The 72,089-nt window shown below is 37.5% G+C and overlaps 4 protein-coding genes and 1 long non-coding RNA gene across 8 annotated transcripts in view; 1 reads left to right on the top strand and 4 right to left on the bottom strand.

Annotated features, from left to right (window-relative positions):
- Positions 1-12,139, bottom strand: part of LOC126830337 (ammonium transporter Rh type A) — an 18,428-nt gene extending 6,289 nt beyond the window's left edge. For both annotated transcript variants that reach the window (XM_050560708.2, XM_050560707.2), the window contains exons 1-5: positions 11,918-12,139; positions 3,024-3,216; positions 1,627-1,777; positions 791-935; positions 2-165 (exon numbers count right to left, since the gene is read on the bottom strand). In XM_050560708.2, the coding sequence (XP_050416665.1) occupies positions 2-165; positions 791-935; positions 1,627-1,777; positions 3,024-3,216; positions 11,918-12,074 (810 nt within the window). In that variant the 5' untranslated portion in view covers positions 12,075-12,139. The remainder of the gene's footprint in view (position 1; positions 166-790; positions 936-1,626; positions 1,778-3,023; positions 3,217-11,917) is intronic.
- A 9,767-nt stretch (positions 12,140-21,906) lies between these two features.
- LOC126830342 (uncharacterized) lies at positions 21,907-29,923 on the bottom strand. The gene is made up of 4 exons (XM_050560718.2): positions 29,780-29,923; positions 26,682-26,826; positions 25,547-25,761; positions 21,907-23,998 (listed from the first exon to the last, which is right to left on the bottom strand). The coding sequence occupies exons 1-4, from the start codon at positions 29,838-29,840 to the stop codon at positions 23,463-23,465; spliced, it is 957 nt and encodes a 318-aa protein (XP_050416675.2). The 5' UTR covers positions 29,841-29,923; the 3' UTR covers positions 21,907-23,462.
- Positions 29,924-33,960: 4,037 nt separating this feature from the next.
- Positions 33,961-50,878, bottom strand: LOC126830336 (uncharacterized). 2 transcript variants are annotated; one of them, XM_050560705.2, is made up of 12 exons: positions 50,062-50,878; positions 46,539-46,708; positions 45,294-45,376; positions 44,765-44,908; positions 42,750-42,856; positions 41,776-41,885; positions 40,049-40,161; positions 39,351-39,493; positions 38,584-38,714; positions 37,630-37,802; positions 36,410-36,523; positions 33,961-35,996 (listed from the first exon to the last, which is right to left on the bottom strand). In XM_050560705.2, exons 2-12 carry the CDS (start codon positions 46,662-46,664, stop codon positions 35,720-35,722), a joined length of 1,521 nt encoding a protein of 506 aa, XP_050416662.2. In that variant the 5' UTR covers positions 46,665-46,708; positions 50,062-50,878; the 3' UTR covers positions 33,961-35,719. The 2 variants fall into 2 exon arrangements, with proteins under 2 accessions (XP_050416662.2, XP_050416663.2); XM_050560706.2 differs by having other exon boundaries at positions 50,146-50,878.
- Positions 50,879-51,020: 142 nt separating this feature from the next.
- LOC126830339 (RNA-binding protein 41) lies at positions 51,021-62,996 on the bottom strand. 2 transcript variants are annotated; one of them, XM_050560709.2, is made up of 6 exons: positions 62,894-62,996; positions 55,125-55,295; positions 54,256-54,454; positions 52,827-53,474; positions 52,278-52,425; positions 51,021-51,150 (listed from the first exon to the last, which is right to left on the bottom strand). In XM_050560709.2, the coding sequence occupies exons 1-6, from the start codon at positions 62,926-62,928 to the stop codon at positions 51,059-51,061; spliced, it is 1,293 nt and encodes a 430-aa protein (XP_050416666.2). In that variant the 5' UTR covers positions 62,929-62,996; the 3' UTR covers positions 51,021-51,058. The 2 variants fall into 2 exon arrangements, with proteins under 2 accessions (XP_050416666.2, XP_055958914.1); XM_056102939.1 differs by lacking the exon at positions 62,894-62,996 and adding an exon at positions 57,166-57,207.
- LOC130014065 (uncharacterized) lies at positions 57,446-59,782 on the top strand. Its single transcript, XR_008789027.1, has 3 exons — positions 57,446-57,592; positions 58,724-58,854; positions 59,605-59,782. It is a non-coding gene; the product is annotated as an uncharacterized LOC130014065 (long non-coding RNA).
- Positions 62,997-72,089: the final 9,093 nt, after the last annotated feature.

The following is a 72,089-nucleotide window of genomic DNA, read 5'->3' as shown; positions in this document are numbered from 1 at the left end:
CCATATCGAATTTTCCCTTTTTATCCAGCAAGCCGGAAATGGCAAAAGTGACGATGCAGCAACCAGCCAATGAGAAGTACGTATTTAATACAGCCCGGTGTTGTTCATCGCCTTCTGCAGCACCACCATTAAAACTCGGCCAATATAACCACAAGAAAATCGTACCTGTATGATGGATTAGATTAGATAGGTATTAGAAATCACTTGACAGGAATCTGTCTAAAGAGGTAGTAGAATAAAGTTCCAGTGAACGAATGGAATAACCTAGCTATCATTTCAGATTCAGTGTTTGTTACGTCACGTGCATTATTACTCTATAGAATTATATACTGGCTTCAACTTTTATGATTGGCTGCATTTTTGAACGAGAAATTCCGCCCCAACTACTAATCGATCGACATGAAACAAAATACTGTCTATAACACTGAGCGCTCTGATAGAACATAGATAGGATTGCCTATATAGTTGCTCGCTAATCGTCATCTCGCTGGAAAGCAGTTTTATTTATGTTCACATTAAGTTCATGTCATATTATGATTGTTATTGCTTTTTGAGAAAATTGGGGGCGCTTCGTTGGTCTCAAGGGGGCACTTACTTTGTTTCATGACCCCCCCCCCCCACACTTTAAGTCCGCACCTGCAACTTTGTAAATAATGAATGCAATTGAACCAGTTTTGGACAGTTATTCCGTTTAGAGGGTCAACTTTTACAATATTGTACTTTTAAGGGATTCAAAAAATCAATTGATTAACTATTAAAGACGCTAAGAAATTTAAGAAATAATACCAACCTATCATAGCGAATATATCAGAATGGTAAACAGACCCTTCTTTATTAGATGACTCGACTTCTTCATTAAATAGAACTCTAGCCACTGCTAAACCAAAATACGCACCAAACACATGGACATACATAGACTCTCCAATATCAACAGCCTATAATATAAAATACAATAATCACATATAGTTTTGACACGGTGCCATATGAAATGGGGTTTAAGCTCCTGCTGTTTTGCTTTCGCAGGTCTGGCAAACATACGCCATATAGGATGCTATGGGGGAATGTTTACCCGGAATTCCAGCCTTCAATGGTTCTTTTACGTGTACACGTCCTCCGTTCAGCACCATTATCGGGAAACAACGCTGGGGAATCTGTGGGTTGGTGGCCGAATGGTTAACGCGTGTGTGTTGCATCATAAGGTCTGTCATTGAGTCAAGTGGCGTGGTTTCGATTCCCCGCTTGTACGTGACAAGAAGTGGGGTTGCATGTCCAACCTCGTGGGTTTTCTTCGGGTTCTCCTGTTTGCTCCCACTGCTAAAGACCCGTACGCCCAAGCGAAGTACTGGAATAAAATTGTCCAGAAATGACCTAGTTTGTGACAAGTGGACGTTAAACCCCCATCTCTCTCACTTTCTCTCTCTCTCTCTCTCTCTCTCTCTCCCTCTCTCTCTCGCAGGGAAATCTTTGGGACATTCTCGACCATTGCCGGGATTGCGTCCCGGACCTCCTGGAGTAATACAGCGCCTGACACACTGGGCCACCAAGGCTCACGGTATGATTTATTAGTTCACATTTGTTCAAATGACGGTTAGACATAGTAAGGAATACATATGGCCTAGTACTTACATGGAATATATCAACACCAATATATTCATTAATCTGGGCTAATATTATTTCTATGGTGGCCATTATTAATAACTGTAGCGGTGAGGTTTTACCTAGAAGAGCTCCAAACGAGATCAGAACAGTAGCCGCGGCAAAATCAGCAGAGAGCATCCTGTAATCAGAATGAAGGAATTAATAAAATAGCTAGATTTTAAATGAGCCTTTAGTTAAAACAACACTTTAGTCCCTTACTTCTTCATATTGTCTGTAAGATATTGTCGGGATATTTTTCAATTGATCATATCTTTATAAATACTGAACAGGACAGAACCATTTATGGACTAACATTCGTTTTAGAGACCCAATACTTCGATCATATTTAAAACAAAACACAAAGTAAGTGTTGTTTCTATGGACACGTGTAAAATACGATTGGGGAATTTTGCCCAGACATTGGTGTTTCCAACCTACTCTTCATCTGGTAAATGTTAAGGAAATGAAATGAAATGGGGTTTAACGTCCTACTGTTCTGCTCCGAACTGGGCTAATGAAGACGGGCATACGCCATACAGTGTGCTATGAGGGGAATTTTGCCCGGACAGCGGCACTATGGCCTACTCTTATATCGAATTCCAACTGTGGTGTACACGCACAAGTGTACACGGGACCTCGGTTTTTCGTCCCAACCGAACGACTAGACAGCTGTCTTTGTCAGGCCTAACTGTTAAGGACTATTTTACGTATTTTAAAAACGAACAGGCCGTGTTTGTTCTAAAGGGGCAATAGGTAAGATTAGATAAAGAGCTGACAGGTCTAGCAGTAAAAGATAATGAAAACAGAATATGCTGACAATTTCAGTCCAATTGCTTCACTCTGAACCGAGATATTAGCGATTCAATTTTAGGCTATCCTCATTACTAAAGTACGATAATAAACAAAGTCTCGATTTAATTATTCATTTTTACGTTAAATAATCCATCACAAAATGTATTCAAATCCACTAAATTTTAATATCTCAGACTAACGATGGCATCGAGAGTTGATTATGGTCTGGATAAGTTACTTAATGCCTAATTAATTATTTAGATAACATTTCAGACCTGCAATGGACAGAATTAGCTCTTGCATAATACATGTTTAATAAAATATTAATATTTTGAAAAGGTCAGTTCAACTGTCATGATAATGTAAACGAAATCTCTATTATCAGTCCTTTAATTTGCAAAACCTGCCATCTAAGTCACACGATAGTGTGAAGAGTTCATTATTGGCTTATCACATGAATAAATTTCTAAATAATAACTTGAAGCCAAACCACATCCGACAATAGGCAAGTTTAGCTCTCGCATAATAATGCCTCTTTATCGTTCCTTAAACAGTTATTTGATTTATTCAAATGTACAGAATGAAACACTTACTCCGTGACGTGAACTTTGAATTTTTCTCCGCCTAAAATATCACTATGTATAAAACCTCGAACTATGGTAGCCCATTGCAAGCAGAAAGCTGCTATCAGCATATTAATACCAACAGCGCTAAATCCATATCGCTTTAAAAACGTCATCAGAAAGCCAAAACCAATAAACATCATCACGTGCACATCTTGAAACACTGAAAGTATAATAACATCCATAAACGTTTTGATTCTGTTAGACAGTATAGATTCGTAGGTGGGGGATGGGATGACCTAGTGGTCTATAGATTGTGACCTCTTTATGGCTTGCGGTCGTGGCTTCGATCTATGTTGTAAGCGCATGTGGCTTCGGGATAGGGTCCCCTTCTCAACCTCCGTTTCCCCCCAAGAAAGACCCTGCGTGCGCGAAGCATAATTAATTAAGCGGACGTTAAAGGGTAATAAAAGAAGATTCGTATGTACAAAAATGGTACATCATTCTACCGCACAATACGTAATATACGTAGATTCTACAATTTAACATAGATGCTAACGTACATATTAGTACATAACTTATGGCGGGAAGACTTACCCAATACCACCCAATACTACTTAAATACTGCCTAATACCACCAAATACTACCCAATACCACCCAATACTAATTAAATACTGCCACATATAACCTCATCATTGTGAAAAACTAACATAATACTAACGGCTAGTACACGTGTTTTAAAGGTTTTCAGGTTGTTTAGCAAAGGCTCTTGTACAATGCCCTACCCAACTTATTTCCTCGGAGTGTAAAATTAGTCAGTTGATTAAACCCGGGACAGTAAGTTAGGCACTGATTCACTAGCAAAGGGGGTCTCTGGTTCAATCCCGGTGTTGGCCGAGAAAGTTACCCTGCTTGCCCTGTGTTCGATTCCGGTGTTGGCCAGCGTGGATTTCAATTGTCAATGATGCAGGACTGGAGGCATGGCAATGAACAGTGTATAGTCGTTCAGATGGGACAACAAATCTCATAGTTTATTGCATTGCTCATGCTCGTCTTTTCGATCTTCAGACAATCACGTGTTCAGCCAACTGGCAAGGGAACTGTCATTAGTGCACGTCATAAAATTTACCTCTTCCTCCCCATACTAAACTCCGACTGCCTGTCTACAGTTAGCTCCGCTTCAGAACAGACACTAAGCTAGTTGAGCGAAATTGTGTATGCCAGATGTGAAAATGTCTAGAACCGCATTACAAAACAATATACTAATTTTTGGATATGGTGGCCATTCAGGACAGAAGTAGATGGATCTATGTTTGCAGAATGCTCCGTCCCCACATACACACTCTCTGAAACCCCTCTCCGCCCAATACAAAAACAACCGTTGGTAAAAAAAAAGTAGGACGTTAACACCACTTTTTTTTTATATCGAATTTGTTTTAAAGCTATCTAAATCTTGTAACACACTTCTCCACAATGTTTACAATTCAGGTTTACTGTACCAAATTGTCGATTATTCTGTAAAGTCGTCACAGCTTAACTTAAGTTATTATCATTCATCGATTCTCAAGATAGTATATTATCCTAACCGTGGTAATATATGATCTTACTTTATGTTCGTATGTCAACTCATATTACTGCATATTTAAGGTTTCATAGACTGTGTTTATCAGAATAACCTATTTAAGATACTCTTTTGTGTATCATGTCACGCCCTTTATAACACGGGATACATTTTTTATCTGTAGTATATCACATTTATTTTAAAATTAATATTCGTAAACAAAATTTTTCAGTTTTTTTTTCATGAAACATTATTCTAGCAGAGAATGGGATGAAATTGGGCTTAACGTCCCCGTCAATACAATAAGGTCGTTTTTCCAATCTCGTTTGATTTATCCGGATCTTTCGCTTTCCTCCAACTGCTAAAGACCCCTTCGCGCAAGCGGATTACAGAAATAAAATTGAATTATATGTTAGTCCTGAAAAGACACCGAGGTGGGGTGCGGGTGCATCCAGGTACCCAGATACCCAATATTAACGCGGCCTTAAAGTTGCAATTTCATATTTTTAAGTTATATTTTTAAAATTTATTAAAATAAAGCCTTAAAATAGATGGTATCTATAAACAGTCCTACCTTGTTAAAGAATAATCCTATTAATCCTATAATTCACTATTGCCAATTGAGAAATTGGCAAAAATGTCATTTTCAACTTTAAATTCAAACGTTTGAAGATAGCTATTCCAGGGGGGGGGGGTTAGAAAAACAAGGGGGGTAATTGTGTTATTATTTCCGGGGTCAAAGGATTTTAAATTTGGAGAATAATACCTATGACCGTATAATAGTTTGTTGACAACCTAATGAGCAAAAGACATAGAAATAATTATGTTTTGACTTTCTTAGAAAAGTTATCGCTTTAAATTTGTGTACCATTTAATAAACATGATGGGTAGAATTTAACCACAGGGAAATACAATTTCACAGTTAGTTTCTATAAGGTAATCAGGAAGGATATTGGCATACATTGACCAGAGTATGCCCCCTTTGCACTATTTTCAATAATATTTTTTAGCCAGGAGCATCCTTGACCTGTGTCTGCTTGCCGCTTTAAGAACGTGTCCACCAAATAGACACTAACGAATTAAACACTTTCTTTAAACCCTGCTCACTGCTAAACACGATGGGCCGTAGAGGAACGAGCTGGAAACCCAATCAGTAGGTTTCGGGTCAGATCCCAATGATGGCCCAGAAATTTCCTTTGTCTGTAATGCTTGACAGCGAGTCTGGTCGTTCTGATGATCTCGTGCACACGTTGTCCTGCACGTAAACGAATCCTTGGCAGTTTGAATTCGACAAAACGTTGGTGGAAATGACGCTGTCATAGAAAATGTTTTATTAGCCCGGGGTGGGGTTGGGGGCACAGTGGTTAAGTGAGTAAGACGCTGGCTCGCTAGCCTGGGAGGGGGGATGGTTTAGACGTGCACGCTGTATCATAAGGTCTGTCATTGAGTCAACAGGCGTGGTTTCGATTTCCCGGTTATACGTGACAAGTAGTAGGGTCGCCTGTCCAACTCGTGGGTTTTCTCCGGGTCCTCCGGTTTCCTCCCACTGCTAAAGACCTCTACGCGCAAGCGAATTATTGAAATAAAATTGAACCATGTGTTAGTACCGAAATGACCTAGTTTTTGTCAAGTGGACGTTAAACCCCCTCTCTCTCTCTCTCTCTCGCTAGCCTGGAGGTCACGGGGGTTTGATCCCTTAACAGTTCGAATTCGATATAAGAGTAGGACGTAGCACCGCTGTCCCGTCTTCATAAGCCCAGTCGGGGCAGAACAGTGAGACATTAAACCCCATTTCGTTTCATTTCATTAAACCACAGTTTCGTGTTGACAATCAAACCACCGCTTCAAATCATTAATTAAGACACCGAGATTTATGGAACTTATCTGTATGTCTACATTGTAAGGGGAGATTAAATTTTGTTTGAAACGCATACTCGGCCGTAGTTTTCTATTTGAGCTGGTCTAGAGGACAAATGGCTCTGTTTACCTAGTCTTCCCCAACAAACACTTTAACTTATTTACAAAGATCTTGTCCTCAAAATCCGTAACATTGTTGGTCAAAATGTTATGTATAAAGGTAGTAGCGGATTCTGGTGGGGGTGGTGGGGTGAGGTGATGTAGCATAATCACTAAGAGGGATAACATCTGTGCGAGTTAGTTAACTCACAATATTAACTTTTTTCTTTCTGCTAATTAAATTCAATAAAGGCTTTTTGGAGTATTAGAAAAATGTGTTTGACGTGCATCTGGATAAAAAACATTCCATATTTGGTGTAAATGGGTATATCGAATTCCAACTGCCAAGGGATTTTTTACGTGCTCGCCAATGTGTACACGGGGCCTCGGTTTTCCATACAATCCGAAAGACTATACGTTGTCCCTTGCCAGGCCATCGGTCCTGCAGCACTGTCAAGAAGGAACCACGCAGAAAAATCCCGATGAACTTTATCGGAATACGGGACCTCCAGGTTAGCGAGCCAACATCTTACTCACTGGGCCACCTTGGCTCCTCTGTTAAACAAATTGGTGATGTAGGTAATACCACGGTTATCTTTTAATGTTCTCAGAGAGACCCTTTGCTCCCTAACCAAATATCCGCCCCGGTAGGTTAGAGCATGATGTAGTATTTCAGTATTCAAAGTCCAAGGTCGGACATTCAACATCGACCCTTGTTATAGAGCATGTTTAAATTATGTCAGAGCTCAGTAGGTGCTCGACCCTTTCAATCACATCCACTAGTCACGACAAAACAGGGTGACAACAATAAAGTATCATGAAATGACTAAACACGCTATGTACACATCAAGTTGTAAAATGAAATGGGGTAAACCTACTACATTTCTGCGTCAATCGAGCCAATGAAGCCGGACAGCGACGAATCAGCCCAGTCTTCATGGGATTTCAACGCTCATACATTTTTTGATGGGATTGCCAACGTGTACACGGGGACGCAGCTTTTCGTCCCGTGCGAGCGATTAGTTGATGTTTTGCCTCACCAGGCCCCACGTCCTGTACAACTGACAAGGGGAAGCAACTCTGTTAAAATCCCTTAGAACTTTCTCAGTCAATCCCGGGATCGAATCTGGGTCACCGGGAATAGTGATCCATCGCTGTATTCACTGAACCACTACAGATTCCCATAAAGATACAATTTAAATTTTTAAGGCGTCACACAATAATATACGTGGAGGTATATTTCGTATTAGTGTTTCTAAAACCAAATTATATGTAGATTTATGTATAAGTTTACAATGACCATTGAATTCTGTAGTATCTGTTTTAAGGGATATTGTTTACATATGACACGTGACCAGGCCTAATTGTACGTCAAGGTGGTGTATAACTCCTGTCCATGAATTAATAAACACGTTGTTTTGGTGTGACCTGGGTTTAATGTATTTGTACAGCAGTACAAGTTCTGTAAGCGACCCTTTTCAATTTCTGCTACGAAAGGTACACGCATTTTCCTCCTCTGATTTATGTCAAACAAATGAATATTTTTGCCACCTATACTGGTATATACCGTTCTTATATTAGAGAAACTTCCAAAATAATTAATTTTAGTTTGCTTATAATATTCTGTTAGATTTCGTATAGTTAGTTCAGATAATATCTTTATGCAAACTGGAGTAAATCTTGCCAGAGTGTTACGAAATGGAATAGAATGAAATGGGGTTTAACGTCGCGCTGTTCAGCTCCGACTGGGTTAATGGAGACGGACATACGTCACACAATGTGCTACGAGGGCGATGCTACGATCTACTCTTATATCGAATTCCAATTGTCATGACTTATTTTACTTGCAGGCCAATGTATACATGGGACCTCGGATATTCGTACAATCTGGATGACTATACCCAGAGCGTTACGATCCGTGCCATAATACATAAAATGTAATCAGGATCAGGTAGCAACGACGTGTTCCAATACTCCATACGCCCTATTGAAGTTGTCCGATTGGCTAGATACAAATTCGATAATCTAAATGCTTAAGATGTGGTTGCCGACACATTATCCGGCAAGAAACTTCCGTGGTCTTTCTAACGATATCCTTTTGTTAACATTCTTTCCGATTAGGCGATCAGTTTCGTATCGTGTTTGTCGGTTAAAGTACGCAATTCTTTCTTATAATAGGTTTGTTGACTTCAAAGAGACCACATTTACTTTCAATAAAACGACCATGACTTGATTTCGTTTGTAATTCAGTGACATGGTTTATCTATGTGATAATCGGGTCTATTGTTCGAGTATTTCTATTATTTGGATACAAAATGGAATCGTATTGTAACAGTGTAAATCTTCGATAATAACTAAAGACTGGAACTATCCTTGAGACTATTTATTACCGGAAAACTTTTAACATCATATACGGAGAACAGCACGTCCGACAAGCAGAGTAACTGTCCTGGAAACGGGATGAAACCTAGAATGCTATATCAATGTACAAATCGGTATTTATAATAAAATGGTATCTAAGGGGAGAGAGAGAGAGATGGGTTTAACGTCCACTCGACACAAACTAGGTCATTTCGGGACTAACATATGGTTTAATTTTATTTACATAATTCGCTTGCGCGTAGGGGTCTTTAGCAGTTGGAGGAAACCGGAGGCCCCGGAGAAAACCCACGAGGTTGGACAGGCGACCCTATTCCTTGTCACGTACAACCGGGGATTCGAAACCACGCCAGTCGACTCAATGACAGACTTTATGATACAGCGCGCGCACGCTAACCATTCAGCCATCCAACCCCCCAGTATCTAAGGAATTAACAATATACACCAATGCTACTAATAACAATTAAAGAGGTAGGATTAAAATATAAAAGACATTACAATGAAATAAACAATAAGCAAAATCAAAAACACACTTTTATGGATAACAATTACTATGGTTTATTTCACTGCGACGTTTCAACAAGGTTCCACAAGTCGTTATCAAGCATATACACATATACACAAATAAACAATAAGATAGTTATTAAATCTATTAATGTGTCAGCTGTCAACTGTCTGTCATTAGATAAGTAGCTTAACGTCTAATTAACACGCAGGATTAATAGAAACATAAGAAAAATAGAAATGTTTAAATGAAAGAATGAATGATGAACAAATGATATTGAAAGAAGGAAATACCAACAATTCACAATATTATCACCATTATAGTATTTTCTCAACGCCCCGTACTTTTATTCAATGTCAGGGTCCCTTTTTTTATATATTCTTTGCTGCCTAAAACTAAGTTAAGTTACCCATAAGAAAACTCAATGGTGTTTCTAAGGCCGCGATTTATATTTATTATGATTATGTTAATGTTTCATAAACCCTGTCACCCATTTATCTCCAGGCCAATAATGGTTTTGGACGTAAAGAAATGAAACGAATGGAAATGGTGTTTAATGTCCGATTGTTCTTTATTGACTGTGCTAATGAAGATGAGCATACGTCATACAGTGTACTATGAGGGAAAACATATAATATATCCAACCAAGGTAGCCGAACGGAGCTAGGCAAACAATTGTAATCAAATCATATTTACTGTTAAGGTGGGGGGGGGGTCGAGTGCGCTTTAACGTGTGCGCTTTAGATCATAAGGTATGTCATTAAGTCAAGTGGCGTAACTTCGGTGACAAGGAATAAGATCGTCTGTCCAATATCGTGGGTTTTTTCCGAGTTCTCCGGGTTCCTCCGATGGATATATAAACACCCCTATGCACAGACTCTGATTCACTGTTTAAGTTATATCTCACTTCTATGATATATTATACTGGAAGAGGTTATGGTAACTACAGGGAAGCCAAAAAAAATCAAAGTGCATCTTTTCACGCTTGACAACTGAACAGCACGACAACTCAACAACTGCATATGTATTGTGTCTAGACAAAGGGAGCTACGGTGGTTGAGCGAGTAAGATGCTGGCTCGCTAGCCTGGAGGTCGCGGGTTCGCTCTCAGTGTTGGTCGAGAAAGTTCATCGCGATTTTCCGGCGTGGTTTCCCCTTTTCAGTGGTGCAGGGCGGAGGGCTGGCTTGACAAGGACAGCTGTCTTGTCGTTCGGATAAGACGAAAAACCGAGGTCCCATGTATACATTGGCGTGCTCATAAAAGATCCTTGGCGGTTGGAATTCGATGTGTATGTAAGAGTAGACCCTAGCGCCGCTGTCCGGGAAAAATTTTCCTCATAGCACACTGGATGCCGTATGTGTGGCCGTCTTCATTAGCCAAGTCGTAGCAAAACAGCAGGATCCAGATGAAGCCCAATTTTGTTTCATTTTCATGTCTAGACAAGCGACAGTTTTATCTTCTCTCAAGCTTGATCTACATGCACTGAATATCTATTTATAAGCTTAATTGACTAGCCGAGTGGAGCGAGGCGAAATAAATACGTAAATGCATCTTGAATATCGGGCCCCGCCCCAAGAAATCGACACTGTTCTAATTACGCCATACAGTCTGCTATGGGAGATATTCTGCTCGAACAGGTGCTGTACGGCATGCTCTTATTTCACATTCTAACTTTCAGGGGTCTTTTACGTGAATGCCAATGTGTACCCGGCACCTCGGTTTTTCGTTCCTTCCGAACGACTGTACGCTGTCCCTTTGCAGACCCTCCGTCCTACAACGCCGACAAAGCCGGAAAATGCCGATGAATTTTGTCGGCCAACACCGGAATATAACAACCTCCGTCTTAGCCGACAACGTCTTACTCTCTGAACCACCGTGGCACCCTCATTTAAAAGACTATGTATGAAATGTTGGCATTCAACACAAACTAGAGCATTTCGTGACATTTTGTAATGAACAAATAAAAACATATCTTACAACACACTGTGGAAGTAATTAGGAAAAGCTGATTCACAAACGACAAAATAATTTTAAAAACGTGTAGAATGCACTAAAAAGTCGTCAACGACTGCCATTCAATTTGAAAACAATTGACTAGAAATTACAATATTTGTTTTTAAAAAAATTGAATATAAATAACTTTACATACATTCATATTACATTAATATGTGCTTTTAGAACTATTTTTGTCTATTTCAGGGTTCCAAAAAATACAATCATACGCCATTTAAGCAAAGTTTTATGTAGTGATTGTGATGACTTTAATAACTGAATTTTTTAAGCAAAGTTTTATGTAGTGATTATGGTGACATTTTAATAACGAAACTTTTTAATTCTAAAAATTTTCCGTGATTATATTTATAATCTACGGAATGCAGGCGCTCTATAAATTCTTTATATTATTATTATTATTATAAGGGAAAGTTTGTCCGGTCGCGACATCAAGGTGAGCAATCCAACGTCTTACGCACCAATCTTCTCCACCACCCATAGATTGAATAATTAGAAATAATTCAACTTACTTGGATAATATTGTGGAACCGGGGCTGGCGATAGTGTATCGGTATTTTTGGGCTGTGCAGTGCTATCATACTCCGCTAAAAATGCGAAAATTAAGATGAAGGCCAACTGAGCGACCAAAATAAAAATTGGAAGTTTGAAACGCTTAGCCACCGCCATGATGAGATGATAATCGTCCTGTTCTGATCCTAAAAATTTCTGTTCTGAGGTGGTTTGGCACAATTAGGTTAACATATCCAAAAAAACCATTAACAGACGCTAATGGAAATTATAAAAGGTGTGATCAGAATTAACCAATGAAAACGTCGTGTCAACCCGAACTTAAAAGTGGGTGTGTTCAAATCAACCAATCGCAGTGCAGATAACATATTTACCATTCTGATCTATGCCTTCGTATTCTGTTTGGATTTGTGTAATGACTATGGGCCATTCGATACATAATATTATAAAAATAAAACTTGTAGTGACACAGTTAATACAATTAGCTGACGACCTTGAATTATTATCGGGAAAGCCACCCATATATTGTTTAGAATTACACACTACTCGGTTGACATCGGATGACAAATACTTACCTATCGACTATTTTCGAGATTAAAGCGGTTTTATCACTTTCGCCACGCAGAGAAACTGGTTTAACCATGTCTTACTGAAATATTGACTTGCAGTTGCTAAAGAAAGGTATTCTAGGATTTTCTAGCGTGGTGTCCCTTGGCAAAGATGTACAGATGGCTTGGCAAGGATGTACAGATGGCTTGGCAAGGATGCAAAGATCACTTGGCAAGGATACACAGATGGCTTGGCAGATAATTTGTTGACCAATTATGGAGATATAAAAAAACAAAATGGCATAATACACAATCATATTTAAAAGCGGTTTAACGTTGAATTATGGCTATTCTTGCTATAATAGTTTAAAATAGATAATGAAGAATGAATATATTGAAATTCTCAGTCAATTTACTTTATTCTGATCCCATAACTTAATGTATTGGTATGATAATAAACGAAGTCTCGATTTCCTATTATAAAGTTTAACGAATGTACGGTAGTCAGTGTCTAATCCACTTAATATATCAGTCATCCGTAGGCTTGCCATGTGAATTAATTAATATGTCTAAATAATTATTTATATATCATTTGCAGCCCGAAAAAAAACCTGCAATAGGCAGATTTAGCCTTTATAAAATGCCTGTTTAAGTATTATTTTTAAAATATAATCATTTGACGTACAACGTATATGATTGACATGTAGAATGTAGGTTATATCACATATCTGTACGCTTCGCCATAGAAAGAGGGAGAGCGAGGGGGAGCGGGGTCACGACACTTACAGGCTCCAGGACAGACTTGACGATTAAAAGCACAACTGTTAGACTACTTGGCCACCCACCAATGCCACAGAATTGATAGAATGTCGTGTAATCTAGTATATAATTATAGTATTGTTTGGGCGTGTTGGATTAATTGTTGAAATGTCGGAATGTCTTTACAACTGATAACGAAGGGGGTGTTAAAGAGAACATTTCAAGACATAGCATCTCATTATTTGGCCTCTCATTTCACCTTCGTTGTCAGTTAATCGTAAAGCACTATATATATAGAGAGAGAGCAACGACACCTTTCCTTGGCATATCTTAAATATTTCCGTTTTCTTCGTTATACATTGGGGAAATATTCATACTATTATATTCCTACGTACAGCCCTGACACCCTTCCTTAACATAATCTTAAAGGAGCTAAATCTCTATTCTTTGACTACTAGAAATGGACACAAATGAGTTGCAACGCATATAATAATGGAATATGAATGTATATAAACTGATTTACATTCAATCGTTTCTGCTTTTGTTGTAATTTCCAATGAGTTATGTTCAGAGTATGCGAAGAGTCCAAATGGAATGACAGTCTTTGTCGTCTGGCTATTCCAGTCTATACCAGAAGTAGTCTCTTGTGGGATATGATTGGCCTCGTTCATTGAGTCGCTTCATTACAAATGACACTCGAAAGCAGTCTGGCACGCGATTCGTGGGCCAATTTTAAAATGTTCATTTTGTCCTAAATATTGGATATCAGAAGCCCATCTTTTCACGGTAAGATAACAACATCAATGTTGATTTAAATTGACCAACAAGTTGTGTTTTCAATGTCGAAGACTGTGGCTGATACTGAGTTAAAGACTTGGCGCCTTTAAATATTTCCACGATCCCCGTGTTGATTATACACTGGAGGAATAGTTATACGTGTAGTCTTGATACTTCTTTGAGACAGTTTTAATCCATCTCGCCAACCAGAAGTCACGGTGGCCTAGGGTATGTGGCACTGACTCACTAACCAATAGTTATCGGGTTCGACCCCGGTTTTGCCCGTGAAATGAAATGAAATGAAATGGGGTTTAACGTCCTACTGTTTTGCTCCTAAACTGTGCTAATGAAGACGGGCATACGCCATACAGTGTGCTATGAGGGAAATTTTGCCCGGGCAGCGGCTCTACGGCCTACTCTTATTTCGAATTCCAACTGCCAAGGGATTTTTTACGTGCACGCCAATTTGTACACGGGACCTCGGTTTTTCGTCCCATCCGAACGACTAGACAGCTGTCCTTGTCAGGCCCTCCATCCTGCATCACTTTGCCCGTGAAAGTTCGTCAGTAGATCCAGCAGGAAAATATATGAAACCTTCTGTGTCACGTTGTCAAAGAATTTGTACAAATATGTGACCTTATTGCGGTTGAAAAACATTTTTCCATTTACATAGTTGTCTTAGTATTTATCTCATTATTAATCCAAATATTAATGATAAAGTAAAACAACCAGGAATGCCGAGCTCAGGGTACTTGTTTGATTAACATCATAAAATGAAATAAATGGGGTTTTACGTCAAACTGTATAACCAAGATAATGAAGACGGGCATACACCATAATGATTTCAAAGACCATTGAAAGGAAAATGCACACAATGTGTTCAGTTTTGAACGGATTTTAAGGATTTGCGTAAGTTTTAGAACTGCGGTGTTCATATGTGAACATTAACGTGTTCACATTTCAACGCAAAATGTTCTAATAGGCGTCCGTTGCTAGTGGAGTGTGATACAAGGGAATGTTAGACTGGGCAGCGACGCGAAGTCGTAGTCGTATTTTGAATTCCAACTGCCTAGGATTATTGTACGTGCACACCAACGTGTATACGGGACCACGGTTTTCGTACAATCCCAAAGATTAGACACTATTCCGTGTTGGAAAATCCCATGGTACTTCCTCGAGGGACTTAACATGTGATATAGAAAGAAGCAAATCATGCATAACAACGTGTTCCAAAAATCCATGTTAATTTGGAATTTAACGAAGCGTAGCCGGAATCGCTGCTGTCTGGGCAAAATCCTTCTCCTTTTAACCAATGTTAGTTTCAAAATGACCAAGGCGTTGATAAGACCCTAAAGTCCATATCAAGTGGGGATAAAACTTAACAAGACCAGGTTGGGACAACGAGGTCCCCAAGTTTAAAAACATTATCATGATAAGAAACACAAGGGAAGATAAGGGTAACTAAATAGGTATAGATCTGTATTATGTTTACAGAACGTTATACTCCATATGGGGGTGGCGGTGAGTGGAGTAGATGGGAAGGGGTGGGGGATAGGGCTTTGTGATGGGTTAATGGAGTCACAGGATAGCTATTAATTAAAAAGGTCATAGACCCGCTTTACGATCGATAGTATGACAAGAATTGTCTCCCCCTAAAAGCCATCTTTGGAAGTGTTGTGTGTATATGTATTATGTTTTTTTACAATGCATCCTATTTATATCTGTATATTTTCAGTTCTCGGGCTGCTTCTTTCATACCTTGGCCAAAGTTCTTTTTCTTTAGAGCTTATTTGCTTGCTAACAGAAGTAGAGAAACTATCGCCTAATTGTGACATTTTGCCTCATACCTTGATGCAAATCTTTCATTTGTAATGGCAACAGTAACGCCCCGGCTTCTCGTAGAAGTGGTACCCAATCCGACGTCAGTAGCAACACAGACTGTTTTATATTCTATAAACCCAGGTATGCTTGAGGGGGCAAGGGGGGGTGGATGGCTGAATGGTTAGCGTGCGCGCGCTGTATCATAAAGTCTGTCATTGAGTCGACCGCCTTATTTCGAATCCCCGGTTGTACGTGGCAAGGAGTAGGGTCGCCTGTCCAACCTCGTGGGTTTTCTCCGGGTCCTCCGGTTTCCTCCCACTGCTAAAAGACCCCTACGCGCAAGCGAATTATGTAAATAAAATTAAACCATATGTTAGTCCCGAAATGACCTAGTTTGTGTCGAGTGGACGTTAAACCCCATTTCTCTCTCTCTCTCTCTCTCTCTTGAGGGGGCTGTTGAGCAATTTATAAAGAGAGCACGATGCATCATCATTAGTATCACTCTAACTCCTCCCAACAAACTGCCCTTTATTGTCCTCACCAAAGTTAGAATCTGAGTGCATATCTCTACGACCAAGTTGATGTTGGTTAGGCATCCATCAAAGATTACTCCAAGAAATTGGGTATGGTCTTTAAATCGATGCCTTTCCTGTCCATGGTCAGAGTCTATATGTTCATACCTTTCGCTTAATCTATGGCTCCCTTTGAAGGTCTTCTAACTAGTTAATCATTACTCTGGATTGTTTATTTAGTTAGTCAATTACAAATCTATCTTGTTTGGGTTTTTTTTCAGGGTTGGGGGTGGGGGGGGGTGTTTTTGTTAAAAAAATCTTTTTACATTTTACTTCTTATTGTTATTACTATTTAAAGATACATTATGGGAGATTAGATAAAGGGCTGGCAGTTCTACTATAATAGTTAAAAGATAATGTAAAGGGAAATTGCTGAAAATTTCAGTCAAACTGATACACTCTGAACCGAGATTTTAGCGATTGAATTTTCGGCCTAGCCTCGATCATCATTACTAAAGTAGGTACGATAAAAAAACATAGTCTCGATTATCCATTTCATGATTAAATCATGAATGGAAGTATAACAGTACATCGGAACCTAATCCAATAAACATCGCGGGCTAGAGATGACACAGAGAGTTCATTATGGTCTGGATAAGTTAATTAATTTCTAATTTATTATTTCGATAACATTTCAGGCCCAAAGAAAGACCTACAATAGGCAGATTTAGCTCTTGCATAATGTATGTTTAAGCTCTGTAAATGGCTTCGTCATGAATATCTTATATATTAACCCCAAGTTACTTAATGTCCTCTTGTCTGCGATATCACCCAAGGTGGAAGCGGGCGTAATACCCTAAGAACGAACGAACTAAATGTCATTGTGCTTGATGACGATAAGAAGATATTTGTTGAAACGTCGTGCTTTTAGAATAAAACCAATGATTGTTTTCTCATAAAAATTGTGTTCTGTTACAATTGTTTTTCTCTTTACATACTAGTGACCCAACACGCTCCCCTTTTTTTCATTCCGTCTCTTGAACAGTACCAAATCTGTATTGTCTCACTGCTTCTTTATCTATTTAGAAAGCAGTGAAGCATTTTTGAGCATTGGGACTGTCCCACTACTTACTATTGTAAGTAATACCCTTATTGGCTGCAAGACCTCTAAACTCCTACCAGGAGAACCTCGGAGACAGCACCGTTCAGAGTCACAATATGTACACGGAAACGGTGAAGATCATGTCAAAGTGACATACGGTGTCCAAGCAACACGTGTTTGTTTTAATCCGCTGATTTTAGTCATAAAAGATCATATTTCTGTAACGTAATGAATACATCCGACTATGTCATCTATTATCAACACATAATAATATTATGTAGCGAATAACATTATACTTTTAAGAGTGTTTATCAATATTGATTAAATATTTTTTTTTTGCGGTGTCTTATAAATTATTCATTTGGTTTCACAAACATGACTGTGATCGTCATTTTGGATAAATGCATATATAATGTAATATACAAGATCATGTTCCTTAAAACAGGTGTTAACTATTTTAAATCCTTTAAAAACTACAAAGTTGATTAGGATCTTGGTATGTTAATAATTGTCTAATTAATAATTTATATTATAACATTTAAGGTCCACAGAAAAACCTGCAATAGCCAGATTTAGCTCTTTAATAATGTCTCTTTAATTAAATGTTATATAATGAATGCATGATACTCTACTAAGTTTGGTTTGAAACCCACTCTCCGATTATGGATTTGTGTATAGTATACCTGTTTTATAAAGGATAGCTCATAGAAATTGATCAACTTAAAGTATTGTCAACCCGTCATAAGAGAAGTCCTTGCTAATAACCCCACCTCGCGTTTTGACTTAACTGTGCCGTTGTTCGGACAGCGACTTCCGTCCTAGCACACTGCATAGCGTGGAGGGCTCAGATACCGGCTGGAGCATATAAAAGCAGCTAGATATAGGTGACTGTATTTTTATCTCAGTTTCGCTGAAGCCAGTGCATCCCTTTGGAGCAGCGGACATCGCGTTGAGCAATAAATCAAAAATGACCCCATCAGTTGTTCGCTGATCTGCTCCTACAGGGTAAAACTTTGAGGGGGTACGTCTCGGAGGGAATGACCTATGTGTGCTGAATGATCGAAGACCAGCATTTGTAAGAGGAACATGTCCGTTTTCACATTTAAACCCCACTTTTTGCACACTAGATATAGAAAACCGCTGCGGATGGCAAGTACACTAAGAAGAAACAATGATGCCAAAAAGCAATCATCGACGCAGTCGATAGGTCTATACCAGAAAACATCAAGATGAAAAACAAGGAACACGAAACGCTGGTGTTCGCCCAGGGGCGCCGGAGCGGCGCGAGAGCCAGGGTACCAAAAGATATGGGGGGGGGGGTCTCTCCCCCGGCCTCTAAATAATTTTGAAATTTGTCAATTCCGAGAACGCTGTTTAGAGCGCCTCTAGCATTCCAAATTCCAACATAAAAACCTTTAAAATACATGATAATGAAAGACACAAAAGCCTGATTATTCACAAATTTCGTATCATAAGCTATTCATCTCATGAACTCGATTTGCCACTTATAGACATCTGGCCAAGGCATGCACTGATAGCTGATAATGAGAGTGCGAGAGCCGGCTCGCGACCGATCAGAGAGCAATTACATATCTATCATTTAAAAATGAATAGACTAGTAAAAAGGTTGAAATCTTTCATCATTAGGGCATGGGTATACATGTATACCCTAGAAAAGGACAGGGTACCATTTGTATACCCGGGTACCAGGGTTCCTGCGCCCCTGCGGTCGCCTGTGTGTCAAAGGGCAATGCGTAATAGAAAGATAGCACTGCGATTATGTAAGCGTCACAACAACGGAGAAGCGCCAACATTTTACATGTACATGAAGTATGTTGTAAGGACATCCGAGATCCATAGAATAGACACTGCGGGATGATATTCTGTAATGCTCTAAATTCGATTCCATGGATGAAAAGCGTAGAAATAACAACAAAGCAAACCTGCAATTCGGAGAAGAGTGGGCTATCAACGGCACAGATAAGGTAGACCTACTAGCTAAACCAGTTGCAGACGCCAGGAACCAATCGACGCGTTTGAGTGGAGGATGAAATTAGTGAATTTGTAGCATTCTTCACTAATAATTATTGAGATTTCTAAATGTTTTATGGATACCCGGAAGGGTACCAAGACAATGGAGACCAGTCAACACCACCCAACTACACAAACCACTGAGCGTGACATCGACTCTATGCAGAACCCTAGAAACCATGGGGAAAAATAGAATACGATTTCATCTGGAGAGTAATTGCGAACTAATCGACGAAAATCAAAGAGGTTTTAGGCTCTAACTTCTAACACGTCATGTTGCATGCAACAATAATTCAGGATATGGCGGTTTATAATGGACATACTCCAGTACGATATGTCGCATGTAGTTTTGTTAAAACGGGAATTTGTTATTAGCCGTGTTTTGTAGACCTCGCCAAGGATTTAGTCTGGTTGGGTGGCTTTTCAATTTAAATCACATCCTAGTAAAATGCATAATGATCAGGTGGATTGAGAGCTTCCTGGTCGATAGACGAATACAGATGAAGGCATTTCTGAGTGGCGACCAGACATTTAAAAAATGGAAAGCAGCAGGGAACGGCCATTAACCCCACCCTCTTTGTTCTAATTATCAACGATATCCACAGAACGTCCGATCTAAATGCAACGACAGATTTAACAAAACATTGGAGGCGTTTGGAAATCATACGGAGATTTAGAGATTTAAGAAGATTTAGAAAGCCCTTGATATGTTCATGAACTCAGCAAACTGGGGATTCAACATCTCCGTTATATTGATTTTGTTTCCTGCATATAATAACAATTTATACGAATCAGCAATAAGTCGTAGACGGATATTAAACGGAGAATGATCACTGGTCCGCGGGTGCACTAGTCCGATTGCCATTTTTAACGATTGATGATGACGTGTAAATACACCAAACCCGGCAATGCAATGTAAATGTAAATGCATCAACCCTGACAATGATATGTACGCAACGCACCCACACTGACAATGGTATGTAACCATTTTTCCATATTACACTGTATAGCCTATAGCGCATCCCGTTTTCATTAACCCACTCAGAGCAGAACAGTAGGACGTTAAACCCCATTTCATTTTATTCTATTTCCTGCTTTTTTGCGCCAATCGGACTATTGAAGATAGGCATACACTATGCAGAGTGCTATGAAGGACATTTTCTAGGAACAACTAGACACTGATCTTTTCCAGGCCCTTCGTCCTGCACTACCGAAACGGAGAAACCACGCTGCAAAATCCCAGGGAACTTACTTGACAAATACATGTACCAGGATCAGTGTACATAATCAAACTGTATATTGAGAGGAAGATGACATGATACCAATCAGCCAACATACCTGCTGAGTTTTTTTTGATGCCAATATTTATAGTATATTTTATATCGGCGGACTAGTGCACCTGCGGTCTAGTGAACCCCTTATATTAAACAACTTCCGTAATATGAATATTTATTTTAGAGTTAGACATATTAATAAGGCAAACTGATATCTCATTTTAATTGCTATTTGCATTAATCAACTGAATATGTTAAATTTATCGCGAACTATGTTAATAGATACCATGCATGTTAAAGTAGTTTACTGAATTTTTAAAGCGAAAATCTGAGGACATGTAATGTTGTAGTCTTAAATGCCATTAAATATGTAGGATTGTCATTAGGGCGTGGTTATTGCGAAATGGCGTGAGCACATGCTCCAGAGAAGGCTGGTTCATCACAATAACCCTGACCCGCAAACTAGAAAGTTTTGTATTTGTCACTTGTCCACGCACCTGTTGGCGACCATTGCTGGTTCCATATCACATATCGGTGTGACTTTACTCACATCTCTACCTGGCACCTCCACCAAATTCTATAAAGTTGTATTCTGAAATTTGTCCCGATACTGGCTATAAGAAACTACAATTATCCAAAATCGGGTGGTAGCCTTTCACGAAGAGTCGGCAGGGTTCTTACATTGAATCTTTTTTCTTATTTAAAAGTGTGGCTTCATTAAAATACTTACAAAACATTAATACTTATTTAAACTTACCTCTTTTGTCCTGTGAACAAAAATCCATTAAGTTTACTCAAACAGCGAATTTTATGATGACTGGCGTGTCACTTTGATGCTTTTCGGCTCAACGGCGGGCGTTACACCTTGACGCTTTTCGGATCAATGACAGTCGTGTCGTGAAGCGATTGAAAATCTGGACGTACAAGAATACAACATGTCAATGTTCCAACTCTCCTTTTAAATATACTTACTGTAAATTTCGATAATGTTGATAATATAAATCTTAGAAAACTTTTCCGCTTTGGATCACAATTTTGAGAGTACCCAAGTAATACCAATGCCAATAATTGAATAGTAATCTTAAACATACATTATGCAAGAGCTAAATCTACCTATTGCAAGTCTTTATTTAGGTTTCAGATGTTATAGACATTAATAATTAGACGTTTATTTACATGACAAGCTCAAAATCAACCCTGTATACTCTCGGATGGCTTGGGTACAGCTTGGATTTAAACAGTCGCCCATTTAAAATAAAATCAAGACATGGCCGACCAAGCTAACGTTTACCGTTAGTTACTGACGTCACCACCGGAAACGGGTTTTGAAAGGCCTACCAAGCGAGGGTACCATAGCTATTGAGAATGTTACTTGATAATCGAGAATATGTGGGTAGAGTTATCGTCTGTCAATCAAACGATCGACAATTCTCGTAAACGGTGCGGACACAGCTGATGCCTATTTCTAATCCGAACTGTCAACAGTGGCAACTCCGTTAAGAATAAAGTAAGTGAACTGAAATTTTCAATATTTTCTATTTTTGAATTATTATAGCAAGAATGGCCAACTCTTTATTAAATTCTTAACTAATGTATCTTTAAATGTCAAATCAGAAAATGTAGTAGCTTGGTCTGATCATATTCCTGAATCAATGGCCATTGCTGGATTGATTTCTGATACTTGAGCTTTTGAGGGAATGTGTCTATTCTTCCCGTTCAATCAAATCTCTCCGAAGTACAGCAACATGACAGCCCTTCGTTTAATCTGGGAACTTCCCTAAAACTTTGGACAGTGATTAAGGTTTTAAAAACGGCGGAAGTAATGTTCGTCTCCAAGCAGTATTGTTTAGATTGTTGCCGTTTTGCGAGCCTCGTTTGTCACGCAATTAGTTTTTCTTCAATATTCTACTATGCACTGATTAATTGGGCGTAATAAATTTCGTGATTCATGCCGTAATGTTATGTAAACATATCTGGTGGTCTGTTCAAATCCAGATGATCTTGTTACGCAGTTAGGTATTGGTTGTTAATACCCTTGAATTCTTTAGCACGCCTATAATGTTTTGACCCCTATTTAGTAAAGACGTTTTGTAACGTCAAGGTTATTGTCATTCTGTTATAATTAAAGAATAACGAAAAGATAGGTACCGGGCAAACCGTTTACCAAGTCAATCTTGCACCGGGACAAACCGGGTACCGAGTAAAACAGGCACCGAGACAAACCGGGTACCGAACTAAACAGGCACCGGACCAGAATGGGTACCGACTCAAATTGGCACCGAGCAAAACTGCGTACCCAGCCACATTGGGTCCCGAACCAACCGGGTACCGAGTTAAACGGAGTACCGGGACAAGCTGGGTACCAGGTCAGACTTGAAAATGTCCACACGGGGATTCCAATCGGTTACAGAAAATTTAAGAATTCAGTGTCTCGTCCTTCCGTGAGTTAATATTTAATCAAAAGTTCAGTGCCTTATCTTTTCGTGAGCTAATATCTAATGAAGAGTTCAGTGTCTCATTCTTTGGTGGGCTAAAGTCTAATGAAGAGTTTGAATGTTTCATCCTTTGATGAGCTAAGTTCAGTGACTCACCCTTTCTTTAGACAAAGTCATAAACCGCGTATTTCTATCGAAAACTACATTTCTAGCTAGAGTACAGATCTCGTTTATCTCTCACCGTTTTGGATCACGAAATTTAGATTCGTGTTTTTGTCCCAAGAAGGCTCATGACCTTTTCCAAATCGAAGAACCGCGCTTATCAGTCATCTCTAGCGAAACTGTGGCTTGATATAGATTACATGTTGATGCTTCACTGGCAAAATAAGAACACTGAGTATTATGTGAACAGGTTATAGCACACTGAACAAGACTTGTGTTGGATTTCGACAATAACGGCGTCTGTTGGAGATATCGATTCTTGGCAAAAACACCGAACTCGATTGTTCTCACATTAAGATCTGGTGATTGGGTAACTGCCTCTGCTCTATCTTGCACAGCTGTGTCACCTTTAGTTTGGTCTGATGTTGGTTCCGTAACTGTGCCTGCTTTATCTTGTGTTTCGGCTACATGATCAGCATCATTCACAAATGTGTCTTGCACAGCTGTATCACCTTTAGTTTGGTCTGATGCTGGTTCCGTAACTGTACCTACTTTATCTTGTGTTTCGGCTACCTGATTAGCATCATTCACAGATGTGTCGCCTTTAGTTTGGTCTGATGCTGTTTCGTTGCTTGGCTTGGCATTGTCTGCATCACTCACGGCTGAAATCACATGAAATAAAATGGTGTTTAACTTCTTACTGTTGTGCACCAACCGGGATAATGAAGGCCGATTATCCATAAGTATTATTTTGCCCTTACAGCGGCGTCTCCGCCTACTTTTCATCGCATCCCGACTGCCAAGGGGTCTTATGCGTGGACGCAAATAATGACTTGCGATAGGCTTTATGTATATCATTGGCAATTATCAATCAACTAATCATTAATACACATTGACGCGATACGGATTATCAGCCAGTTGATTAATTTATAGAATCTGCCGTCACGTGATTGACACTCAATGTAATTTTAATGTTTAATCCAGGATAAATACGATTACAATTTTAAGATTTTTTCCGCCAGTTCTCAAAAAGAATCGTCAGTACCGCAAAACGTTATCGCCAAAATCAAATTTTAATCGCTATGTTCATATTTTTATTGCAAATTGCGACTTGGACGACCGACAGTGTGATCCCTGCCCAATATGCGCAAATGGTATGTCTCGATTTAGAAATTGGGAGAAAAACCGAGGTCCCGTGTACACAGTGGCGTGCACGTAAAATATCCCTTTGCAGTTGGAATTAGATATAAGAGCAGGCCGTAGTACCGCTGTCCGGGCAAAATTTCTCAAATAGCACACTGTATGCCCGTCATCATTAGGACGTTAAACCCTATTTCACTTTATTTCATTTTCTCTATAGTTTCCTTTTTATAGTTCAAAATGTCGTTTTACCTTCTCACTACACAAGGAACTGAACGCTTTGTTAAATAATCCGTGTTATGGGTGAAATGTAAACAAAAGAGAGAGAGAGAGAGAAATGGGGTTTAACGTCCACTCGACACAAACTAGGCCATTTCGGGACTAACATACGGTTTAATTTTATTTCAATAATTCGCTTGCGCGTAGGGGTCTTTAGCAGTGGGAGGAAATCGGAGGACACGGAGAAAACCCACGAGGTTGGACAGGCGAACTTACTCCTTGTCACGTACAACCGGGGATTCGAAACCACGCCAGTTGACTCAATGACAGACTTTATGATACAGCGCGCGTACGCTAACCAGGCTTTATGATACATGCTAACCATTCGACCATCCAACCCCCAAAATGAAATGTAAACAAAACAAAAGTTGTATTTCCAAATAGCCACTTGGAGCACCGAAGGTGATCGGTTTTAAAATCAAAACGTCGCTCGTATGGCCCTAGACGAGACCTCCCACAACAACCTATCAGATCTTAATGTAGTGGAGACCGTCGAAAGCATACAAAACAAACAAAAAAAACCCAAAAAAACAAACGAAACAATAGATGTGTATTGTAATCAGATTGATTGGAAAAAAAAACCTCTATACTTATACAAGTGACATTGGTTCGTCTATATCGATCAAATGTTGCGAAATGTTCGATTCATCTTATCTTTGGAAATGGTGAACGGGATTAAACTGGGTTTTTTTTAATCATATTACTCTGTAGATTCAAATTTCAAAATATTTTGCTTTGCCAGGGATTTATCCATCCACCCAATGACGACGACATTTTTCAAATTTACTCACCTGTCACTGTTTGACAAACGGCTGTAAAATTTGATTGACAAGTTCGTGAGTCCCATTTTAAGTCGACTTGACGTATCATAGCACAATGTTGTGTATCTAAATTATCGGGTTCATCATCGTTCACATCGTCCCAGTTACTAACAGCCAAACTCGTTCCATCAAACCACTTAAACTCGGGCTCTATATACCTCATTCCCAACCACGCATACTCTATTCTGTAAGACAAACACATTCACCTGTCATTTAGCATATGGGAAATAGTTGCCCTTCACTTTGCATCCTTACCCTATGGCATTCCCAACCACGCAAACCATGTGAAACAAAGCCTCCATCTTTCATTTCATTTAGCATGCGAAATAGTTGTCTCCCCACCCTCTTTCCATCCCAAACACGCAAACTCTATCCTATAAGACAAACACACGGTCCATCTTTCATTTAGCATGGGAAATAGCTGCCCCGCGCCTTGCCTGCTCGCCCAGTTTTCTTCCCAGTCACACAAACTGTAAGACAAAACCCCCATCACGCACTTACCATAAGAAATAAAAGAGCCGTGGGGCCTCATTGGGTAAGACGATGGTTCGCTAAAGATTATCGTGATTTTCCGGCATGGCTGTCCTTTGTTAGTGGCGCTGGGCAGAGGATTGGACTAGGGATAGCGTATAGTCGTTCGGATGAGACTTAAACCGAGGTCCCGTGTGCACATTGGCGTGTAAGTAAAAGAACTGCTGGCAGTTGGAATTTAATATAAGAGTAGGCCGTTGTACCGCTGTTCGGGCAAATGTACGTCTGTTTTCATGAGCAGAATAGTATGACGTTAAACCCCGTTTCATTTCATTTGCAAAGATGTAAGGTTTAAAATCCAAATTTTAGTAATTTGATTGGATAATATTAGATTGATTTTAGTGCTTAGCCAATTGAAATTGAAGTATCTACTAAAATTTGGATTTTTCTTTAGTTATAAGATTTCGAGAAACAGGGCCCTGATATTTAGCGATTGAGACATTAACACAACACAATTGTTATGGGAAGCTATCAATGGTTAATAAAGACGTTTCGATAAGTATCCCCTTATCGTTATCAAACACAACGGCATTTAGTAAACTTAGGGACAATGTATATAATATTGATAACTTACTCTTTGTTCTTCGTCATCCAGTTATTGAGCTCCTCGATATCTTTCTGGGTTTCTAGTTTGATGACTTGTAGACCGAGTCCTTCGCATTGGGCTTTACTTTCATCGTAGTTACCCTTATAATTTCCGTCCACAAAACTTGTAGATACTGGAATAAAATATAACATTATAAACTATAATTCCCGTACACAAAACGTGTAGATACCGGAATTAAATATGATATTATAAACTATACTATTCAAAAAAAGTAGGGGATATTTGATTTTGGGGGCATAATACTAAAATATGCAAATGACTACGAAAAAAGTCACTATAGAACCTAACAGAAGAAACATTTCCAGTTACATGTGACGCCCAAACGCACCAATAGCTACCGCATGGAATGCAGGTGATGCTTGGGATCATCATGGGGGTCCAACCCAAGATTTGCACGACTCTGACTTTGAATGTTACAGTCATTGTGGCATTGAATTCCAGGGTGGAAACATCAGTTTAATTGTTTTAGTGACCAGAAAACAAATTTTGATATGCGTCGGCTTACCCAAAATGAAAGGTTACGTGCCCTTGGCATGCTACAGATCGGCACAACACAGGCGGTTGTGGCGCGGACGATGAATGTTTCTCAGTCTGTCATAAGCAGGCTATGGTCCAGATACCGTGATACACAATCTGTACAGGACAGACCACGCTCAGGTCGACCAAGGGCGACAACTCAAGCCCAGGATCGATTTATCCGTACCTTGGCCTTGAGAAATCGTGTCATCACAGCAAATCAGATCAGCGCTCGTCTTCAAACAGACACTGGTGTGAGAGTGAGTGGCCAGACGATTCGGAATCGACTGCATAGGGGTCACCTTCGCGCCCGACGTCCTCGCGTGATCCCTTGTTTGAGAGATCATCACATTCAGGCAAGACGTCGTTGGTGTAGGGATCGTCAACACTGGGATAATCGACGCTGGAGCAATGTGATGTTTTCAGATGAGTCAAGGTTCACTGTTGATTTTTTGGACAGACGTAGGAGGGTGTGGCGTCGTCGAAACGAGCGCTTCCAAGACGTTAACGTCATCAGACATGATCGATTTGGGGGTGGTTCTGTTATGGTGTGGGGAGGCATCACTGTTGCTGGAAGAACGGCTTTACATGTTGTTGCAGGGCGTGTTACAGGCCAGTACTACCGGGACAACATCTTGGCAGTCCATGTTGTGCCGTTCCCACGACGTCATGGCCGCCGTTTCATCTTCCAGGATGACAACGCAAGATGTCACAGGGCCAGGATCGTTACAGGTTACCTCCAACAACAGAACATCACCACATTACCTTGGCCAGCACTGAGTCCCGACCTCTCCCCCATCGAGCATGTCTGGGACATGCTTGGACAGAGGTTACGTCAACGTCAACAACGTTCTGCCAATGTCCAAGAACTTGCTGCTGCGTTGCAACAGGAATGGGACAATCTGGACCAAAATGACCTTAGACGTCTCATTAGGAGTATGCCACGTCGGATCAATGCTTGTTTGGCAAACAGAGGAGGATTTACCCGTTACTGACTTGGTTGTGATGCTGTGGTAACTTTGCTGTTTGACCCCGGGTATCATTTTACCCTTATAATGGTCAGTCTGTGCCTTACTTAGTCTAACGATCATTTGGAATAAATCGATGAATGTGAACTTCATTTCATTTTGTCATTTGTTTCTTCGTCAGTTTCATTAGGTGACTTTAATAACACTTAAAAATCAAATATCCCCTACTTTTTTTGAATAGTATATTATAATTGCCATACACAAACCTTGTAGATACTGACATTAAGTATAGAATTAAGCTATGGCCGTATTCAAAACTTTTAGATAGTGAAATTAAATTTAAACTATAATTCACGTACACAAAACTTTTAAATACTGGAATTAAATATAAATTATACAGGGAACCGGGGAACCAAGTTGGTCACTTCCGGTTTAGGTAGGCTCCCATCGGTGTGTGTGTGGGGGGGGGGGGGGGGCGGGGGGCGGAAACACACAAGAACTTATATACACGACTGTACCCCTTGTCAATTATCAGAGTGGGATTGAAGCAAACGACAACTTGTATCGATGACAGTGTGTGTGTGTGTGTGTATGTGCTTCAGCACTCGGGGGGTTGCATGGCTGAATGGTTAGCACGGTCTGTATCATACGGTCTGTCATTGAGTCAACTGGCAGGGTTTCGATTCCCCGGTTGTACGTGACAAGGAGTAGGGTCGCCTGTCCAACCTCGTGGGGTTTCTCCGGGTCCTCCGGTTTCCTCCCACTGCTAAAGACCCCTACGCGCAAACGAATTATTGAAATAAAAAAATTAAACCATATGTTAGTCCCGAAATGACCTAGTTTGTGTCGAGTGGACGTTAAACCCCATTCTCTCTCTCTCTCGCTTTAACACTCGTTAGGCGTAGGTTTGTTTTAGAAGTTTAGAAGTGTTTGGGGGGGGGGGGGGTCGTCATAAGTTAGTGAATGACATATTATTTAGGAATACAATCTTACTATTCTAAATTTATAAACGTTGAGATATTTCCGTTCGTGATTAAATAATAACCGACATTTAAATTTAATTATCATTTTATATCCGGGGAATCGTTCACCCCACACAACTAGTTTCGCGGGTTACTTTTTGGACGCAAGTGTTCATATTTTGCGCCGGTCACTTAAACATGTATTATGCAAGAGATAAATCTGCCTATATTAGATATTAATTAACTTACCAAGACCATAATCAATCCTCGATGCCAGCGGATGCCTGCGATATTTAGTGGATTTGAATACGTTTTGTGGTGGATGAAGTAACCGTAAAAATGGATAATCGAGACTTAGTTTATTATCATAACAACGGTAGTAATGACGATCGAATGACTAATATGTAGGTTCAGCGTGATGTAATTTGACTGAAATTTTCAGATTATTCTCTTTGCATTATCTATTTGTTTTTTTAATTATTTTAGCGAGGACTGTCAGTTCTCCATCTATACCTAATACCCCTTAAGTGACTTAAAAAATTTTGTGCCCCTCCAAAATCCCCTCACAACCTCACTTCCCAATCTTCCCCCTTTCCCGCAAACGACATTTAATAATTACCTGATTTAAGGACAGTTAGGTGACACAACAAATAAATAAATACAAAATCCAAACACAACATCTCGGCTGCCAGAAACACGACCAGTTATCTTCGGCTAATTCCGTAATCTGCGTGCTGGTGTGCCGTTAACTCGTATAATCTCTTCTAGGAAATAAACAGTCGTTGGTGCCACCTTTTTAAATTACCTTACAAGACAACAGTTTATATGTCAATACTCAGACCATTGACAACGGAAAAAATATTTGATTTTATAAATATGACGAAAATTACAAGTGACGAAGACATACTAAAAATAACAATATTAAAGAAAAAACATCGAAATACTTTCAAAAAATACAAAGAGTAAACCGCCAATTGGTAGAATCGTCCCGTGGTCTATTATTTCACGATCAATTATATCCACAGACTCCCTTATTATGCATATTGATGATTTATTGACATGAAATTAACGATGTCTTCCTTTTATTTCATCCAAAAATCAGATAATGTCAACAGATACATCCATATCGAGTATTGTTAATCGATTAACCGAATCTGATGGCGACATCTAATGTACACGATACTTCCATTTAGTTACAAGTCCAAAAGCAATCCACTGTCCGTTGGTATTTAACACTGGTGATAGAAAAGCAATATGTTAACCGCATATTGTAATTCAATTTGTTTGTATATTTCACGGAGTTAACACGCACTTAAATCCAATAGTGCAGTCTTGTTGCACTTTATTTCGGATTTAAAGGAGCCGCCCCGGCAGTGTTGGATTAACCATTAAGCAAAGTAAGCACGTACTTAGGGCATCATGGTAATGGGGGCACCACAGAATGTCTGCTTTGTTAAAATATTTAAAATTAATCAAGAACTTACATTTAGTTTTTCATTGTTTTTTTTCTTTTCATACTGTTACCTGTCTTGTTGCAATTAACAATGACGTGTATAAAGTCACAGAAAAACTCTAATCACGTGCTTGGGGGTTGTTTCTGGCTTATTTTTAATTTTTTAGATTACATATATGGGCCCACCAAAATCATTTTAGTGCTTAGGACCTCTCTGGGTCTTAATTCGGCCATGCTTCCCGGCTGTGTGTGTGAAGGGGAGCCACGGTGGCTCAGTGGGTAGGACGTTGGCTCGCTAACCTGGAGGTCGTGTGTTCAATCCCTGCATTAGTCGAGAAAGTTCATTGAGATTTTCCGGCGTGGTTCCCCCTTGTCAGTGGAGCAGGGTAGAGGGCCGGGCAAGGGACAACGTATAACCGCTCGGATGGGACGAAAAACGGTGGTGTTCACGTAAAGATATAAGAGTAGGCTGTAGTGCCGCTGTTCGGGCAAAATTTCCCTCTCAGCATGCTGTATTGCGTATGTCCGTCTTCATTAGCTCAATGAAGCAGGAACTGGGACCATGCACTTGGTAGATCTCGCCTTGAGACGATGCCCCTAACAATATAGGCCTCAGGCAATGCCGATTGGGATACAATCAGCATGAACCTCCACACGCATGTTCTTTGGACAATAAGAACAAATGAAAAGGGGTTTAACGTCCTGCTGTTCTGCTCCTACTGGGCTGATGAAGACGGCACAATAGGAAGAAGCGGAAAGAAAATCAAAAATGTTGAAAAACAGGAAGAACAAAACAGAAAGATCATTTAAAGAAAAAAAAATTCAGTGGGGAACCATCTAACTGTGGCGTTATAATGGGTTGAAATTTAACCATGAAACAATTTTGGCGATCATTTGGAAACGGCTCGATACCTGTAAACTGTGGGTCCCCACCTTTAACAAATTATTCAGTAAGCCTACAAAACCAAATTGTTTAATGAAATTAGTTCTGACTTCTGGTTCTACAGAAGTCTGTTTACCGCTACCAAGAGAAACCTAAACAAACAAATATATCGACAATATGGAAGCTGATTTAGCTAACGATCGTATTTGTGCATACACGGGGACTGGGTGGCCCAATGGCTTAACGCGTGCGCTCTAGTTTCGGTGTTGTAACTGTGATTAGGATCACTACCAATCTCGTGTGCTGGATGGCCCATAGTTTAACAGTTCGTATCTGGGAAAACATTTCGTGCGACAGGCGACCCCGTCACAACCCAAAGTATCCTCCCAAATAGGGTTTAACGTTCTACTTTTCTGCACCAATCAGAATAATGTTTGTGTTAAGGGTTCATTTACGAGAAAGTGTACCCGGAACTCGGTTCTCCTCCCATACCAACGACGAGACGATGTTCCTTTCCAGACGAATAAAGACGGAATTGCGGTTAGTGAGTCAGTACATTACTCGCGGAGGCACGGTTGCACCCAATATAGAAGTACTAACACGCATATACAATTTCCTCAAAGGATGAAACAATGCTTTGATTGGCAGGTTACAACAATGATTTGATAACGGTCTATAAACAGACAGTATGCCTATGACGCTATTGTTTTGTTCTACATACCATAGACTGTACTTCCTGCATGTCGGGCCAATAAAGGTTATAGAACAGTATTAAAGGAGCTAAATCTGTATTCTTTGGTAACTAGAAACACAAATGAGTCGCAACGTATATAATAATGTAATATGAATGTATATAATATTAACCAGTATGTATAACAAAAATCCAAATTACAATTTGATTAGTACAGGAAAAGATTTATTGTAAAAAAATATTAACAAGTATCTATAACAATTTAAAAAGTTCTCCTGAATAAAACTTGTTTGAACATCCATACCTACAGTGAAACTGTATGTTATTTTAGGATAATGTTAATCACAGATTAATATTTAAAGTTCATAATAAATGATATATATATAAAATATTATTAATTAAATAACTAGATATTTTTCTTTTTTTTTTAGTAAAGTATATCAAAATAAATTATGCTATACATGTTATAAATTTCTACAATATTTTGTATAACTGTATTTTAAAACCATAAAGATAATGAATATAATTAATAAAAAAGTTCTCATATTATTAATTACCAAATGTAATATAATAATTGTATTTTTTCTATACAATCAATTACACAGCTGTTATGTAATAATCAATTAGAATAAAATGTTGTTATTGATGACGAAGTATTTATCTAATTAATTAGACTAATTACATTATGCTAACACTTTTTTCCCTTTTTCCATAAATAATCTATCACAAAATCATTATATACGAATCAATGACAAAATTGTTGTATAATAATCAATGACATAATTGTTACATAATAATTAATGACAAGATTGTTATATACCAAACAATGACAACATATTTTATAAACTAAATATTGAATTACAAAGTTGTTCATAATAATCAATACATTGTTGTTATTAATGACAAAGGTGTTTACACTAATTACATTATGATAACACTTTTCCCTAAATATTCAATTACAAAATTGTTATAATTCATTACAAAATTGTTATAATTCATTACAAAATTGTTATAATTTATTACAAAATTGTTATAATTCATTACAAAATTGTAATATAATAATCAATTACAATATTGTTAGTGACTACAAAGGTTATATAATACATTTTTCAAATAATCAATTACAAAGTTGTTATGTAAATGAAATGGGGTTTAATGTCCTACTGTTCTGCTAAGTTGTTATGTAATAATCAGCTGCAAAGTTGTTATATGATACTATCAATATTTCTAAATAATCAAGTACACAGTCGTTATTAAATACTAACAATTTTTCAAAATAATGAATTACAATGCAATAAAAGACAGTGTGTAGTTTACAACAAAGGTGTCATAATATAATTAAGCAAAAGGTTGTTATATAAATAATCAAAAATATTTTATATAATTAATCAAAAAACTTTAAAAATTATTAATTACAATGTTGAAATATAATTATTTACAAAGTTGTTGTGTAATTAATTACAAAGTTGTTGTGTAATTAATTTTTTACAAAGTTTTTATATAATTAATTATTTACAAAGTTTTTATATATTGAATTTTTTACAAAGTTTTTATAGAATTAATTACAAAGTTTTTATAGAATTAATTATTTACAAAGTTTTTATAGAATTAATTATTTACAAAGTTTTTATAGAGTTTTTATAGAATTAATTATTTACAAAGTTTTTATAGAATTAATTATTTACAAAGTTTTTATAGAATTAATTATTTACAAAGTTTTTAAAGAATTAATTAGAAATTTGTTATATAATTAATTAGAAATTTGTTATATAATTAATTAGAAAGTTGTTGTATAATTAATTATTTCCTAAGTTGTTATTTAATTATTTATTTACAACATTGTTATATAATTAAAAACAAAGTTGTTATATAATTAATTGCAAATTTGTTATATAATTAATTGCAAATTTGTTATATAATTAATTACAAAGTTGTTATATAAGTAATTAATTACAAGGATGTTATATAATTAATTATCAATACTTTTATTCAGATTTGTATCTGAATAGGGATTAGGGAACAGGCATAGGCTATATTAAACCCCTTTCCCATTAATGCCAATATAATGGATTGCATAAAACCAAGTTCTACAACAAAATCAATGCAACAAATATGTTCTACAACAACAGCAAACAGATAATCAATATAACCAGATAAATACTAACAAATAAAATAACAGAACTTTTATTATGGATCATAGCAAGTTCAGATACACAATATTATTTAGTCAAAGTCAAACTCAGCCTGTGGTTAGAATAATAAGTAAAGGTGAAAAAGGGAACTTGGTGCAAATGCTTCTTGGGTAATTTTGCACAACTCAATCCATGCTAAAATGTACCCAAATTGAGTATTTAATATATCATCCAAAACAAATAAAAACATGGAATTTATGATTCAAAAATAATAAATAAAATCATGAAATTTATGATTTAAAACAACAAATAAAAAAAATAAATTGATTATCCAAAACAATAAATAAAAACATGAAATTGGTCTTCAAAAACAACAAGTAACAACATGAAATTTACCACCCAAAACAAATAAAAACATGATAATAATCATCCCAAACAAGAACAGCAAGTTTCATTAGTCCGACACGATTAGAATCAAGAGTTGTCATGTTCCAAATCATAGAAAAATCAAATTTCTTATCCCTGCTTAGCCTAAGAATAAGCAAATGCCCAACACTGAATGCAATCGAGACATTTACCTAATGAACATTTACATCAAGTTTCAACATTCAACCTCAATTAGAAAAAGAGTTAAGGAGTTTTAAAACGTTTGATTGATAGAGGATGGAGACAGACAGACAAACCCCTGTTTTCTTTCAGAGATGGACAACAACAAGTGTTCAAAATTAGAGTAGTAACTATTGAACAAACAAAGCTATAAAAGGTCTTGATCTAGTACAACCAGCAGTTCTGAATTATTCTGATAATTTCCTTTATGTGGCTTTAGGTAATTAACCCTACAGCACCTAGTGCATATAGATATTAACCACTAGATTTCCCTGAAAAAAATGGTTGGTTTTTAGCCTGTGGATGCCGAACATATCCTACCACAGGAATATGCCAATTCGGACATCAAGATATTTCCTGTACTAAGGGTATAAATATTACTAATCTCGATTGTTGTTGACAATAGACAGGGTGCTAAAAAGGTTCAAAACTGTAGTGAGACTATTCAATAGTGTGACTCAAATAATCAATAAGAGTTGCCATAACTGTATTAACTTTTATCGTGAATATCGTATAGAGTGAATATAATATTCAACCAGGGTTGCCAGTAACTCTACTATTATTATCAATATGATACAGAGTGGCTCTAACCAGAGCTGCCAGTAACTATACTATTGTGAATACAGTGTGGGTCCAGTACTCAACCAGAGTTGCTAGTAAATATATTATTACTGTGAATATAGTGTGGATCTAATAATCAACTGTAATAACTTTTATTGTGAATATAGTGTGGACTCAACCAGAGTTGCCAGTAATTGTAATAACTTTTAGTGTGAATAGTGTATAGTGTGAATTTAATAATCAACAATGGTTGCCTGTAACTCTAATAATGGATTTGGCTTCATTGTGATCAACTGCTTTTTTGTGTAAGTGACATCAGGTAATACTTCAAACTTGAATTCCCGAATCAAAAAGGCAAGAAGAACTTTCATCTCTAACAGCGCAAATTTATATCCAATACACATTCTGCTACCAGCTATAAAAGGCATGTAGGAATACGGATGAATACTACTTTCATCCAGGAAGCGTTCTGGTATAAACTTTTCTGGTTCTTTCCAATATTTAGTATTCCTGGAATTCAAGTATAAAATATGTTATTTTCATGTTTGTTAATGACTGTACAATCAACAACAAGAACAATTGATGTCCAAAATCTATGTGTAGCAATTATTTTGATTTTTAATGGTCAGCAGATGTTTGTGATATACACGGTACCTCCATTTTACATCTCATCCACATGACAAGACACTTTACCTGGCTAGACCCTCCATCTTGCACCACAGACAAAAGTAAAACCAGGGCAAATAATCTGAGTAATTTTCTCTGCCAACTCTGGAATCTATCCTGGAACCATACTCACAGGAGCTGCCTTAGCTCCCATGACAACCATTATCTAATATCAACATTTTAAATAGTCTCAGGGGTGCTGCCTTGGCTCCATCTGTGACAACTATCATGTATATCAACATTGTAGATAATCATACCTGTGTAATGCTCCGACATGAATGTTTATTACAGTTCCTTTTGGTATAAAATATCCATTTATATTATCATCATTTACAGCTTCTCTAAATGTCATAGGTGCTGACGGGTATAACCTGCGGACAAAAATTTACTTGTAATACACATTAACTCTAGAGTCGGAATTACCTGTAGGCTTGGTGGGCTGAAGCCTAGGACCTCAAGATCTAGGGTAGACTTTGTGGGCTGAAACCTCAGGCATGCTGATATCTAAGACTTATCCATAGTCTGTAGACTTGGTGGGCTGAAACCTTGGCCATGCCGATATCTAGGATTTACCCATAGTCTGTACTTGTAAGCTTGGCAGGCTGAAACCCAGGACCTCAAGATCTAGGGGCAGTGCCTGACTTGGCAGGCTGAAACACAGGACCTCAAGATCTAGAGGCAGTGCCAGATATACCTATAAGCTTGTCAGGCTGAATCCCAGGACCTCAAGATCTAGGGGGCAGTGCCAGGTTTACCTATGGGCTTGGCAGACTAAGTCTAGGGCCTCAAGATCTTGGGAGCACTGCCTGACTTGGCAGGCTGATACCTAGGGCCTAAAGATCTAGGGAGCCTCATTCCATGTGTATGATATTTTTGGCACTGTCTCATCATAAGCCTCTCTTACAAGATTCGTCATCACCCTCGGCTTTTCTCATCTTCCTCTAGTCATAAGTAGAATAGTCATGGGCTTTTCTTTCATTCTACAATACTAATAACAGTGAAATGAATGAAATGAAATGGGGTTTAATGTCCTACTTTTCTGCACCAACTGGCTAATGCAGTGTGCTATGAGAGAATTTTGCCCGTACAGTGGCTTCCACCTACACTTCTTAGAATTCCAATTGTCAAGGATTATTTTACATACATACCAACATGTACATTGGACCCTATTTTTGGTCTCCCATTTGGACCAAATTACACAATATATATGAACAAATGAATAAAAAAAAATGTAATAAAATGGGGTTTAATGTCCTACTCCGACTGGGCTAATGTGCTACGAATTCCAAAGACTAGACAGCTGTCCTTGCCAGGACCTTCGTCCTGCACCAATGACAAAGGGAAAACCACGTTGGAAAATCCTGATGAACTTTCTTGGCCAACACCGGGATCCAAACGTGACCTCTAAGCTTGCCAGCCAGAATCTTACTCACTTAGCCACTATGGCTCCGAGTAGAAAAAAAGAGCTAAAGCTTACCTTAATGTTTCTTTCACTACGCAATTTAAATAAGTCATCTTTTCTACATCTTCAAATGTGATTGGTTGACCTTTAGATGGCAATAATGATGTCACTTCCTGTCGAAGTCTTGTCTGTATTTCAGGATTCTGAGCCATAGTCAACAAAAACCAACACATACCACTACTAGTTGTCTATTTAAAACATAAAATAATTTTGATACATTTAATCAGTAGAGGATCTAGAAACTGTGAATAGGATGGTGAAGGTGGGGGGTCCAAATCTAGGGCGCCATCCACAATCCCACCTCACAATGGATGTCAACAAAATACTGGCTATAACACTGTCTTGGTGTCCCTATAGATCGTATTGCCTATATAGCTGTTCGCCGATCGTTATCTCGCCGAAAAGTAGTTTTATTCAAGTTGACATAAAGTTCATGTCATATTATGATTGTTATTGATTTTATTAATAATTTTTGTCAACCTTAGAGAAGTGACTATAGCACTGAGCGACCTGAAAATTCCCAAACACCCACCAACCCACCGCTAAATCCATGCCTGCATTTAATAAGACATTAAACCAATGTCAGACATTTCTTTGATTAGAATCTATGAATAGACCACTATTTTCTATACTGTATCATGTGCTTAGATATCATTTTCTGCAGGTTGAGTTTGGTTTTGGTATCAACATCAATGTCTAGAGAGTTGATTTTAGGCGTGTTATGTTAATAAATGTTTAAATAATAATTGAAGCCAAAAGAAAAATTTACAAAAGGGTGATTCAGCTCTGATATAAAGCATATTTAAATAAAACATGTGGCTGTCATGCAAGATACGCCCACATTTTGCAAAATATAGATAGAGAACAGGGAAATCAATAGGGCTCATTCTGTCATTGTCCCAATGCTTAACATCTAATTTAAAAAAAAATGGATAAAATTTCTGACCTGTAGAGTGTTATAATACTTACCTCATGACCAGCCAACATGAATGTCATAACATGATCCCTAATCTGTTTATCTGATAACCCATCATGTGTATCAACATCTCTCGCAAATAACAACATTGTTAATAGATTGGTGCAGCGCTCTTCCATATTACCTGTCAATATCAGAAATGAAATGGGGTTTAACATCCTGCTGATCTCTGACCGGGCTAATGAAGACAGCCATACGCCACAATCGTACATAAACTGATCCCGTTAGCGATATTTTTTTTTTGCTGTTAAGGGGGGAGGCTATCCGAAAATTTTTATTCTGAAATGTTAAAGCTATTGAATTGAAAATAGTACAAGTAGTTAGGAAATGTAATAAACAAGGGAAAGCTAGCATTTAAAAAAAGCTGTTGCCAGGGTAATACATTTTGGGGGAAAAAATTATGAAAAACGTAGGTACACTATATCTCTGTAACTAATTAAGATATCTTCACCAAATTTGCAGGATATATAAACGAATATCTACCACAGAATCAGACAGAAAGCAATTTGAATTATCATTAATATTTCAAAAGTAATCAAAATATTTCACCAAAGACAAAATATTGTGGCGAGGCAAATGTTTTAAACAACATTTTCTAAGAAACTATAAAAATTATAGAGAAAAACTCTGTCTGGTTTTGGGGTTATCATTAAAGAATAAGCAGTCGGAAAATGAGACATTTATCCTTATTAGTGCCAGAGAGCTTATACTATTTTTGGAAGAGGCAAATCGAGTTGGCCATGTGTAATTACAGGCTTACCTTCTTGTTTGTTTATTTCTTGTTTTTTATTTGTAATGATATCATGTATTAACTCATCACATCGTCTCATATTCTCCTTAAATGATTTATTTTCTTCCGTTGGTAGATTCAGGGCTATAAATGGTGCAATGATTCTTAAAAAACTACAAAAAGAAAGCAGAGAATGTTGTGAATATATCAGATCAGATATATTTTGGTGAATATATCTGATTAATTCAGGATTTGAAATGAAATGGGGTTTTAACATCCTACTTTTCTACACTGACTGGGCTAATGATGATGGGCATACAAGCTTTTCGTTTTGGTGCTTGCAAGGCTAACAAAGAAACTTTGTCTGGTCATTTGGATTGCATAAAAAATTGATAAATGAAATGAAGTGGTGATTAACGTCCAACTTTTCTGCACTGATCACTAGGTTAATAAAGAGGGACATACGTCATGCAGTGTACTTTGAAGGAAATGTACCTCAGACAGCTATGCTGTGGCTTACTCTTTTTTCGAATTACAAGGGTTCTTTTACGTGCACCAATGTGCACATTTGCCTTGGTCTCATCCGAACAATTAGAAATTGTCCTTGCCAGGCCATCCATCCTGAACCACTGAATTAAAGGAACCACGCTGGAAAATCTTTGGTTACTCGGCCAACACTGGGATAAAATGCTGGTCCAAAAGGTATGTATAGAAAACAGTATACATACCTTGGTTTAAAAGAACTCATAATGGCGGTCAATGATTTAGTCTCAGGTTGTTCAGGATTACACAGTGCTTCTGTTGTATAACCAAATCCACATTCACATATTATATCTAGAGTCTGAATTATAAATATTATATCTAGGGTAAAAAATATAAACAATATTATACCTGGGGTCTGAATTATAAATTATATTATATCTAGGGTCTAAAATACAGATAATATTATGACTTGTGTCTGAAATGAAATATCTAGGGTCTGAAATATAAATATTATATATAGGGTCTAAAATAAAAAAAATATATATATCTAGGGTATAAAATATAAATAATATTATATCTAGGATCTGAAATAATATTATATCTAGGGTATGAATTAATATAAATAATATCATATCTAGGGTCTAAAATACAAACAATATTATAATTATCTAGGGTCTGAAATATAACAAATATAATATCTAGGGTCTGAATTATAAATAATTACATTTAGGGTCTAAAATACAAACAATACTATACTACATCTAGCATCTGAAATATTAATAATATTATATCTAAAACTGATTCTGAATTCACTGACGGAAGAACTTTATCAAGCAGTATAATGCTTGAATCGTAAAATTACATTTGCTTTCAGTATCATAGTTTATATTATTTGACGAGTCACTTGAGAGTGGCGAAATCAACCATCTATATATTGAACAATCCGCTATAATCTTTAAAACATCAGTTAGAAATCTTGGTCTGATTATAGACAATGACCTTTCTAAGGAATCCCATATTGGTTCTCTGTGCAAAACCTGTGGCATAACAAATAAACAATCACAACATTTACAAAGAATTCAAAACAAAGCTGCTAGCATAGTCTGTAAAACTAAACTGTGTTAACACATTTCTCAACTACTGACTTGATTACATTGGCTTCAGATATATAAGTCGATTGAATTCAAAATTGTTGTGTCTGATATACAAAGCAGTGAATGGAAGAGCACCTTCATACCTGCAATAGCTTATCCATCAACATTCCTCGTCTAGAAACCTTCGGTCAAATGACAAATTTCTTCTAACGATTCCAAACTACAAGTTGAAATCATTTAGTGCGTGATCATTTAAATACACTGCTGCAATATACTGGAAAAGTCTTCCTATCAACCTCAAAAAATGTCCATCCTTATCGACATTCAAAACCTTATTGAAAAAAAATATTCCTGAAGCAATGGCCCGAGATATCCCTCTCTAGCCATTGCTGTACTGAGACTGAAAACTTGAGTTTTTGATGGAGTGTTCCATTTTCATAGTCTAATTAAACCTCTCCTGAGTACAGTAAAATAAAGGGAATTTTCATGACTGGTCGCTTAAACATACATTATGCAAGAGCTAAATCTGCCTATTGTAGGTTAGCTGAATTATTAATTAGACATTAATTAACTTAACCAGACCATAATCAACTTGCGATGCCATCGCTAGCCTGTGATATTTACTTGAATTGATTTGCAAGAAATAAACAACAAATATCAAATCAAGTGGAAGAATTATGATATAACAGAATCGAGCGCGAAATTTCAGATAATATGTAATTTGGGACTGGGATTGAGGCAACTTTGTCTCACAGGGGTGCTTACTTGGTCTCATTCATGGAGAGGGAGGGGCTCCTGAACTGTATTCAAAATAAGTTATATTTTTATTTTTTTCACTGATATTTCTCCTTATAAGATGAACATTAGATGAAACATACCACATTATGAAGATCATGGTGAACTTTTAATATATTATCTCCCTTCTCAATTTGTTTTCTCCAGTTATCAATCAATTCCTCGGCATGTCTTTGAAAACTCGGCAACATATCTAAACAAATGAATTTACTGCATGTTAGATAAATCATTTAATTACGTCATTGTAAAGGGTTATGTCTTTCAGCATGACATTTTAGTCTAACTAGGTCATTTTGGGACTAACATATGGTTCAATTTTATTTCAATAATTCGCTTGCGCGTAGGGATCTTTAGCGGTCGGAGGAATCCGGAGGACCCGGAAGAAAACCACAAGATTGGACAGACGACCCTAATCCTTGTCACGTACTATCGGTGAATTAAAACCAACCATGTTACAGATCTTCAGACAGTTGGAAATCTAAATAACATTAGACAGCAGATTTTCCAGCCTGGTTTTGCCTTGTCTATACCGCAAAAAGAGGGCCTGGCAAGGAACAGCATAGTTGTTCTGATGGCACAACAGAACAAATTTGACAGATGGATTTTGATAAGGAGTAGTTGGAAAATCAAACTTCTTGTGTATGCTACTGAAATTACAACAGGGGCGAACACCTACCAAATATAAAAAACAATGACTGAAGAGGCATGTATCTATTCACCAATAGAATAAATCTTCACAATGAATATAGAAAGAAACACTGGAGCCCCTAATACAATCCCGCGGAAGAAAAGCTAAAATCATTGTAAGATAAATCTGCGAAAAATGCTAAAAATCTAAGATCCAAAAATTTGAAATTCAATAAAGGTTCTGAAATATTCCATCACAAACTCTACCCTACATAAGATTTCGTAAGTCTGTATGTAAGTGGGAGAGATAAATCAGTAATTTGCAATCGAAAATCTTGGACCTGTAGATTGTTAACAATAAATTATAAATGAACATACAGATTGATAAATGACAAACTAAACACATACATACACAACAGATAGAACTTACTTTTTATGACTGCTATTTTAAAAGCACCAGTACATAATTTCCTCTGAGTAAGATGTTCCTTTCCATTCAGACTAACCAACCCATAGCCTGCTACTCTTATAAATAATCTTTAATAGATGAAAATAGTCTTTAATAAACAGATACATAATGAACAGATACATAGAAAAAGTCTTTAATAACAGACACGTAGAAACAGTCTTTAATAAACAGATATATATAGAAACAGATACATAGAAACAGTCTTTAATAAATAGAGAGATAATAAACAGCTACATAGAACAGTCCTTAATAAACAGATACAAACAGAAACAGTCTTTAATAAACAGATACACAGAAACAGTCTTTAATAAACAGATATATACAGTGGACTCTGTCACATCCGATCTCTGATCACTCCGGATTGCTGTGACATCCCGTATGATTTTCATGTCCCGATTTATTTCTTTATTACTTCAGCCCAAAAATCGCTGGTAAATCCGAATTCTGTATGTTCCGGATTCCGAAATCAATCAGCCATCCCGTCACATAATTTCCATTGAATCGACACCGTATAATCCGTACTTCAAACGGTGGGTGTGAAGCATCCAATTATCGGTGAGATTAAACTCAATGGGTGTGAAGTCGGAAAAGATTAACAAGTAATCACCAATCAATTATCGGTGAGATTAAAACTGTGTTGATTACTTTGATCGGTAAAGCAGTGAACCCGAGTTGTTTTAAGGGAGTGGACAAGATCTACCTGCCAGTCAATCGCAAAGCTTGGATGACAGGTGCCGTTTACTTTGATTGGCTTGAAAAACTGGACATAGAACGACAAATTATAAATGACAATTGATTGAAGACGGGGACGATGAAGAATATACATTAACGACAGACTTGACCTATTCAAAATTCCTACGCATGCTCAACACTTCGCACAGATTAAGGACGAAAAGATGATCGCAACAATTCATTTGTTAGAAGATGTTGCCCAGGACTCCGCCTTACGATATGCTTCTGGTAATCTTAACTAAGCAAACTACTTTAAACGATTACATGCATTGATATTTATAAATATATTGTACGCATGCATTGATATTACATGTAAACGATTTATGAATATATTGTACGCATGCATTGTTATTGTTAATTATTTAATATAATAAAATTTTGAAAGTACAGAAAAGTTTATCATTTATAAAGGGAATAGCATTCTGGTGATTCGAAGCTACAATATAAAAATACTTCCGGTTTTCGAAGTTACAGTATTTCCGGTTTTGGAGAAAACTCGGTATTCCGAAACGCTGTGTGATCCGAATTATTGTAACGATCCCGCACGATGTCGGATGTGACCGAGTCCACTGTATGTAAACAGATACATAGAAACAGTCTTTAATAAACTGATATATAATAAACAGATACATGTACATAGAAACAGTCTTTAATGAATAGATAATCCACATATCAAATAACAAAAAATACCCCATGCAACAAACTTACAGAAAATTCGAAGTTTAAATACAGGGCACAGTCTTGTTTAGTGTACTGCCTGGGAATTACTTTTTCGTGTTTCCTTCCTGCCCCAACGGTATTCCCAAGATCCACTTATCTTTTTTACATATATAGTGACAAGATTGTTTGTCTCAGTGTTGGAAATAGACAATAAAGTGGGTAAATTCCATACAGAAAATTCATCTATCAAGAATTCTTATAATGTTCACATAAACATTAACATAGCCAAGGAAAGAAGTATGCCACCAAAAACTTGTTTATAAGGTATTTATTTACAAGGGATTCCTGTAATAACAATATCTAGCTCTCCACGTGCTCAACGGTAAATGTAAAAATTGCTACCTAACATCTATATATACATGTATCCTCGGAAAAGCTCTGAAATTTCCAGCCTTTCCAACCGACCTGACATTAGTTTCTACCAATCACCGGGAATTTCCAACCTATCCAACTGACCTGACTAATAGACTTTTATCTGTCTAGTTAGTATTACTGAGAGATTCAATATAATAAAAGTTTTTTACCCAAAGAGAAAAGTTGGTTTGACGTAGTTTTTACCATTGGTTACCATTATTTGTTTCATGGCGTCGGCATCAGCTACAACTAACCTTTCTTTTCCAAACAGGTGATAATATCTTATTATTGAAGAATTTAGATCTTCGATCCATCTGCAATTTAAAGTATTTGTTCAATTTCAAGCCTTGTTCTTTCTTGTCAGGGAGGGAGTAGAGGAGGCTTGCTAGACAGGAGATCTCAGTGTTGGTCGAGGAAATTCCTGTGGATTTTCTGGGTTGGCTTCCCCTTGTCAGTGGTGCAAGACTGACGGCCTTGCAAGGAACAACATCTAGTCGTTCGAATTATATGAACCTTTTACAATTGGCCGTTTTCATTAGCCCAGTCGGAGCAGAACAGTAGGGCGTTAAACCATATTTCATTTCTATTCATTTTCACAGTTGAAATTCAAATGCTGTCTGGGCAAAATCTCCCTCATAACACACAGCAATTCCCACAGATAAAGAATTCTGACACACAAAAAATTCAATTTATATTTACCTTATGTAAACATCAATGGCCTCGCCTGCAAAGATCTCTTTCATATTTCCAAACAAAAAACTTGCATTACGTTTACTTGGAATCTGTAAACAAAATAACGGTCCGGTTGAGTAATTTATTGTCAGAAATCAGATTGTCTATCTTGGCTAATGAAGACAGGCATATGCCATCTGAAAAATTTTGCCCAGACAGCAGCACTATGGCCTGTTCGTATATCGAATTCCACTGCTTAAAAGTTCTTTTATGTGCATGCCAAGTGTACACAGTACCTCAGTTTTTCATCCCATTAGAAAGACTACACAACTGCCCTTCTGAGTCCCTTTGTCCTACACCACTGACAAGGGGAACCGTGCAGGAAAATCCCATGTACTTTATCGGCCAACACCAGTAGTGAACCAGTGACCTCCAGTCTAGCGAGCCAACATCTTTCTCACTAAGCAACTGCTGCTCCAATATTTTGCCACCCTATCCGTATTGGACATATTTTGGATCACTTAGCAAGATCTTTTATCCTAAGATTATAACAATTTCTAGCTTTAAATACATATATATTTGATGGTTTTACATTTCATAGAATTTAAACTGGTTGACAGGTAAGTTCTCCAGCGGGAAGGGAGCCTCAAAGACTCAGTAAGACGCTGACTCACTAACCAGGTCTTGGGTTTGCCGCCAGTTTTGGACGAGAAAGTTTCTCCTTGACAGTGTGCAGGACGGAAGATCTGGCAAGGAACAGTTTCTAGTCGTTCGGATTGTGCGAAAAAGACAAGGTCCTGTGTACACATGTGTGTGCACTTAAAATAACCCCTGACAGTTTGAATTCGTTAAAACATGTAAGAGCAGGCAGTAGTGCCGCTGTCTGGGCAGAATTTCCCTCATAGCTCACTGTATGGCATATGACCATCTTCATTAGCCCAGTCAGTGCAGAAAAGAAGGACATTGAAACCCATTTCATTTCAGCGCTGGGGTTTAACATCCACTGAACACAAACTAGATCAATTCAAGTTTAATGTATGGTACAATTTAATTTCAACAATTTGCGTGCACATAGAGATCTTTAATATTGGGAGGAAACCAAGAAAATCCACAATGTTGGACAGACAATGCTACTCCTTGTAATGTACAAGCATGGGTTCGAAACCACACCACTTTACTCAAAGACAGACATTGTGATCTAACAGGCATGCATTAAACTATTCGCCTACCCCCCACATGTCAGGGGATTATCTTGTTGAGTTCATGACTTACCTTATTTAGAGGTGAGAGATATGGATACAAGAACATTTTGTAAACTGCCCATGATAGAAGAAATATGGAGGAGTATATAAACAAGGAGGATGCTGATATCAATCCAAACAACTGAGATATCTCCATTCTGTTATACACCAGTGTAGTCTTCAATCATATACTTAGATAACCTACATTAAACAAGAGTTGAAAAATTTATAAAATTAACTCAGTCTAAAACACCTTCCTCGTAATGATGTCTTAAACTGGTACCCAGCGTTCTTTACTTTTAATGGGATGTAAAATCATGTTTTACTTTATATACACACTCATATATTACATTGATGTGAGCTTTTTAAAATTTAAACCAATCTCTGTCCATTTTAAAGATGGGTTCCCGCGTACAAACTGAGTGATTTTATGGTATATATGGACTAAAAACATATTAAAACTAATTAATTTGTCATAATTATGCTTCAAATCCTTCTCAAACACTGTAATTGCGAAGGAATTCCCTGCTATTAAAATTTGATCAAACCAGGTCATGTTTACGTCACGTCTTGGAAATCAGAGGCGAATTCATTGCATACATAAGACGATGTTGTTTTTAATCGTTTACTATTTATTACAAATATCGAATCCTAATTAAATTCTCGGATTATCCACTACCCGCGTCTTTTTCTGTCATTTTTATCTCAGAAAGTGTTGTAAGTCTAACTCTTCATGAAGTTTATCAACCTGTACATCAAGCGCTCAATGTTCGCGTGTGACCTTTGACATTACGCGTGCAGAAATTCTTAATCGTCGGGCTGTTGATTAGGGGAACCCTTACATTTTTGTCCTGTATACACTGCATGAGTGTTTTTCGGGGAATCCAGTATTTTTCTAGTAAGATTGGATATCTCTACTTTCCATATGTACCAAAATTGCCATACTTTTATTGGAAATAACCACCCGATAAATACTTTTCTGGGAACCCATCTTAAAAGGTTCTAAAGAATAAAGCCATACACCCTTTAATAAAATAACCAGAGATTGATTGGGCACTGTACTGTACATTGACAATTTCCCACATGGTTGTTAATTAAATTGTACGCTGAATAATCTTCAAGAATCTTATCAGTGCAAAATCCAGTAAAAAGACTGCAGATTTTATCTACATGTATATTTACAACCTAAATTATTTCTTGCCTTTTCAAAGACTTAGTGTGTAGCTGAAGAGATATGACAAAAAGTAACATCTAAACAAATAGACCAACCTAAACAAAATGAGCACTGTAGCGGATTAGCTACAATACTGTCGCGCTAAACTGTGTTTAGCACTATAATTGATACAGTCTAATAGGCCAACAGGTTCAAACGCACACTTGTCAATGATCACAGTTTGTATTGAAATAAGTAATGCTATCACAAATAGTGAAGACTGGAGCACTAAATGAAATAGTTACCGAAAAGATTTTCTTGGTGGTAATGACACCACTCATGCAGGTGAAATCTTGCCAAATATCGCATGCGTTAACCCCACCCATCGCTTCCCTTATAAGGGCATTGTTAGTTACTATGCTTTATTACTATGAAAGCCATACCGGAAGCGGTATATGGAAAGTGACGTACATGTATGATTACGTGAGACAGAGTGTGCATGCTATATCTGGCTGGGTGGATATTTCAAGTTGGATAGAAGTGAAATTTCGCGTAGCAGTTGGGTTTCATCAAATCATATAATATTAATTAGGCCTATGCGGTAAGGCTTTATTTCAATGCGAATTGGTTTATTATATGTTTAGCAGCGGTGCACAATTCCCATCGCCCGACGCCAGGGACAGGTTAATTTTTGGGTTGGACAGAAATTGAACAATACTTTGATTATTTAAAGCATTTTAGTTCCAGTCCGCGCAATAATAATAGCCGAATAGACTAACTCCAATCAGAATAATTTACTAAGCACACGATAATTTTACCGGTAATACATAACTTCCGGTACCGGTACTAAAAATAACTTTTCTAAAATTAACGAGTATTGTTGAATGACAACATTCCTTACCGAAGATACCGCAATTTTTTTTTCTCTCTATGTATTTTGTGAAAATATGTCTTCCTTTTATTGTCATTCACGGCTTTTTATTGTTTAATGATAAATAAACAGCAATAAATACTGTTATTAACTCCCAAGTATTCATTCCATGAAGATTGCAAACGCCATAATAATACTGTTAGAATAATCCCTGTTTCACGAATTATGTATACCCACACTTTGATTTTCCAAAGGAATCATTGATTTTCTGATTAAAATATACTTTATGTAGGCAGAAATGTAGACTGAATGACATTGTGTCATAGTGGTCCGTAAATCACATGATCCGAAAAAACGCTATTTCTATTTATTTGACTTAGTTAATGGGCATTTTTTGAGACAGCACTCATATTGTATAGTTTAATTTAGTATTCTGGTATTGTAATATTTGATTTTCAATACGGCATACGCTTGAATGAGAAAAAACGAGTTTGCAAGGGTAAATTGAACCCGTAGCTATAAAAACGACCGATAGAACAACACAAACTTTTTCTGATATTTTTTTCCTTTTTATCCCTCTGTTTTTGGTTATTGCTGTCTATTACAATTATAACATCCAATGCATTATTGATTATAATATGGATAGGTTGAGCCAGTATTGGAACATTTGGATGCTTAAATATTTGTTACTTTTGTTATCATTTTTATGTTTATAGTCATTAAAATAAATTAAAAACAAAACAACTTTATTTTTATATTCAGGGCATGTGTATTTTTCTGTAGGGCGAGCAAATTTTGTCATGACATCTGCCCATGGGCTAGTGGTTCAAAAGTGAAATTGTGCACCCTGTGCTGTGTACAATTAACAGTTACTGAGTTAGGAGTCAGTTTATAAATGTGGAAATTAAAGGCTCAATACCAGTCTTGTTGTAACTGAATAATATGTCCCAATCTTTATTCTGGTCAACAAATTGTACTATTTTAGAATATTTCAATTAATTGATGATACAAATTTCATCTTAACACACCTTATTTAAAAATTTTAAAAAATTCAAGATAATGGTTTGAAACGTCTAACGTAAACCATTTCAAATGAAACTTCGATTTAAAAATATTTTCGAACCCTCTGGACAAGTAAAATAGGATGTAATGGATAATTTACACAACATGTAGGACACTTAAACATCTAGTACTTAGAGATATTATTTATTTTCTGGAGCTTTCAAGCCAGCGAGCAAGAGTGTTATTGTCCCTTTAAGGGAGCTACATTACATAGGCAAGTAACGTTTTTGTAGTCATTTAACTAAAAAAACTGTCACATTACTGTAGGCCTACTCAGTACTGTGGCTGGAGTAAGACTAATAAAGACAGAAGACGCGTCATTGATGATTCATTGATTCAAATGATTGAACAACGGATACGTACGACATAAGACAAGTACGCCTACTTGATATTGACAAATGACAGTGGACCTATTTATTAGAAAATACTTCGAACTATCCACACAATTTGCTAAAATACATCGATTACCTTCTCTTCAGAATAAAAACCCCTCAATAATTAAATGGCTTCAAAATCTGTCTACTTTCCGTTTGGTACCTGTAATACACATACCTTATACGCCTCAACTTTGAAGAGCAAATATAGGGGCAGTAACTACGTAAATGCCTATTGGATACAGACCACACTGTCTAAACCCGGTCTGGTTGGATACTTGACTAATTTCATCTTTTTGTTTCGCAACTTGAAAAAAAAAACAATGTGAAAATTATCTGCACTTATTTACAAAAAGGCCGATGATGACGTAGTTTCACATTTTTGATCGGGTAGGCCCTAGTGCTCCTGCTGTCTTGGGTAAAATTATCTTCATGCATGTTGCATATTGTATGGTTTATGCCAGTCTGCATTAACCAGGTTGGTGCAGGAAAGATGGACATCAAGATCATGGTCTAAACTCTCCCTTTATCTCTACATCACAGTTTGTAATTAATATTAAGACCAATATTGGCACCAAAAACCTGTAAAGTTCCTTCATTTTGACACATTAGCAGATGGAACACTAAAATCAAGATGGGGTTTAACATCCAATTGACACAAACTAGGTCATTTCGAGACTAACATATACATCATACAATTTTCAATAATTCTGTGGGAGGGAACCAGAGGACCTGGAGAAAGCCCATGTGGTGAAGCAGACGGCCTTTCATTTGTCACGTACAACCTTGGGATCAAAACCACAACACTGTGCACAAGGAACAACAGAATACAAATTTACAAAAATATGTTTTCTATTTATTAAATACAAGCAGGATACCTGGCTTTGCCTGGGGCCCAAATTAGGCAGGGCCCAAATTCGCCCTGGGGCCCCAATTTGATGGTCCAAAACATTAATGTTGTCATACTGGTTAATTAGATACCACATGTGGGGGTGGATCGCGACGACAAAGCATGATGGGTGAACACACATACATACATGTACATACACAACAGAAATCTTTGATTTTATTTATAAAGATTTATATACGAGTTATTGTTTATTTCCATATTGTATTATGATTGGTTTTCCGTATAGGTGATATCCATTCACCAGTTCGAGGGCCTCTTTCGAAATAGTTTTATCTACAAAAATAAATATGTAAAGTTATATAAAGCTATATACTTTTTTTGTCAAAAAAAATATAGGAGCAAAGTTATATAAAACTATGTACGTTTTTATCAAAAAGAATATAGGAGCTTGTCTGGTCTCCCTTATGTAGGCCTACCCACCAGTAGCAAAGTCATCTGTGCTAAATTTTAAATCACTGTCAACAAATTCCACAATAGTAAGTTTTAAAAAATCTATAACAAAGTAAAAAATTGAACAGAAAAAAACTACACAAAATGCATTTGAATTGAAAGGGATCTATTAAAACAAATATTACAGGTTATCAAAACAAACAAAAGATTTCAATGATAGCTTGTCTATATTACATTCACAAGCTTTCAAAGTTAAAATGTGATCCAAAATTTAAATCCACACAACTGGTTTGAAACTTCTGAGGTGATAACTTTATGATTTAGGATCTACCCTATGTCAAATTGAACAATCTCACCAACTTTTACAAAATTCAATGGAGAACTTGTCTCGCATTCACAATTTTAAAATGAACAATCTCACCATCTTTTACAAAATTCAATGGAGAACTTGTCTCGCATTCACAATTTTAAAATGTCAAACAAGGTCCTTCTGTATTCCTTAAAGAGTTTTAAAATACACCAGGTAGTGTGGAAGCCACGGTGGCTCAGTGAGTAACAGATGTTGGCTTGCTAACCTAGAGGTTCCGTGTTCGATCCGTGTGGCTGAAAAAGTTCATCATGATTCTCTGGTTTCCCCTTGTCAGTGGTAAAGGACGGAGGGCCTGGCATGGCAAAATGTATAGTTGTTCTGATTGATTAAAAAACTAAGGTCCTGTGCACATATAAGAATCCATGATAGTTGGAATATGAAATAAAGCGTAGGCTGTAGCACGGTTGTCCAGGCAAAATTTCATTTCATTCACCATATAGCGTGTGCTGACTGGATCCCATGATGTAATAACGTGATTACATGATATGTTACCAATGAAATGTAACAATGAGATTGCATGATATGTTACCAATGAAATGTAATAATGAGATTACATGATATCTTACCAATGAAATGTAATAACGAGATAGCATGATATCTTACCAAGAAAATGTAATAATGAGATTGAATGATATCTTACCAGAAAATGTGATGAAAGCCTGCCCCCTCATTCGCCCTGACATCAATTTATAAACAATACTTGGTTCATCTTTCTGCTCAAACCGTCCAAATAAGGCAATAAGATCTTGCTGTGTCACGTTACTATGGAGATTTTTAAGATATAAAACCTGCAATGAAACAGCATAAATATCACGACAGATAACGGGGATAGGGGCAATGCAAAACTTTGGTCAGCACAAATTCTGAGCTTGTCTAGCAGAATCCCTCGGGTATCTGTCATTTGTTCTGACACAAATTTCTATTTCGTCAGTGTTTTCATTGATGTTAATAATACATAGTTTAAAATATCAGGTACGTCTACTCATCACAACCTAGATCATTTCGGGACTAACAAATAATTAATTTTTAATTCAATAATTCACTTTAGCAGTGGGAGGAAACCAGAGGACCCGGAGAAACAAATGCACAAACATACAAAACAAAACCATGCCATATGACTCAATGACAGACCGTATTACAGCATTCCCTCCCACCCCCCAAAGCCCTATAACACCTATAATATACTCACATTGTTTATTTCACCTGGAGTATAATTCTCAAACTTGGGTATTTGAATAATATTGTCTACACTGAGTCTATTGCTTATAATACACTGTTCGGGTATAGGTTTAACATTGTCGCGAATCTCTTTACGTCCTGTCTGTTCTGGTACTGGTTTTGGAAGGGGACCAATGAAAACATCATCCCCACTTTCAGAGCTAATTTCTTCATCACACAAAATATTTGGACTTTCTTTTTCACTGTTATATTGATGTACACAAATTGAACTTTTCTGGTCTGAATCTAAAGTTTGACTACCATGTGACTTGTCTACTTTTGATTTTTTTCTTAAGAGTTTTTGTTTTTTTCTTTTCTCGCGAATTTGGTCTTTTATTTTAGAGTCTATTTCTGTCATAAGATCAGGCACCATACTTAAAGGGTTACTTTTCTCGTATTCCTTCTGCTTGATGAGAAAGTTACTTATTTTTTGTCCATCTTGATTGGTGGAACTTATTGCCCGTTCCAGGTCTATTTCATGACGAGTAACATGGCGGATGTCTGCGAAATTATCAGACGTTTTAAAAGCAGACGTTTTCTGGTGTATTTTTCTGTTTATTGCGTCCAGTCGCTCCTTCTCTACTTGTGGATTTACACTGAACCTTGATACCATTGTTTCCTGTAATAATAACAAGTAAAATGAAATGTGGTAGGTTATCAATCCAACATCTTACTCACTGAGCCACTGCAGCTCCTGTAACAATAACAAATACATACATTATTCAGTAGCTTCTCCAGGATGTCCAAGGAATAAATTACCCTCGACGCAGGATTTTAAGCGCGGTTGGAGTGGGTGGGGGGGGAGGTGGAAACAAAGTCAAGTTTGGCGTGAGGTCTGGGAGGTTATGAGAGAATTTAATGAAACCAGATGCACTAGCTGAGTCAATATTTCTGTTCATTTATATTTAAACATGTATAGGATTAGAGTGGAGTAAGGCTCAAACTGTGGTAATGCTTTGCACATATTTTTGTCCAGCGTTATTTTGATGAATGTAGGATAATATGCCATGCATGAGCATGGGGAGGGTACACCCGTATGGACATGCATCTGCTGCCAGTCTTCATAATAGTCCCATTGGTAGAGAATAGTATGTGGTTAAACAGAATTGGGATTGGTGGAACAAACAGGCATAGCCTATATTAAACCCCCTCCCTGGAAACCCCATTCAATTCAATTCCCATCATGCAGTAGCATACAGAGGTTTGTTGATGACCTGGACCGACTCCTTGATTGCTCTTTCAACTTGGTTTTCGTGATTTGTATTTCAATTGTCTAGTTTTTAAAATACATTTAAAGATCCATGTCATAATTGGCTGGTATACACTATCATTATTATGGTAACATTGTGTTTAATGTAAATGCATATTGGATTTTAAGATGTGTTAGAGGAATAACTCACTGTATCTTTAACACTTGTATCATATTTCAGCCGAAGTTTCATTTCTTCCTTCGTCAAACCAAAATGTCCAAGTTCTTCTACTCGTGCATCGGTTTCACTTAGTTGTTGATATTCTGATAGATTAACAATTCCTGAAAGTGATTCCACTGATGGTTTGAAGGCACTGGTTCCTGAAAATTCCCGGTGCTGAGAAAACTGTCTGAAAGGAACAGAAACTATATTACAGTGTGATCTTATTAATATCAGATGTCATTTGGTGAGAGAGAGAGAGAATTGAGGTTTAAAGAGGCACTATTTAGTATTTGCAATCCAACAGGCGCATTGAAACAGTGAGAAAAAAGTCCTATTTCGACTTATGCATGACAACCTGTACAATAACAGATTCATCCCCTTGTCAGGCCTTCCGCCCAACAAAGGGAAACCAGACTGCAATACCCTAAGGAACTTTACCAGCGAAACACCAGGATCGAACAGGGAGCTTCTGGTTCACACTGTAGTACTCACCATTCTCCACACAGGCAACTATCTACTGTAGACTACTTCGAGAATAGATTTCTGCCGTGAATGGCCACCATATCCAAAAGTAAATATAATTTTTTTGTAATGCGGTCCTGTTCACATCTGTTATGACGGTACACAAAAAAACTAATTAAACCTCTTCAATTCCATTAAATAGAAGCAGAATAGATACTAGAAATATACTTGTGTTTTCGACTAAAATTGTTGATTTAGGACTTAAAATGTTGGTCAACTAGCTTATTGTCTGTTCTCAACCTGAGCTAATTGTAGACAGACAGCATAAGTGTAGTATGTGTACTCAGCACACCACGGTGGTTCCCTGCTTGAAACCGTAAGAATTTTGAACTCACTGATCTAAAGATATGTTGGTCTTTAGTTGTTTCTTGGCCAAAGTCTGTAAATGTCTTTCTCCTTCTGTTTCTATATCTTCGTCAGGCCCGTCATCTACACGTCTCTTCCTGGAACTGAACACTGGCACCATCTTTGTTATATCACCAGAATCATAGCGACGTGGATTACCACTGTAATAAGAATAATAAAAATATGAAAGTACGGGTGAGCCGCTGTGGCTTAGTGAGTAAGACGTTGGTTCATTAACACAGAGGTATGTGTTCGATTCCAGTCTTGGCCGAGAAAGTTCATTGGCAAGGGACAACTTATATAGTCGTTGGGATGAGACTTAAGATGGAGGTCCTGTGTACACATTGCCGACTTGCCGTGCACTTAAAAGGTCCCTTAGCAGTTGGAATTTGATATAAGAGACTGATGCAGCGCCGCTCTCTAGACAAAATTTTCCTCAAAGCACACTGTACGGCTTTGCCCATCATCATTAGCCCAGTCAGAGCATAACAGTAGGTCGTTCAACCCCATTCCATTTCCAAGAAAGTACAACAGTGTTGCCATGGCAGCCATGCCCTGACATACCATTACCAACAATGAGGCTGCAGTCGTCCTCTGCCTTAAACCACAATATTAAGAGATGACATCAGTTGCACAGTTATCTTTTTATAAAACATCTAGCAATTAAATTGTTTGTCAGTCTGCTTAATCTACGTAAACAATGTTCACCATTTAATTTAATCAAGGTATTGTAATGGGGAGGCTGGGGTACAGTTGGACATTTTGACATATTTGATGTTCTACTCAAATTTATAAGAGAAACCAGGATTTCTTGCAACATGTAAAAGGACTAGTATAGCATGCATAAATATAATTCAGGAAATGTGAAAAGAAAAGTTAAAATTAATTGTGCAAATGAACCCCAGATTTAGACACCAGGTGGGGCACAGTTGGACAAGCTATTATTTTACACAAGAATGCGAAAATCTATATTTTTCCGTTTCTGTTTCTAAAAGTGTAATAATTAAAGATAGGGCTATAAAAATGTTATGGATTTGAAAAGAAATTGATGGTTTAGTGTAGGACAGTACATATACCAGTAGTTGAACTATTGATAAGAAAAATTCACAAAATGCAGTAATCAAAATTTGTACTTTTGACAAACAGCAGTTTTAACACAAAGGTATGTCCATGTCAAAAACAGGGAAGAAAGATATAAGAGTTATCTTCCTTTCATTAATATATTCGTGTTAAAGTAGCCAAGTCTCTAACTCAATATCATCCAAAGTCTTCGACATTAAAAACACGATTTATTTGTCAAATTAAATCAACATTGATGTTGTGATCTTACCGGAATAAGATGGGCTTTTGATATCCAATATTTAAGACAAAATAAACATTTTACCATTAGTACACGAATCGTGTACCATAATGCGCTTCAGCCCCAGTTGTAAAAAGAGACTCGAGGGACGAGGCTAGACACATTGCACCAAATCGAACGGCGTATGTAGACTGGAATAACCAGACGCTAGAAATTTGCACTCGATTGAGACTGCTGGCTTATTTCGCCGAACATAACTGATTTGAAATTGGAGTAAAAACGGAAACCATTGAATGTAAATCAGTTTATATACATTCATATTACAGTATTATATGCGTTGCGACCCACTTTTGTCAATTTCTAGGTCCCAAATGTTAGCAATTTAGCTCCTTTAAGACGCTCATACAAAAAAAAAGTTATAGGCTTTGTCCCACCGTGCCCCATCTCGCCGTTTCTCCCCATCTATCTGCTCTCCCTCAATAAGAGTTATTGCATTCCAAACGTTTGATAGACAGTCGGACAAATTCATTTTAACATTCCCCCTGCTTTGTTCAAAAATCTTAGGACAAAAATAAATGTATTGTCTATAGTCGTTCGGATGGGACAAAAAAAACCCCCAGACATCTTGAGTTCACGGCCTGCTCGTAAAAGAACGCTTGGCTTGACAGATGGAATCGAACCACAGTAGACCATAGCTCTGTAGTGCAGCTGTTCGGGGGAAAATTCCCTACATTGTAGGCCTATGCTGATGGATGTGTAGGAGGATATTGTCAAGGACTTTAAGGGAGCAGTGTAGGTTGCTTTTTTTTTTAGGCCATTTGACATTTCATTTCATTTCTAATTCTCTTTTTTTTTTTTGCTCCGTCACTAGATAAATAACTTATTTTCCATGTAAAATTATTAATCAATTAATTAATATATTTGAAAGTTGGCCTAGTATTTTTTTTTTTCTATCATAAAAATCCGAATAATTTATCGTGTGTGTGAACATTTGTATAGTTAATGGGAGACAACTCCAATTTTCAGATACGAAACTATGACCTTGACGGCTTTGTAAAGAAACAGCTTTCTTTTCAGAACACCATTTACTTTTTCGGCGTGTCGGTAGATCCTCTTTCGGTCAAAAATGTCTACGTTTTGGAGACAAGTAGGAATGAAGTACGTATAATAATTCAAGTTTTGATTCAGTTTGTCTATATCACTTTCTCAATATAATTCGAAGTGTCCGACTCCTCGAGGACTCGCTGTCCTTCACTCGTCCATGTTGAGTTCTTACAATTACAAAACAAGTTCTTGTCTTGTATTTATTTCATTATTTGCATATTGATATTATTCAATAATTCATGTCACATGAATATGAATGAATGAATGGAATGGCTGAGATTATCTGTTAAGATAGTTGATCACGAGAGAGACAGAAGTCAGATTTTACGTTCACTCGACACAAACTAGGTCATTTCGGGTCGTACCGTAGGGCCCCAGCAGAGGTGGAAGAAGGAATCGGATAAAACCTATTTATGAGGTTGGACAGGCGATCTTTGTCACATAATGTAGCCTAATGTAAAGGCAAGGAATCAAAACCATGCCATTTGACTGGCAGACCTATTGATCTAACGTGCATGTGTTAAACCAATGGGCCATCCGTCCGCCCCGGCTGACCACAGACGCCAGAGTTAAAACTGCAGATTGAAGTGTATGATGTCGGTACCGTATGGGGATTGAAAATGAAACAACATTACTCATTACTGTTCATTAATTAGACACCCTAGGCAAATGTAATAGTCACTTCTCATGGCAGATAGAACCAGGGAAGATGTTTTTGCATTTGCAATGTCATTTTTTAACCAGGAACTTTCTATGATGACTGATGTAGTAATTATACTATGCCCTTCAAAAAATGTTCCGCCAATGTGAGTATGATCGATATAAAACTCAGAATGCCTGTTCTTTGAACAATAGCGGGTTGACAGACAGACTTCAAACAAGTTGATGTGATGTCACAGTTCCAAGATGGTTGGTTCTTGGTTTACTCTATGGGCCTACTTGTCAACTTCGGTTTGTACTTTGTAGCACATGACGATTATGACTATGACCATTCGGAATAGTTCACATTTTAGTAAAAGAAACCCACAAGGTTAGACAGGCAACTCTACTCCTTGTCACGTATAAGCGGGGAATCTAAACCACTCCACTGGACTCATTGACAGATCTTATGCGTTAAACCATTCAGCCACCCAATGCCAGTAAATGTATACGATACCTGTTTCTAATTACAACCATTTGTTTCAGTTATATTGAGTATTCAGCAATATGTTCACGTATAGTTAAACAATGTTTAAAACCAGAATTCAGACCTGCCGATGTCCCACTGGTATCCGCCATCAAAGTGACCAAATGGGTTGAAGGAAAACCAGTTGCAGGTGAGGATATTAAATATATGTAGGAAAATCTGCTTCAGAAAGTGGGGAATTCCATTTTAAACATTGTGAAATTTTTTTATTTTTTTTCGTTTCACGAGATGAAACTGTCCATTTTTATTGAGTGAGATAGTTACAGCTTTGTAGCAGTCAACGCCATAATTAATTTGGTGAGTGCTGTAATAGTAATGTGCCACATGCAACTATACTGTGACCACAATTCTATAAATAGCTTATCGATCAGAACAAGGTTAAAAAAAAACGTGTCCGACATTAATAGAACTGGTTAAACATGTTCCAAATAGAATTTTAACACAGAGATGATTGCTACGTAATGCTGGTTTCAACAATCGGAAGTGACGAATGCAAAAGGAAAACACGAGTTATCCCTCTATATCTATATAACTGACTCAAGTGACGAAACTAAAGCAATAAGTGTATTTGTTGCCTGACATTGATGTTATTTTTTCTTTTGATGTGTCCAAATGCTAAATAATAAATGTCTCCACCTCCCCATATCTAGTTCAATGTACGGTAGTTCAGGACAGGGAAGGCCTCGCAAGGAAACGTTGCAGCTTGTTAAAGATTCCCAGACACTTGGAAAAAGAGTTGACTTTGTAAATTTTCCTTCATCGCATTTACATAACACATGACATGGTGTATACTTTATACTTTATCTTCATTAGCCCGATGATGTGGAGAAGACATTACATCTCATTCCTTTCTCATATTTATTTCATTTTGCACTTACAGATGCAGGACAGGCAAGTGCACCGAAATGATGACCGACGACTAGAAGACCAAGTTATATGAACTTTAATGGAGATAATTATCATCTCATGTATATAATAGGAACAATATTTACCATCCAGTGTTATTTAAATACTTTTAGAAGTAAAAAATGTTTGAAATAAAATGAGTGTTAATTTGATTTTTGCCGTTTCATTTGTTATCATCAGAGAATTCTGATACTGAAGATCAAAATCATTAACATTTAGAGAGAGAAATGGGGTTTAATGTCAACTGGACACAAACCAGGTCACTTCAGGACTAAAAATGTGTTAAAATTTCATTTCAATACATGTAATCCGCTTGCATGTAGGGGTCTTTAGCAGTACATAATGTACATGCTTGTGATTGAAATCATGCCACTTGACTTAATGGCAGACCTTATAATCTAAACCAGTGGTGGGCAGACTACAGCTCACGGGCCAAATCCGGTCTGCCAGACCCTTCCAACAAATCGAATTGCTTATTGTTGGCCCAAACTCTAAACAGGCCTTACTCTTTGTGAGAGAGAGATGGGGTTTAAGGTCCATGTGACACAAACTAGGTCATTTTGGGACTAACACATGGTTCAATTTTATTTCAATAATTCGCTTGCGCGTAGGGGTCTATAGCAGTAGGAGGAAACGGGAGGACCCAGAGAAAACCCACAAGGTTGGACAGGCGACCCTACTCCTTGTCACGTACAACCAGGGAATCGAAACCACGCCAGTTGACTCAATGACAGACCTTATGACACAGTGCACACTTGCTAACCATTCGGCCATCCAACTCCCCTGGCTTGCAGCATCACTCAGTGATGTAGTTGCCTAAATGACGCCACTTGACATGTGCCTTCTGAAGCATATTGGATGGACAAAATCCTAAAACCTGATGTGATGGACCTTGCCTAGCCTGTCATGTCAAGGGACTGAAACGTTGTAGAAATCTCTTGCTCACACTCTAGCCTTTAGAAATGGTTCCACTGCTGATGTCTTCCGTCATACCTCCACCCACAGTAGTGGATGGTTCGAAGGATTTCCTTTGAGCAAGTCTTGTAATTGATTACAAAAAGTTACTAGCCTATAACTACCTTAAATATTAAGTGCAGGAGGACCGCACTACACGTAAAACAAAAATCTACAAGAAAAACCTACGAACAAGACAGAAAATAGACATTGCACCAAATAAACAAATATCAAATCAAGTGAATTATATGTAAGATTAAGATTAGATAAAGAGCTGACAGCTCTCGCATATAATAGTTAAAAAATAGATAATGCGAAGGGAAAATTTCATTCAAATTACTTGACTCAGTCGAGATATCGTCGTTAGAAGAACAGTGTAGGCTCGATTGTCATTGTTACGATAATAAACTAAGTCTCGACTTATTCCTATTAACCTAATCCATAAGTCACTAGTGAAAAGCTTAACTTAAAGATACATTATGGGAGATTTGATAAAAAGCTGGTAGTTCTCACTATAATAGTTAAAAACTAGATAATGTAAATGGAATATGCTGAAAATTTCAGTCAAATTGATCCACCCTGAACTGAGTATTTGGCGATTAAATTTTGGGCCAAACCTCGATCATCATTACTAAAGTTGGTACGATAAAAAACATAGCTGCACATGCGACACGCAATAGCGCCATACACGTGGGAGGGGTTCATTGTCAAATTTGACACTTCAATAAAGCGTTGATGAAAACTGCCGTGTGCTGGTTTATATATCCATGTTTGCTTTCCTATAAGATTTACTGTTTAGCGTATCTTTGCTTTAGTGTGTTACGTTTAAATTTGATCGGGAGACGTGTTCGTCAACGTCAACCGACAACACTGCAAGAATTGGCCGTGGCACTGCAAGAGGAGTGGGTCAGATTGCCCCAAATCATGATTGGACGGTTGATTAGGAGTATGCCACGACGAACTGCTGAATGTCTTAGGATGGGTGGAGCAATTACTCATTATTAAGACAAAAATCAAAAACGTCCATTTTCACTTTTGACAGTGTATCTCTTTGCGATTGAAATCGGGCCGTCAGATAAGCCGCCCATATGAACTGTTCGTGTTCATGTGTAGGCAATTGGCCGGGTTACCTCTACTAAAAACAGCAGTGCATTTCCACAGTTTTGTATTGTTTCTGAATATCTCCTACTTTTTTTTTAACAGTATATAACAATTGAAATAAAGATTAAAACAGCTACTTTTTTACAAGATATTTCTTTCCAATCCTACTATGGCCGTCCAAACAGAATGAGCATCAAACTTCCTAAAACTAAAAGCATCAATTTCCATTTATTGAGTCTATGCCCATGGCCATATTTATATGCTAATCGTATGGGATTATACTAGTTAACAAATCCTTATAAGGAAAGCAACGGGCGAGCTAATGTGACGTGAGATCTCACCTAGGTGATATGTCTTGGCATCCAGTAGACCTACATCATTAGAAATGAAATGAAATAGGGTTTAACTTCCTACTGACTGGGAAGATGGACATACACCAGGACCCACACTCATTTTCACACTGATCAGCAGTGAATATTCGCTAGGCTGCTACAATCACTGATAAGGATGACATCGATGGGACTTAATGAGCCCCAAATATTAACTTTTTTCCTATGACAAATTAAATTCTAAAACATTTTTTTTATGTATTAGAAAAATAAATAAAGACGTTTGAAGTATTTGTAGGTAAATTTTTTTCCTATTTAGTGTAAATGGGTAATAAAATGAGTAAAAGGCTTCATTCTGCCCGAACCAGTAACGTATTATATAAACAATTGAGCCAATGATTGATGCTGCATGATGCACGACGTCACCTGTTGAAAGCAGCCATCTTTTCCAGAGATATTAGAAGATTTTGGTAATCCTCTGTGAAACAGATTGAATTATTTTGAATTCCAAATGTCAAGGATTCTTTTACATGCACACCAATGGATGGGTAGCCTACATTTTTTGTCCCATCCAAACGACTTGACAGCGCCTCCCATCATTAAAAACATCGGTAAGAAAATGTAGAACGAATTACGATAAAGAAAAATAGCGACCAACTCATCGGATTGGTGTGAGTAAATTACGAGTTGTGTTTGTGTAGTAAAAACTAAATACTAAAATAGATGGCAAATTTCCGAACATTCCCAACGTAAGGAACAATTAAAGGGAGATTACTCTTTAAACACAATTCAGATTTGTGTTGTAAAATACAGAAAACAAAGGTGCTTCTGTAGAAATATGCTTGTTTGTAATTTTGTGGCCGCATTATTATAACTTACCACGGAATTCCTGTTCTCTGAAACGACCCACTCATAGTTAATTCTTGCAAATATATCAGCTCTAAAAAAATAAAAGCAGCCTTGTTATTAATTTACTTCCCTTGTACAACTCTTGTTTGAAAAAAAGTACGAAGAACCTTCTAGCAAATCATCCCATGCAGAGTAAAATTATTTTCTTGAACAACCCCTTTCCTGGCCCCGAATATAATGCCACCTTTGCTGTTATATCTCGTCAGTTAAAATTATTTTGTATATTATTAATATCGCATTCTTTGTATAGACCCATGTAACATTGTTATACTACAAACAAGATATTAAATTTATCGGTGTTTTGTTACTTGCACAGACTAACATCTGCATGGAGATTTATTTTTGAAACGAAAACAAACTGGGACAAAAAAATTAGATAAAATTTGCAAAATGTCGGGGCCACCCTTCCCTTCGTTGTTGCCAAGAGAAACTGACAGTGCTTGGTTTACGGTAGACAAACCATGTGATGATGAAACGGAACTAGCACAACAAGAACACGAATACAACTCGTGGCTTCAACAAATTCAGCAAAAAGACAACAACATCGTCCCGATTGGCAAAACTTCAGAACATCTTGACGAAGAAGATGACGAAGATGAGGATGATGAGGGTGACGATGATGATGAAAGTGATACAAACGATGACGAGTTAGATACCGATATGATGGACGACAGAGATTCTGCCGATGATGCAAGCACATATTGATCACAACCCGAACAAAGAAAAAGAACCGTTCGCCTATATCAGAACAATTTTTTTAAAGCAATGTGGAGATCCTATTTAACATTTATAACAATTTACTATGGCAATTGCATGAAAATAACTTTTCCATCTTTTCAAATTGTGAATTTGTCTGTAAAGAAATGTTTTTTTTTATAGTCTTCTTGTGAGAATGAAGAAGTGAAGACTAGCAGAGATGAAATGGAGGTTACTTTTTTAACCTATTCGACCTAACCTAAAAACATTGTGCAAACTTTTTTGTGAACAATTGACTGTCACAATGTAGAAAATCCACAATTTTCAATTAAACAAAATTAGGAAGATCAAAGTAAATGTGTCTTCTCGAAGTCTGATGATAGACCATGCACCAGTCCAGGATATTGACTGCCTATGCAGCCACTCGTCTAGTCGTTCGGATGGGACAAAATACACAAGATCCTGTGTGCATATTAACGTGCATGTAATGGCATTTTGAATGGCATTTAGCGATTGAATTAATATAACACAACAGTTGTATGGATTACAATCACTGTATTATATACACTCAACTTTTCGACAAGATTTCACTGGTCGTTATCAAGCATGATCTCTTTAAATTAAGAATAGATGATTAGAACTAATAAGATAAGATAAGATTTTATTGTAACTTACACCCCATTAGAGGCAGCATACAAATATAAAAACAAACAAAACATTAAATACATGAACATAATGACAATGGCTAATAATAAAAAAAAAAACAATAGAAAAAAACAAACTATATATACATCTATATGTACATGTACTAACAGAGACTAGTAAAATGGAGTAAACATACATATTATATATTTATATACAGTACACAGAAAATTAGAAAATGTTCGTCATTTTCTATGACTTGCGATGAGCACATTTGGCAAAGACATATTTCTACTGGAATGTTTTTATACCAACTTCTCTCTATAGGTTATGAGTGCTGAATCAAATTTTGTTAAAGTAATCTTGTGGTCCTTCATTCTAACTGCTGGCACATTAAAATAATCAGGCACACCATCAATGGTTGGTTTGGATTTAAAATAGGTTCTTAATTTCTGGTTTTGCAAACTAATAATGTACACAGCTAGGTGTAGTGACTATTAAATATATTTGAAATACATGTATTCCCAATTCTGCAAGATACTCTATATTAGATGACTTGGAGGATTGGGCCAGTATGGATTTACAGATTTTTATGGACACCTTGTTCAAATTTACTTGGTCCCACTTTTCCAGAGCTAAGAATTAAATTGAAATGTTTCATGTAATGATCAATTATATATTCGATTGAAGAATAAAAATCCTAGTAAAATTCTGATGAATACTTTGTAAGCCAAGGCACTTGAAGGGATTAAAATAAAACTTCTTATTACTGCTTGAACACGTGAAAACAACATGGCGAGTGAGAAACGTTGTATGTACGGTAATATATAGTCAAGCAGTAGTGAGAAGTTTTATTTTAATTCCTCCAAGTGCCTGTGATGCAAGCGTATTCTTATTCACAGACAATCTGTGTATTCGTATAAAACAAGTATGGTACCGGTAGGCAATAAATGGGAGAACAGTGTATTCTTACTAAAACAAGTGTGACTGGTACATGTAGGCAATAAATGGGAGAACTGTGTATTTTTACTAAAACAAGTGTGGTACCGGTAGGCAATAAATGGGAGAACTGTGTATTCTTACTAAAACAAGTGTGGTACCGGTAGGCAATAAATGGGAGAACTGTGTATTCTTACTAAAACAAGTGTGGTACCGGTAGGCAATAAATGGGAGAGAGAGATGGGGTTTAACGTCCACTCGACACAAACTAGGTCATTTCGGGACTAACATATGTTTTATTAATTTTATTTCAATAATTTGCTTGCGCGTAGGGGTCTTTAGCAGTGGGAGGAAACCGGAGGACCCGGAGAAAACCCACGAGGTTGGACAGTCGATCCAACTCCTTGTCACGTACAACCGGGGATTCGAAACCACGCAAGTTGACTCAATGACAGGCCTTATGATACAGCACGCGCGAGCTAACCATTCGGCCATCCAACCCCCCGGTAGGCTATGAATGGGAGAAATGTGTATTCTAACTAAAACAAGTGTGGTACCGGTAGGCTATGAATGGGAGAACTGTGTATTCTTACTAAAAAGAAGTGTGGTACCGGCAATAAATGGGAGAACTGTGTGTTCTTGCTGCAAATCACGGGTGTAGGCAATGGATGGGAGATCTGTGTAAGCTTACAACAAAACATCGACTTGTTTGCGGATCCAAGATTAATGGGATTTTTTTATACTGTATTTATATTATGTAAATATTTATTGAATAAATGGTGTTAGAAAAATATAAGGTTGTGATGTTGTAGACAGCAAATGAGACAACTGTTGTAGTTGCACAACCAGGGGCTTAAGTGGTTTAAGTTTAATGTGTACACGTTAGATCATAATATTTGTCACTGAGTCAAGTGTCATGGATTCGATTCCCCACGTGTAGGGTCACCTGTTCAACCTTATGAGTTTTCTTTGAGTCCTCCAACATATGCTTATGAAGAGCTCCAATTGGTGCAGGAAAGAAGGCTGGCAAAGCACAACATAATAATATAGTCATTTAGAAGGAACGAAGAAACAATTTCCAAATTACACTTTGGCGTGCATGTAAAACATCACTTGGCAGTTAGAATCCATTATAAGAGTAGGTCGTAGTGCCAGTGTCCGGTCAAAATTTCCACCATAGCACACTGTATGGCGTATGCCGTCTTCAAAATTTCATTCGGAGCAGAACAGTATAGGATGTTAAATACAATCTTATCTCATTTCCTTATTTGAAATAGAAAGATTTATGGGTATATTTGAAATTTAAAGTGCTTCCTATAAGTATCACGAAGATGGCTTGTTTAATTTGCTTTTCCTCTGTAAATAGTCTATAAATCATTAAAGGGTGTATGACTCCAGTCTTTAGAGACGAAAATGGGTCTAAAAGCACATATTAATGTAATATGAATATATGTAAAGTTATTTATATTCCATTTGTAAACAATTACATGTATTGTGATTTCTAGTCAACTATGTTTGGTGAATTACGCGAACAGTCCAACTTAAACGACATTCATTCATGCCTGCTTAGTCCATTCTACACATTATTTATTTCGTCGTTTGTGAACCAGCAATAACTAATTACTTTCGCATTTTCCTGCGGGATGTGTTTTCTATATTCATTACTAATGGCACCCGAAATCATAAAATACAGACTTATGTATTGAATACTGATTATAAAACAGTCATTGTGTCTTAAATATTGGATACTATGATCTCATATTTTGACCGAAGTATAACAACACCAATATTGATTGAAATGGACCAACATTGAATTATAATTCGTATTTCTAATTTCAAATATTATGGTTGGAGGTTTAGCTCCTTTAATTAACACTTAGATAACATTCCGTGTTCCAATTAAACAAGGGAATATATTTGACAATGTTTTCATTTGCTCTGCTCAGTTGATTAACACTAGACAAACATCCCGTGTTATAGTACAATAATATATATGACGAGATCTTGTACAATTAAAGGAGCTGAATCTATAATATTTGGGACCTAGAAATTGACACAAATGGATCGCAAGTTGCAACGCATATAATAATCAGTGCCGGACTAGGCCCACCTGTCCAACTGTCCGTGACAGGTGGGCCTAAATTCATATAACAAAAGTGGGCCTAAGCCTATAAAGAAAAAAGAGAAAGAAAAGAGGAAAAAGAAAGGAGAGGGGGGGGGGAAGAAAGAAGGAAGGAGAGGACAGGAGAAAAAAATCTCAAATTAATCTAAATTCTGTTATCTAATTGTATCAGGAAATCAAAAATTTGCCTTCTTCTGCTTTGGTCTGAAATGCTTGGAAAATGGGTTTGCGGTTGTCAATTTTCAAAGTTTTCCTGGGGGGGGGGGGGGGGAGAGACGCGTACTTGTGTCGGCTTTGGCCAATGTAATGACCTGACAGGTGGGCTTTCGGCCCACCAGTCCGGCACTGATAATAATGTAATATGAATGTATAATAACTGATTACATTCATTCGTTTCTGTTTTTACTGTAATTTCTAATCATTTATGTTCGGCGATATTCGCCAGAAGTCTAAATCGAATGGGAATCTCTGGCGTGTGGTTATTCTAGTCTGTATACACCGATAGTATTTATTGCGCATGCTCTTCAGATAAGACTATTGGGTCACCGTTTGACATGACTTGTGAAATATGTCTAGCCTCGTTCTTTGAGTCCATTGTTACAAATGGCGCTGAAACGCAGTATGGTACACGATTCGTGTACCAATGGTTAAATGTTTATTTTGTCTTAAATATTGGATATCAAAAGCCCATCTTTAGATAGGTATGATCACCACATCAATGTTGATTTATATTGACAAATAATTCGGGTTTTCAATGTCGAAGACTTTGGATGATATTGAGTTAGAGACTTAGCTACTTTAACCTTTACCCTACGAATTCATTTTACCAGAAGGCACGTTTTAAATCAAAATTCTAAGCAAGTCTCCATCTTTAACAAAGCACAATAAATATATTTCATTAACTTGAAAACCTTACCGGTATGTAATAGATTTATGTTCCAAACTCAAATAAATAAATATGGCTATATTATTATAGGACCAATTTCTTTGTAATCACGAGTCGGAACGACCGGATAACGTTTTTGCGGCCGTCTAATTTCCTAAATTTTCTTGGGGATGTCCCTCCCATACCCCTTTCCAAGCTGTGTTACGCGATCGCTGAATGTTTTGCGAATTACTCCTGTGGGGCTATATTTACTTTCGCAAAGCATCAATGAATCCAATTGCATCCGAGACAAATGAAATAAAATGAAATGGGGTTTAACGTCCTACTATTCTGCTCCTAAACTGGGCTAATGAAGACGGGCATACGCCATACAGTATGCTATGAGGGAAATTTTGCCCGGGCAGCGGCACTACGGCCTACTCTTAATACGAATTCCAACTGCCAAGGGATCTTTTACGTGCACGCCAATGTGTACACGGGACCTCGGTTTTTCGTCCCATCCGAACGACTAGACAGCTGTCCTTGTTAGGCCCTCCATCCTGCATCACTGACAAGGGGGAAACCACGCCGGAAAATCTGAATGAACTTTGTCGGCCAATGCAGGGATCGAACACCCGACCTCCAGGCTAGCGAGCCAGCGTCTTACCCACTTAGCCACGTGATCCCCTGCATCTGAGACAACGTCGAGGCTACACGATTGTAGCTACTGTACCGAGAGCCTGACAATGAACAGTGTCTTATTGTTCAGACGGGACTTTGGTGTGCGCGCAAAATAACCCCCGAAAGGATTGGAATTCGAAATAAGTAGGCCGAAGCCAGATTTCCCTCACACTTTGATGTGCACGCAAAATAGCCAACGTAACAATTGGAATTCGAGATAAATTGGCCGTAGTCAGATTTCCCTCCTTTTCCCGGTTGGTGAAGAAAAGTAGGATGTTAAACCACAATTCATTTCATTTTATAAGCCATGTTGTAGAATTACTCGTAACGAATTACGGTCAAATTACAGTTATTATGAGGAAGGGGGAAATCGTTCGACGATAAGATTAAACACTAATTTACTAATCAGTTAATTAAGGAACTATTGCAAAGCTCAATAAACAGCGAATCTAATACGTTTTGCCAAAGTGAGTTTTAAAAAGGTATAATCCACGGCGCCCGGTAAGGGACGCAAAATATATAAAAAATATCTAGCGCGCGCCGGATAATAACTAGCACGCGCCAATTAATACCTAAAGGGCGCTAATGAATGCCAGAATATGAGGGAAATTTGCAAGGACAGCGACGCTGCGTCCTACTCATATTTTGAATTCCCACTGCCAAGGGTTCTGTTACGTGCACATCAATGTGTACATAGGAACTCGGGTTTTTCGTCCCATCCGAACGACTAGACACGGTGTCTTGTCCAGGCCCTCCGCCCTGCCCCACTGACAAGGGAAACCAACGCCTGAAATCCCGAGGAACTTTCTCTGCCAACAACCGGAGCGTATACCCGAGACCTCAGGGTTGCGAGCCATGACGCGTCCCGCTTTGCTAATGATTTAATAACTATGAATCCGTTACAATGGAATATTTATAAGGAGGTGTGGGTTTTCTCCGGGCCCTCCAGTCACCACGACCTCTATTTGATTATTTCCTTTAATAATCGAGATTTTATTTATTTGATATAAGAGTAAGCCGTAGTTCCTCTATCTATATGGGCATAATTTTTTTCGTAGCATACAGCACAAAGCTGACCGGACTCGTACCTCGGAATTCCCCAGCATATGTTATCCTTGTCTGTGGTACAGAATGAATAGAAATGGTTCCACTGCTGTTGACTCCGGAATCATCAGTATAAATGGATGTTTCTAAACAAACTTCCTTTGATTACAAAAGTGTTACGTGGGTTACGTCATCTTCACAATCTGATTAAAACACAGATCCTATTTCGTTTCGTTTTTTATAGTTCAAAATTTCGTTTTACTTGTCTTTACTACACTAGGATCTGGAAGAGTTGTTATCATTAACGTGTTCTGAATGGTGTGAGGGTTTAACGAATGAAACGGTCTGTTACAGCGAGCTTTAGGCGTGTTTTGCACGGATCTGTGGGTAATCCACTAGAAACATCAATGCTGATTGAGTAATCAAATGTCTGACGTCATAGGGTATGTCCTCTGACGCGACCTATCGCTACAACTTGTCAGATCTTTATGTAGTGTAGGCCATCGAAAGTATAAAAAAGAAACGAAATATAGATCTGTATATTAATCAGACTGGTCATGTTCACTATAACTGCACACATCCACCCACACACACACACACACCCACACGCCCACACCCCCACACACAAAAATGTCGCTTCGAAACTGATAAACGCATTACCCCAAGGATAAACTGCTCAGTAATAATTTCAATGCATGTTCCAATTGTAGCTTAGACAACGTCGAGGTTACACAATTGTAGCTACTGTACCGAGAGCCTGACAAAGGGACAGTGTCCTATCGTTCAGACGGGACTTTGATGTGCATGCAAAATAACCTCCGTAACAATTGGAATTCGAAATAAGTAGGCCGTAGTCAGATTTCCCTCCTTATCCCGGTTGGTGAAGAAAAGTAGGATGTTAAACCACAATTCATTTCATTTTATAAGCCATGTTGTAGAATTACTCGTAACGAATTACGGTCAAATTACAGTTATTATGAGGAAGGGGGAAATCGTTCGACGATAAGATTAAACACTAATTTATTAATCAGTTAATTAAAGGAACTATGACAAAGCTCAATAAATGAGTTAAATTATCATCACGGCAGTAAGGGACTTTTGCTCCCACTGCTTCTGTTTGTTTTACAAAGAAGTCGGACAATTATTGTTTTTCATTACTATACTAATAAATGCCATGCCTTGACATCTGATATGGAAAGGAAATGGGGTTTAACGTCCTACTTTCCTCCACCAACCGGACTAATAAAGACGAATTCCAGACTTTTTTGTGCGTGCAAAACATCCCGCTGTGTATACTGGACAGGCATACCAAACTTAGGCCGCTAGATAACAGACACTAAGTTAGTTGACCGACATTTTAAGTCCCAAATCGACGGTTTTAGCCGAAAACACTAAGTATACTTCGAGAGTATTGTTAAGTAGTTATTCTGCTTCCATTTAATACAATTTTAAAGGTTTATCCAGTCTTTGTGTGTATGACATGTGAAACGGAGTAGAACCGCATTACAAAACAGTATACTAATTTTTGGATATGGCGGTCATTTAGGGCAGAGATCTATTCTCGAAGTATGAAGTAGTTGGATCGGTTTGTGCAACATTTTAGAAGTTTATTGAGTCTTTGTCATGACTCACGAAATATATTACGCCCAATTAACCAGTGCATAGCAGAATATTGCAGTAAAACTACTTGCGTGACAAACGAGGCTATTAAAACGACTACAATGTAAACAATACTGCTTGGAGACGAACAATACTTTCGCCGTTTTTAATACCTTAAATCGTTGTTCAAAGTTTTAGGGAAGACCCAAGACTAAACGAAGGGCCGTCATGTTGCTGTGATTAGGAGAGATTTGATTAAATGGGAAGAATAGACACACTCTCTCAAAAGCTCAAGTATCAGAAGTCAATCCAGCAATGGTCAGAGGGATTTCTCGGACCATTGCTTCTGGAATATGGATACGATGTAGTTAAAAAAATGCATCACATGACCCCAGATAAGTGGAGAGGGCGTGGATACAAGTTTGTGAAATTCTGTCATTCCCAATTAACCAGTTTTATTCACTCAAATATTTCTGAGACGGCACATTTAACAATCATTATTTCGCAAGAGAGAGAGAGAGAGAGAGAGAGAGAGAGAGAGAGAGAGGGGGAGGAGGGGGAGGGATCTTTAGCAGTGG

The sequence above is a fragment of the Patella vulgata genome, chromosome 8 (genome assembly GCF_932274485.2).
Source record: "Patella vulgata chromosome 8, xgPatVulg1.2, whole genome shotgun sequence".
Lineage (NCBI taxonomy): Eukaryota > Metazoa > Mollusca > Gastropoda > Patellidae > Patella > Patella vulgata.
Note: the sequence above shows the minus strand (reverse complement) of the source record. Positions and strands in the feature narration are given on the sequence as shown.

Bases quoted from the DNA above. Each gene is read 5' to 3' on its own strand.
- LOC126830336 (XM_050560705.2), bottom strand. From the start codon at position 46,664: ATGGAGATATCTCAGTTGTTTGGATTGATATCAGCATCCTCCTTGTTT. The intron at 45,377-46,538 runs GTAAGTCATGAA...TTTTGTTTACAG, and splicing joins ATCTCTCACCTCTAAATAAG to ATTCCAAGTAAACGTAATGC. The intron at 41,886-42,749 runs GTAAGTTCTATC...TCATTTGTTTAG, and splicing joins TAAAATAGCAGTCATAAAAA to ATATGTTGCCGAGTTTTCAA.
- LOC126830342 (XM_050560718.2), bottom strand. From the start codon at position 29,840: ATGTTGTGTTTGGATTTTGTATTTATTTATTTGTTGTGTCACCTAACT. The intron at 26,827-29,779 runs GTAATTATTAAA...ATTTTATTCCAG, and splicing joins CCTAACTGTCCTTAAATCAG to TATCTACAAGTTTTGTGGAC. The intron at 25,762-26,681 runs GTAAGTTATCAA...TTTGTCTTACAG, and splicing joins TGGATGACGAAGAACAAAGA to AATAGAGTATGCGTGGTTGG.
- LOC126830339 (XM_050560709.2), bottom strand. From the start codon at position 62,928: ATGAGTGGGTCGTTTCAGAGAACAGGAATTCCGTG. The intron at 55,296-62,893 runs GTAAGTTATAAT...TTCTTATTACAG, and splicing joins CAGAGAACAGGAATTCCGTG to TGGTAATCCACGTCGCTATG. The intron at 53,475-54,255 runs GTGAGTTATTCC...TTATTATTACAG, and splicing joins ATACAAGTGTTAAAGATACA to GAAACAATGGTATCAAGGTT.